This window comes from Bubalus bubalis, chromosome 6, assembly GCF_019923935.1.
Source record: "Bubalus bubalis isolate 160015118507 breed Murrah chromosome 6, NDDB_SH_1, whole genome shotgun sequence".
NCBI classification, from domain to species: Eukaryota; Metazoa; Chordata; class Mammalia; order Artiodactyla; family Bovidae; genus Bubalus; species Bubalus bubalis.
Window position 1 is genome coordinate 27,074,570 of NC_059162.1, and position 71,812 is coordinate 27,146,381.

Here is a 71,812-nt window from a genome sequence, read left to right on the forward strand (position 1 = left end):
GCAGACGCTCTACCGTCTGAGCCACCAGGGAAGCTCTTAAACTCATTTTATTGTGCTCAGTATTTTCAAAGACTGGGATGCCTGGAGTGCTTCTTTGCTGCACGACGGTTTGAAGCCTGGTGCAGAAGTAGACCGAACTCTGCCGCCGGTCGGTTTCCAGCCCGTCTCCCCGAGCGCGGATGGGAGATTCTCTAGGGGTGCGACCAAGGTCAAGATGGTGGCCGTGGGCGCAGGAGCCCTGGCGAGGGACGCGAGAGCGCGGTGCAGGGAGAGCGCCCTTGGCCGGAAAAACCTTTTGCACTGCCGGCTGGCCAAGGCGGTGTGGGTTTAGAGACCTCAGGTCAGCTTCCCGCTCGCTGCCACGGCCAGGGCCCGGAGGAGCCGCCGCGAAGCTGTGTGCTTAGCGGCAGGACCCTCGGCGGCCGCCGTAGTACGGAGCTGAATCCTTGCGTTCTGAGCGCTATTCTAACCCTGCAGTTGGACCAACCTGGGCTATACCGGTGCATCCTCAGAGCCTCAGGACCTTGCTTTCTTCACCTGTAAAATGGCTTCCTACCTCATGGGCCGTATGAAGACTGAATGAGGTAATGTATGTAGAGTATTTATCGCAGCCCAAGCCCGATGTTGAAGCTGAAACTCCAATCCTGTGGCCTCCTGATGTCAAGAGCTGACTCATTTGAAAAGACCCTGATGCAGGGAAAGATTGAAGGCGGGAGGAGAAGGGGACAACAGAGGATGAGATAGTTGGATGGCATCACCGACTCAATGGACATGAGTTTGGGTAAACTCCGGGAGTTGGTGATGGACAGAGAGGCCTGGCGTGCCGCAGTCCTTGGGGTCGCAAAGAGTTGGACACGACTGAGCGACTGAAGTGAACTGAACTGAAGCCCGATGTGGGCAGCCAGCCTAAAGGGGAGTTTCCAAACGTACCCCTGTTAGGGACAGTGCATGGTCAACACTCCTGGCACTAGCTAAGGACTATACCTCTTCAAAGAGCTCCCAAATCCCTTTGCCCTTAAATAAGGATGATGCTTCTGGAGTGTTAAAAAGATTAAATGAGGTTGTATCATCTCGTTTATATTATGTCATCAGCCACAGGGGCTGATGCTAAAATAAATTATTCCCTCTACTGCTACTGCCCCCTTACAAATGGACGTCTGCAATAGCCTCTCGGTGGATAGCTTGCTTGTAAGCTGGAGTTAATAGGTGTGTTGTGAGAATTAAGTGAGAAAATACACATACAGAACCTGCATTTAATTAGGACTTGGAGAATGGTAGTTGTTGTTTAGTCGCTCAGTCATGTCAGACTCTTTTGTAACCGCACAATCCCGCCAGGCTCCTCTGTCCACGGGATTTTCCAAGATAGAATACTGGAGTGGGTTGCCATTTCCTTCTCCAGGGGATCTTCCCAACCCAGGGATCGAACCCACATCTGCATTGGCTGACGGGTTCTTTACCACTGAGCCATCTGGGAAACACTTGGGGAATAGTAGCAGTTTTTTTTTTTTTTCACGACACAAATGGCACCATTGGAAACACCCACCCTTAGCACCTGCTTCTCATGAGTTGGGGGTGGGAGTGGGGCAGAGAGAGGGCAGAGTTGAGAGAGCCAGAAGGGAGCCAGCCATGCCCAGGCAGCCGGCAGTCTTGACACTTATCAGTGTCTGCTCTCTGCCCCACCCTGCCTGCTGTTTGTATTTGCTGCACCCATCAGTTCCCACACCTGTTCTCTGAGGCAGTGAGCACAAGGACAGCTTGTCCTGGTTGAGCACAGAGAGTGCAGCATACATCAATAGCAGTAGCCCTCAAAGTCAGCAGGTGAAGGTCCCATAACCTCCAGGTCGGTGAGACCCTCCGGGTTAGCTTCCCGGAGGGAAGGGAAGGCCTGCCGTGGTCAGTTGCTCCTCCTGTCTGCAGTAAATCAGAATTTATAGAGTACTAAAGAAGAGAATCCCATGGATGGAGGAGCCTGGTAGGCTGCAGTCCATGGGGTCGCGAAGAGTCAGACACGACTGAGCGACTTCACTTTTACTTTTCACTTTCATGCATTGGAGAAGGAAATGGCAACCCACTCCAGTGTTCTTGCCTGGAGAATCCCAGGGACGGCAGAGCCTGGTGGGCTGCCATATATGGGGTCACACAGAGTTGGACACGACTGAATGACTTAGCAGCAGCAGCAGAGAAGAGAATCCCATGGGCGGAGGAGCCTGGTAGGCTGCAGTCCATGGGGTCGCTAAGAGTCGGACATGACTGAGCTACTTCCCTTTGACTTTTCACTTTCATGCATTGGAGAAGGAAATGGCAACCCACTCCAGTGTTCTTGCCTGGAGAATCCCAGGGACGGGGGAGCCTGGTGGGCTGCCATCTATGGGGTCGCACAGAGTTGGACACGACTGAAGAGACTTAGCAGCAGCAGCAGCAAGAGCAGAGAAGAGAAAGGGCTACCCAGGAGGCTCAGTGGTAAAGAATTCGTCTGCCAATGTAGGAGACACAAGAGACCCGGGTACCATTCCTGGGCTAGGAAGATCCCGTGGAAAAGGAAATGGTAACCCACTCCAGTATTCTTGCTAGGATAATCCCATGGACAGAGAAGCCTGGTGGGCTACACTCCAGGAGGTCACAAAGAGTCGGACATGACTGAGCCACTGAGCACGCGCACAGAGAAGAGAAAATTGACCTCTTCATTCCATTGTCCAAAGGAAAGGCATTTCAAGTGCTCTGTAATCTCACTTAATTTTATAATCACTCTCACAATGTTCTGTCCCTTTTGCATATTGGAAAACTGAGACTCAGATTAAGATACTTGTCAAGAGTCACAGCTAGAAAGCAGCAGAGCCAGAATATGAAATAGGCTGATCTATAAACAGTGTGCTCTTCACAACTACTCTAAATATACGCCCATATCCTCTGCTTTAAATACAATGCTTTGTGTCTTCATTTTCTGGGGCTCTAATAAAGCCTTTTGCAGAACATGTTTTCTAGGTTCTCCTCCACCCCATGAAACCAATCTTCCTTCACTAACCTTTTATTCACTGTAAGCACATAATGCATTCATGCTGAATTGGTAAGCTCAGCACCACGCTTAACAGGCTTTGGTTAGGGAATTCAGTTGCAAACTTCCTGCTGCCCACCCAGGTCCTCAGAGCAAAATTCAGGGGCACGAGACCCCCTGGCTCTGGAGTTGCAATGACACCATGATACAGCCTTCCTGGATCCTGCCTCAGAGGCCTCGCCACCCTCTTGTTCTAGTGAATTCACATCTCCCTTCTCACTCCAGTTATTGGGACAAAATGTCCTATGCATTCACCTTTACATGGCTCCAGATGTTAGATTTAATTTTTTAAAAATTCTGCAGCAGAAATGTGGTTGTGAGTCAGGGATGCGTACGTGTATGCTCGTTTGTGTGTGAAGCCAGTCTCTCGGCAGCAGCTAAAAATGTGAAGCAGCCAGTCTGTGCCGGGAATTGAGGACACCGTACGCTTGCATTTCTAGGTCTTCTCAAGAGTTACATAACTGCCCCCGAAGCCAGGGGGCAGGAGCAGGGCCAGCCGTGGGAGATGTTTCCCAAGCGGAATGCAGAGGAAGGACTGGCCTTGAGAAGATGGGGAGCTGGCCAGGCCATGGAATGCTCCCAGCCTCGGGGCTTAAACAAAAACTGTATTCAGAGGGTGAGGGCTCTGTTGAGAACAAACCCTGTCTGTCTCCCTGCTTTGTCTTGGGGGCTTATCAAGGTGAACCTTTACCCTGTAGGGCGCTGGTTATTGAATTTAGAGCTGGGCACGGCTGCCAGAACCAGGCCCTGGTAATCCTCCCAGCCATCTCTAATTAGCAGACTTTGGGGCATCCTGAGGGCCAGGCAGAGGTGAGATAAGAGCTCCAGCCTCATCTGCTCACAGTATCTTTGGGGGAGGAGAGTTGTGGAAGGGGCCACAGCTAATCAGTGAAAGCTTGCTAAGGGCTCACTCTGTGGTCATCCTTGGAGGACGGAGGTATCTGATTGGTTCCTTCCCCTTGGGCACCTTGTAGCAGCTCTGTTTGCCACTCTCCCTGCCCACTATCTTACTTGTGTGCATGCTAAGTCGCTCAGTAGTGTCTGACTCTGATCCCATGGACTATAGCCTGCCCGGCTCCTCTGTCCAAGGGATTCTTCAGGCAAGAATACTGGAGTGGGTTGCCAAGCCCCTCTTCAGGGGATCTTCCCAACCCAGGGATGGAACCTGTTTCTCTCAAGTATCTTGCATTCGCAAGCAGGCTCTTTACCACTAGCACCACTTGGGAAGCCCCCTGTCTTACTTGACTAATACTTTCTTTGCCTTCACACCTTAACTTAGAGTACTGAGCCCTAGAGCAGCACTTTTCAAGCTGTAGGTCATGACCCATTAGTCGCTTGTCATGACACCATTAAATTTAGTAGGTCACACCCAGCATTAAAAAAAAGAAACCATCCAAATATATCTGATGTAATAAAGATACCTGTTGTTTCAGTTACTTGTATGAAACGAATTTATATTGGTGATTGTAGTGAAAAAGAAAGAAAGAAAATGGAAAGACTCTGGCTTAGAGGCTATATCTGGCTCAATCTAGTGTAGGCAAGAAGAATGTTTCTTATTTCACTTAAGAAATCCAGAAGTGGGGCAAGGCCTCAGGATACAGACTTCACTTGGATTCAGGCTCCTCTTTGCCACCAAGGACACCAAGCCTTCATGAGGGCTTTATCCTCAGGCTGGTAGCAAGATGAGTACAGAAGCTCCATGTCATAGCCAGAGAACATTACAGAAAGGAGAGACTGGCTTTCGTGACAGAATGGGCAAAGGTGCTTGTAATGTCGAAAACTGACATTGACTAATTTCTAGACTGTACAAGAAATTCCTACAAACCAGGAAAAAAGAGAGCAACCCTAAGAGAAAAATGGGCAGAAGATATGAACATGCGATTTATAGAAGAGGTAACACTAAAAGCTAAGAAACATATGACAAAATATTCAAAATCATTAAAGAATATAATGATTAATTATATTCTAAGTATATCATTAAAGAAATGAATTCAAGTGAGATTTGTGTGCTCGCATGCCCGGTTGCTTCTGTCGTGTCCGACTCTTTGCGACCCTATGGACTGAAACCTGCTAGGCTCCTCTGTCCTTGGAATTTTCCAGGTAAGAATGCTGGAGTGGGTTGCCATGCCCTCCTCCAGGGGATCTTCCCAACCCAGGGGTTGAACCAGTGTCTCCTGCATCTCCTGCATTGCAGGTGGATTCCTTATCCACTGAGCCACCTGGGAAGCCTGAGATTTTTTATATCCATTAGGTTAACAGAAAACTGGGGAATTCCAGTTGCTGACAGGATGTGGGGACATGGGCGCCCACACATGCTGCCTGTAGGCGTGAGGACTACTGTAGCTTTCCTGGAGGGCAGTTCTTGGCCAAATTATGTAAATACAGCATTACACCATGAGACCAGCAATTCTGCTCCCAAGCAAGTTCTCACAAAGGCCACAAGAGACGGGTGAAGATGTCCACTGCAGCTTCACCTGTGCTGGAGGGGAGTTGTCCACAGCCCCATGTCCATCACCGAGAGAAGGAAGAGGCCAAATGTGGGTGCACCAGAGGCCCTGACGGCAGCTAGAAGTGAAGAATCAGAGGTACCCATGGCGACATGTGTGTATCTTAAAAACACTGTTTTTTGGAAGAAAAAAATCTACTTGGTGGTTGTGAGTTTTTTAAAAGATCACTTTCTGCTGGAGATACATAGTGAAGTATTAATATTTCTGGGTGAAATGATATGATGTCCAGAATTTGTCTTAAAATACTCCTGAAGGAAAAAGCATGGAAGGTGGAAGGTAGAGGAAACAAAATTGGCAAAATATTGGTAGTTGTTGAAATGGGCCATGGCTATGTGGAGCTTTGTTGTATTATCTCTACTTTTGTGTACCTTAGAGATTTTTCATAATTGAAGTTTAAAGGAACACTCATAAAAACAATACCAGCATTATGGGAACATGCTGAAATAAAATTACACAGAAGTTGGAGAATAAAAGGAAAAAGAAAATAGAGGAAATATTTTCTGTTCCATCATGAAGGCCCTGAAAACTCGGGATGTCCCAGTGGAGCCTGGGATGCGTAAGAATAAGGCAGGGAGGGGACACGGAATGAATGTTTGCAGGCAAACAGTAGGATCTGTATGGCGCCCGCATTGATTTCCTTCAGGAGCCTCCTTCCAACCCATCCCCGCCAAGGCTTGGTTAGGCTCCTTCTGTGAGTTTCTGCAGCATAGGAGTTGGATGACAGGGGCATAGGAGCAGGCACAGGAGTGGGGAGAGTCCTATTCTGGCACCTACTTCAGAACATGTTAAGATCTGACTGCACAGTCTTTCTCCCAGACTGGGAGTTACAGGGTGTGGGACTGTGTGTTGTGGTTTGCACAACAGTGCATCCCCAGCATGTGGTATAGAGTCTACCACACCAGGTGCAGTCTGTAAGCTCTGTTTATTAAACAGTAGCCAAGGCTTGTTGAATAGTGTCTCATTTTATTCTCACAAAGAACCCTATGAAGTACGAAATAGTACTTTCCCCATTTGCTGCTGTCTATGGGGTCGCACAGAGTCGGACATGACTGAAGCAACTTAGCAGCAGCAGCAGCATTTGGTCAAGGAAATGGAGGCTCAGAGAGGTTAAGAAATGTGTCAAAAGTCACACAACTAAAGCTCAGCAGGGCAGGGTCCAGTTGGACCGTCTGCCGTTGGAACCAATATCCTCAATTACTGTATCATACTGTCTTGAGGGAGAGGGCAAGGCCACTGGTGTTATGAGGAGAACTGAACACACCCGCAGCACTTTGAGAGCACCAGCTTGTTATTGTTCAGCTGCTCACCATGTCCGAGTCTTGCTCGATCCCATGGACTGTAACCTGCCAGGCTCCTCTATCCATGTGATTTCCCAGGCAAGAATACTGGAGTGGGTTGCCATTTCCTTCTCCAGGGCATCTTCCCGACCAAGGGATGGAACCCGCAGAGACACTCCTAAACGGAGAGCTAAAGGTGGTGGTAAGACTCGGAGTACAGGTATCATTGAGAAAGAAAGGGCCTGATCAAGGAGATGGGAAACCAAGGGAGAGAGCTTGTTGAGGACAGTGGCAGGAGGCCAGCATGTGATTGCAACTGACTCCAACAGCATCTTCTCAAAATTGCTCTGGGGCTGAGATGGTACGCTGAGCACAGCACTCCTTGGCGTGTCTCTTCCCTTCTAGGTCTCTTCTCTTCTAGGTAGTTCTTAATCAGTGCTTCTGAACTAGGGGTGGCTTTGCCCTCCAGGAGACACTTGGCAGTACCTGACTAATGGCATCTAGTGGGCAGAGGCCAGGGATATTGCTAAAGAAGCTCGAGTGCACAGGATAGCCCCCCAAACAAGAATGTGCTGACCCCAAATGTCGACAGTGCCAAGGTCGGGAAACTCTGCTCTGAACCTATCAATCACTCAATCTGTAAGAAAGTTTTGACCATTCATCCCCTCTGCTTCCTACAGCCCCCTATCTCTCAAGCCTCCAGAAGCTCTAAATACAAGGACTTGGCCAAGACAGAGTTTGTCCAGAGAAGTCTGAGGGCTGGATGGGTCTAGGGAGCCTCACACATTGGTGGCGTTTCTTTTGATGCTTCATTACTGCTCAGGAGGGGTGCACCATGCTGCTGTCTTACCCTGATACTTGGTCCTAACAATGTGCTGGTTAATGTTTAACAGCTGGCTCTCTGGGAAAACAAGCCATGGTTTGCAGCATTTGACATTTTCCAAGGTGTAAATATTCTAGTCTCCTCCAGTGTCAAGCTACTGATGTGAAGTCGCCTGGCTTGAAAAATTTCCAAAAATGGATCAATGAAGTGAGCTGATAGGAGCCAGCTCTCACACACCACTGCTTAGTCCCACCTTCAACTCTTCCCTGTTGTCTTTTAAGCTCTGCAAACATTGACCTACCGGACCAGTGGCTTAACAAAATAAAAGTTTATTTCTCACTCATACTCCAACATGGATATTCCTGATACAGCAGCTTGGGACCCAGGTTCCTGCTGTCTCGTGGCTTCCTTCCTCGAGGACAGTGGCTCTCAAACTTTAGTGTTCAGCAGAACCAGATGCAGAGCTGAAAACATGATTCCCCAGAGTTCTGACTCAGCAGGTCTAGGGTGAGGCTGGAGGATGTGCATTTTCTTACACATTCCCAGGTGATGCTGATGCTGTTGGACATGCACACACTGAGAACCACCACTCTAGGGCAACAGTTCTTCATCTTGGCTGCAAGGAGGAATCAGCAGGAGAACATTGACAACTCCCACTGGCTGGGTTCCACTTCCTGTGCTCCTGATTTAACTGGCCTAGGAAGCAGCCTGGCCGTGGAGATCATTAAAGCTCTCCAGCTGATTTTGTTTTGCAACGAAGGATGAGAACCACTGTTTTAGGGCCTTACTATCTCTTCCTATGGCTTCCCAGGTGGCTCAGTGGTAAAGAAATCTGCCTGCCAATACAAGAGACACAGATTAGATCCCTGGGTTGGGAAGATCCCCTGGAGGAGGAAATGGCAATCCACTCCAGTATTCTGGCCTGCAGAAACTCATGAAGCCTGGTGGGCTCCAGTCTGGGGGTTCACAAAGAGTTGAACATGACTGCAAATGAGCATGCACACATCTTTTCCTGTGGCTTCCCAGGTGGCCTAGCGGTAAAGAATCTGCCTGCCAGTGTAGGAGATGCGAATTTGATCCTTGGTCAGCAAGATCCATGACCAACTCACTCCAGTATTCTTGCCTGGGAAATCCCATGGACAGAGGAGCCTGGAAGGCTACAACATCAGTCTCTTCCTGCATTCCACAGGTGGATGTGGAAAGAGAGTGAGGACTCTCTCCATTGAAGGGTGTATGGGCCAGGCCTGGAGGTGACCTGTAGGAGTGTAGCTGCAGCTTACAGGGCAGACTGGGAAGTGTGGTCTCACTGGGAGCTCAGGAGGAAAGGGAGCATCGTTTGCTGAAAAACCAGTGAGTTGCTGCCATAACTCCATGCTGCTTTGGAACAAGCATACCTGGAGAGATAGATGCCCACAAGTGTGGATTCAGGAATCTCTGTGAGCCAGTGTGAGGGTGCAGGAGTTCGAGGCTTTAGGGTGAGTAAGTCCGGGTAAAAGCTACCAGTGGTAACCTGGGGTGCTTTTATGTCCCTGGAGGAAGGCATCTTGATATAGTTGAAAGATTCAAGGCTTATAGACCTGTGCTCCTTCCTCAACCACCTTTTATGAGCTACTAATCTCTCCAGCCCTCAGTTTTCCTTTTCTGTAAAGTGGGAACAATATCTACCTATTTGCTTCATAGGTAGCCCACCAGGCTCCTCTTTCCATGGGATTTCCCAGGCAAGAATACTGGAGTGGGTTGCCCTTTCCTTCTCCAGGGAAACTTCTCAACCCAGGGATCGAACCTGTGATTCCTGTAACTGGCAAGCACTGCCAGGCAGATTCTTTACCACTGAGCCACCTGGGAAGCCCCTAATCTCTCCAAACCTCAGTTTCCCTCCTCTGTAAAATGGGAACAATATCTACCTATCTGTATCTGCTTTGGAGGATTAAGTGAAATAAACCTAAAGCCCAAAGAGTGCTGAAGGCACGTAGTACATGTTCAGGGAATGTTAGTTCCCTTTCCTTTAGAAAACACTGCCCAACTGGTACCAGAGACCCTTCCTTAGTCGCTCAGTCGTGTCCAACTCTTTGCGACCCCATGGACTGTAGCCCACCCAGGTCCTGTGTCCTGGGATTCTCCAGGCACCAGAGATAAAGGAACTGAAACAGGTGACCTGCCAAGACTCTGGGCTTCTCCCCCCAGGTCATGCATATGCGATGAAGCTCTGGCTGGGAGTGATTTGCTGTCTGTTCTTTGGGAGAAAATACCCCACAGAACTCAAGGCTGAAACTTGATTTCTGGGATAATTTATTTGGCAAGATGTCCTTGTGTGTCTGTCATTTTGGGAAGAAATTAAAAACTTGCAACTAGTTTTGTGTGTGTTAGGCACCCAGCCATGTCCAGCTCTTTTCAACCCCATGGACTGTAGCCTACCAGGCTCCTCTGTCCATGGAATTCTCCAGGCAGGAATACTAGAGTGGATTGCCATTCCCTTCTCCAGGGGATCTTCCCGACCCAAGGATCGAACCTCCCAAGTTGCAGGCAGATTCTTTACCATCTGAGCCATCAGGGAAGCCTGTTGCAACTAGTTTTAAAGGGAGCAGTTATTTATACTACAAAATATTCTTTGAGTTAATGAACAACCTTTTTAAGCAACTTTGCTTTCCTGTGCACAAATTAACTACACTGGGGCAGCCTGGCATGCTAGAAGGGAAGGGATCACTGCTTTCTACAGAAGGCAGAGCTGGGAAGGGCGATGTGAGCTCCTGACCACTGAGAAGCAATCATTAACACAGAACCTGAGAATGTAAGGGAACTTCCATCCTTCCACAGTTCTGCAACATTCTGGGAAGCAGATCCACCACCAGCTTAATAGGAGAGGCAGCACAGAGCTGGCCTGAGGTTACAACCACCCGCCTTCATGCTCACTGCCCAGTCCCCAACTGCAGGTTTAGTCACCCAGCAGCTCCTGAGGGCAAATCCATTTGAGGAACTGTGGAACACCATGTGCTTAACTTCCAAGAAACTTTCCATGATCTTATGTTTTAACACCAACTCTAACCTTTGTTTTTCATAAAAACTGCCCTTCTGCAGTTCTTGGCCCCAGCCCTAGCTTTCTGCCACAGTGTCGACATGTTCTTGCTGCTGCTGCTGCTAAGTCGCTTCAGTCGTGTCCGACTCTGTGTGACCCCCTAGACGGCAGCCCACCAGGCTCCCCCGTCCCTGGGATTCTCCAGGCAAGAACACCAGAGTGGGTTGCCATTTCCTTCTCCAACGTGTGAAAAGTGAAAGTGAAGTCGCTCAGTCGTGTCCGACTCTTCGAGACCCCGTGGACGGCAGACATGTTCTTAGTGCTTGCTAAATATGGGCCAGGTACAAAGTCTTAGGAGTCTGGGCTTCAAGACAGACTCGCCCATCTCTGTCACTCCTTAGCTGTGTGACTTCAGGCAAGTTACTCCACTTCTCTGAGCCTGTTTCCTCATTTGTAAAATAGTTGTAGTATAGGCCATTGCGTGGCCCGAGTAGCTATTTCTCTTCTGGGAACACCACATTTGCTCTCCTAGGTTTGTCTTCAGTGGGTATTTGAAGCCCAGTTACTGTGCAGATGTGCTGGTGGGCGAGTGTGGGAAGTGAGTTTCCCTTTAATGAACCCTGATGAAGAGTCAGGTACTCCTCATGTAATCTTCAGTTGCCTCCGTTTTGCAGACAGAAAGAGGGTTATTTATTTGTTTTTAATTATTTATTTATTGTTTGGGGCTATGCTGAGCCGTCGTTGCTACGGGGGTTTTTCTCTAGTTACGGTGAGGTGGGACTACCCTCTCGTTGTGGTGCCCAGGCTTCTCATTGCAGTCGCCTCTCCTGTTGCAGAGCACAGGCCCTAGGGCACTCAAGCTTTAGTAGTTGTGGCCCATGGGCTCGGAAGTTGCACTTCCTGGGTTCTAGAGTACAAGCTCAGTAGTTGTGGCATGTGGGCTTAGTTGCTCTGTGGCACGTGGGATCTTCCGGTCCTGGGGATTGAATGCATGTCTCCTGCATTGGCAGGCGGATTCTTTACTGCTAAGCCACCAGGGAAGCCCAGAAGGAGGTTTAGAGAAAGTCCAGGTCTTCGTCCAGATCTCCCACTTCACAAACTGAGGAAACAGACCTCCCACACCACTGCTGAGACCGCTTCTCTCTAGGCACACAGGCTGAGAGGGACAAGGAATAAAAAGGAAACCCAGCACCTGAAACCATCTGAGCCCAGCCAGGAGGCTCTCTGGAGCTCTGCACGCCTGGGTCTGCCTCCAGGAGGACAGAGAGCAGGAGACCCACCAGCTAGGCCTTGCCTTTGCTTTCAGCTACAAGATGCTATGGACAAGTCTCTGCCTCTTTTAATTATAATGTGTCTTGGTATGAGTCACTTTGGTTCCATCTTATTTGAAACTCTCCGGGCTTCTAGCATCAAGAAGATGTGTTTTTTGTTTCTGGTCTGATTGGGTAGGGTCCACTGTCCTGTTTGCGTTCATAGATCCTTTTTTCCCTCCCTCTAGTCTGCTGTTGAGCTCTGCTAGTGCTTTGCTGTTGCTGTTAGTTCAGTTACCATATTCTTCAGCTCTGTGACTTCTATTTGGTGCTTTCATATATCTCTTATATCTTCTTATTGACATTCTCAGTGTGCTCATCCATTTTTCTCCCAATTAGGGTGTTACGATCGTTATTTTTAGTTCTTCAGATAAATCATTTATCTTTATTTCCTTAAGGGCCTTTTCTGGGATTTTGTCTTGTTCTTTCATTTGGAACATATTCCCCTATTTCATTTCCCTCGACTCTCTTTTGATTTGTATGCATTAGATGAAACAGCCACCTCCCAAGTCATGAAACAGGGACATTATGTAAGAGATGAACTTAATTGTTCACCTTGCCCTAGCTCTTGGTTGCCTCTCAGACCTTTGTGATTGTCTTAGCAGCCTATTTTTAGTGGTTAGGGCGATGCCAAAGAATGTTCAAATTACTGTACGGTTGTGCTCATTTCACATGCTAGCAAAGTCATGCTCAAAATCCTTCAAGCTAGGTTTCAGCAGTACATGAACCAAGAACTTCCAGATGTACAAGCTGGAGTTAGAAAAGGCAGGGGAACCAGAGATCAAATACCAACATCTGTTGGATCATAGAGAAAGCAAGGGAATTCCAGAAAAACATCTCCTTCTGCTTCATTGACTACACCAAACCCTTTTAGTGTGTGGATCACAACAAACCGTGGAAAGTTCTTAAAGAGATGGGAATACCAGACCACCTTACCTGTCTCCTGAGAAAACCTGTATGCAGGTCAAGAAGTAACCATTAGAACTGGACATGGAACAACAGACTGGTTCCAAATTGGGAAAGGAGTACACTGAAGCTGTATATTGTCACCCTGCTTATTTAACTTATATGCAGAGTACATCATCCAAAATGCTGGCCTGGATGAATCACATGCTGGAATAAAGGTTGCCAGGAGCAATATCAATAACCTCAGATATGCAGACGATACCATTCTAATGGCAGAAAGTTAAGACGAACTAAAGACTACTTGATAAGGGTGAAAGAAGAGAGTGAAAAATCTGGTTAAAACTCAGCATTCAACAAAGATCATGGCATCTGGTCCCATCACTTCATGGCAAATAGATGGGTAAAAAGTGGAAAGAGTGACAGGCTTTATTTTCTTGGGCTCCAAGATCACTAAAGATGGTGACTGTAGCCATGAAATTAAAAGACACTTGCTCCTTGGAAGAAAAGCTATGACAAACCTAGACAGTGTATTAAAGAGCAGAGACATCACTTTGTTGACATAAGTCCATATAGTTAAAGCAATGGTTTTTCCAGTAGTCATGTACAGATTTAAGAGCTGGACCATAAAGATGGCTGAGCACTGAAGAATTGATGTTTTTGAACTGTGGTGCCAGAGAAGACCCTTGAGTCCCTTGAACACAAGGAGATCAAACCAGTCAATCTTAAAGGAAATTAACCCTGAATATTCATTGAAAGGACTGATGCTGAAGCTGAAGCTCCAATCCTTTGGCCACTTGATGCAAAGAGCTGACTCATTTGAAAAAATCCTGATGCTGGGTAAGACCAAAGGTAGAAGAAAAGGGATGACATAGGATGGCATCACCGACTCAATGGATGTGAATTTGAGTAAACTGGGAGATGGTGAAGGACAGGGAAGCCTGGCATGCTGCAGTCCACGGGATGGCAAAGAATCAGACACAACTGAGCAGCTGAACCACCACCACCACCACCCCATAGTTAAGGATGTGCCAAGACCGTTCAGTGTCTCAGAGGAAAAGACCTCAGCACCTAGATTCAGACTGACTAGGACCCAGACCCTCAGGCAATAGATTTTAAAGTATGCAAATAGTATACAGTCCAGTGGGACTGCAAACGTAAGTCCTACAGGCCATTAGAGCTAGATCATGGCATCCGGTCCCCTCACTTCATGGGAAATAGATGGGGAAACAGTGGAAACAGTGGCAGACTATTTTTTTGGGCTCCCAAATCACTGCAGATGGTGATTGCAGCCATGAAATTAAAAGGCACTTACTCCTTGGAAGGAAAGTTATGACCAACCTAGATAGCATATTCAAAAGCAGAGCCATTACTTTGCCAACAAGGGTCCGTCTAGTCAAGGCTATGGTTTTTCCAGTGGTCATGTATGGGTGTGAGAGCTGGACTGTGAAGAAAGCTGAGCACCAAAGAATTGATGCTTTTGAACTGTGGTGTTGGAGAAGACTTTTGAGAGTCCCTTGGACTGCAAGGAGGTCCAACCAGTCCATCCTAAAGGAGATCAGTCCTGAGTGTTCATTGGAAGGACTGATGTTGAAGCTGAAACTCCAATACTTTGGCCACCTGATGCGAAGAACTGACTCTTTGTTAAAGACCCCGATGCTGGGAAAGATTGAAGGCGGGAGGAGAAGGGGACGACAGAGGATAAGATGGCTGGATGGCATCACCGACTCCATGGACATGAGTTTGAGTAGACTCCGGGAGTTGGTATTGGACAGGGAGGTCTGGTGTGCTGCGATTCATGGGGTCGCAAAGAGTCGGACTTGACTGAGCGACTGAACTGAACTGAACTGAATGTCAATATGTCCTCTGGGTAGCTGTTGTAAAAAAAATGGGGTTGCTAGATGATGAAAGTTCCTTTTTGGAAACTTCAAGTTCTGGTTGCAGTTACCTGGAATGAGGCAGAAGGAGCGCACAGAGATGGCTTCTGTAATCCCTCAAGTCCACCTCAGTAGGGGCCTAGATGTGTACCAGACCAGAAGGCTACCCCTCAGCCTACAGCTTCAGGACAAAAAAGTAGGCCTCTTGCTCAGGAAGACTAGGGGTGTATTTCAATCTGCTGTTTGTGCTTTGCCCTGGGGTGGGATGGTCTATCTGTCACAGGCCTGTGGGACTCAGGGATGCAAGCCCCCCTGCCCACGAGAGCCAGGCAATCAGTGTCTCCTGGGTGCCAGACCGAAAACCTGGGGCACCAGGCATGTGCAAAAACTCCTCTCCAGGAAATGCTGATGCTCTCGAGTGCAGAGGGAGAGTACAAAGATAGAGCCCGCATTCCGAGGTCTCTGGAAAGGTTTCTGTAGAACTTTAGGTGCGTGTCCGATTGGAACCCTCAGGTCTCACCTATGAAGATAGCCTATAGGCCCCTTTCATAGAAAGACCGGTCTCCTTGGAAACCATTGCCTCATGATGTATGCCTTGCGGGGTTGGGGGTTGGCTGTTTAAAAACTCTTTCTCCTTTGGTTACAGTTTTGTGGGACGCTTGAGCATAAAAGCCTCACTGGGCACCAGAGCCGGGTGATCTCAAGGTGTCCCTTGAGTGGCAGCCACAAAAATCAGGGTGTCAGAAGGGGGTTCAAGCTCCTTCCTGGGAGGTCCTGACAAGCTGGGGGCAAGGCGGAGTGGGGGTGCTTGATGGTGTCTGACAGTAGGCTTCATCCCTGGAAAGAATCCTGCAGGCCCTAGATGTGTGTTGAATTAGGTGTCTGCCCCCGGACTGATGCTATAAGATATGCAAGTAAGCCTACTTCATGTAAGGTCTGGGCACCTTTCAATTGGCTCCCTTTGTGTTGGTCTCTGGGATGAACCTAAACACGGGAGCCCTTTAAGAGCTGTTCCTCCATTCACTACAGCCTATGAGCCTTGTGGCTGTGAGGCCGATTGGTTTTCAAAGCTAGAAGTCTGCGGGGGGGGGGGGGGGGGGGGGGGGAGTAGGGAGGGAGAGGTGGGGTGGGGGTGGCGGCGGCATGTCTCTCAAGTGCAGGTCTTAAAGTAGGGGCGCCTTTGTCCCCAGGAAGAAACTCTGGTTTTAGACTCCCCCCTGACTGTGGGTCATCGCACAGTGGGTAAAGTCTTCCAAGGGCTTTGCCTGATGTGGAGGAGTTGCTCAGCTAGTTTTTCAGAGGTTTTCGTTTTCAGAGGAAAATGTTCCATGTGTTCGGCACGTCCGTGGGAGGAGGTGAACTTAGGATCTTCCTACATTGTCATCTTGTGCCGGAACCTGCTCTTCTCTTTAAATAGTGTTGGCCACTCTGCTAAGTGCCAACTTCTCTTTTTAAGGCGCTGAACTGAGCACCAAGGATAAAACAGAAAAGAACAGACCAGCTCCCAGACCTCATGGGGCTTATAGGTTTCCAGGCAAAAATAGATGTTAGATTCATTATTACATAATTGAGTAATACATAGTGAGAACAGTGAGTTCTATGAAGAAGCCGAGTACTGATCAACTACCTAAAAGGAGATTCTAACCTAATCGGGGAGTGGGAAGGGTTTTTCGTGAGATTATTTGAGGCCCAGGGATTTGAAAGCTCTGGAACTGAGGCAGGCCTGTCTTGGTGTCTCTGTGTACATCTCCTCTTCTCTATCTTCTTGTGTCACTTGCCATGGTCTGCCAGTCCATTTCTTGCCATCCTAATTCCATCCATGACTCATTTTTAATAATCCCTAATTTCCAGTTTCAGAGTCTTGAGAAATGGGGAGAGGCCCTAACTCATAGATTTCTGGCAAGCCTGGGCATGGATTTCCTTTGGGGACTGTCAGTTCTGATCCAAAAACAGACCCAAGATGAAGGTGAAATGTTAAAAATACGGCTGTTTTGGGTAGCAGGAAAAACGTAACAAGCACGTATTCATTCATTCAACAAGCACTGATCGTGTCTGATGTTAAGGAGGGTGTGGCCTGGTTCACTGCTCTAGGGAACTCTAGTTCCCTGGTGAGGGAATAAACCAATAAACAAAGGTCTGGGGGGTACAGCAAGGTGTGCACGAGGGAGGGGCCACTGAACCTTTCCAAGGGAGCAAAGGCCTGAAAGGCACCTAGAAAGGTCAGTTGATTAGCCAGGAGGACTGGCTAGGTTAGCAGGTTGATCCAAGGTGGATGATTGGAAGGAGGATGCCAAGGGGAACTGCAGACTGCAGAAGCAGCATAGAGCCCATTAGGACCGCCCAGGAATTTGGATGGCTGACCAGAGATGGGTTTATGTGCTGAGGTCAGGGTGAAGACAGGCCTGGTGGGAGGCAGCCAAGTAGAGCTTGGAGGATGGTGTAGAGCAATAGTTCTCAGATTTTGACACGCATCAGAATCACCTGTAAGGCTTATAAAAGAGACTGCGGTTCTCGTCCCTCTCTCTCCCAACCAGTTTCTGATTCAATAGTTTGAATTAGAATGCACTTTTCTAACAAGCTCCTAGGTGATACTGGTCTAGAGATGACCCTTTCTGAGAGCCACTGAATTAGAGGAAGGCAGAAAGTGGAGACCAGCCAGGACATCCAGATGTGAAGGGCAGTGACAACAAAGGCTTTACCAGCCACTGTGCTAATCTCTTTATGTGTAATCTCACATAATCCTTTTAACAACTCTGAAATGCCACCCTTATTCTAGAGTAAATGAAGCGCAAAGAGACTAAATTCCATGCCCGTGGTCAGTTAGTGACAGGACCACTGTGTCCAGGCTGTAGAGACACAAAGCCCTTGCTCTCAGCCACCACACGGGAACCAGCAGTGGGTGGTGACTGGTGGGGTGGCGGGGCCACAGCAAGATCAGGGAGAGAAGCCTCAGGTGACTTCTAGGGTTCTGAAGTGGCCACAGGGTGACAGATGTCTTTGCCCAGAGCACGTTCATTGTTGAGGGACCTCAGTCAGATTCAGTTTTGTCACTGGGGTTGAGGCTCCACAGTGTGCTGTGCTCTTTCTGAATAGACGTTGAGAAAAATGGATTTATGGGTCTGGGGCTCAGGCTTCCCTGGTGGCTCAGACGGTAAAGAATCTGCCTGTGATGCGGGATACCTGAGTACGATCCCTGGGTCGGGAAGATCTCCTGGAGAAGGAAATGGCAACCCACTCCAGTATTCTTGCCTGGAGGATTCCAGGGACAGAGGAGCCTGGCAGGCTACAGTCCATGGGATCCAACACAACTGAGCGACTCACACAGAGGAAGAATATAGGTGGGAAAGGGAGTGGGAACCTCCCCGAGGGAACTAGCAACAGAGGGGCAGGTGGAGATGAGGGCAGAAAGGTAAGGAGTGGGCAGAGGTGATGTCAGAAAGACAAGGCAGTTGATTTCAGGAGACGTGTGATGGCGTCATAGATGCTGCAGAGGCCGAGGAAGTACCCAGTGGATTTGACACTCAGGAGGTCAGTGGCAGCCTCAGGTGGAACAATTCTGGTGGGCCAGAGTTAATGGGAGGCAGTGGAAGGAGGCAGGCAGGATGATGGCTGATAAGCCAATAGAGGGAAGACGTGATGGGTACTCTCCTTAGAAGCCTGTCCATGAAAGGAAGGAGGGTGAGACCTAGAGAGATAAGGAACCAGTAATGACACCAAAAAATGACTGGCAAGAGCTCAGATATTGATGTGGCCAAAGGGGCATGTGGTCAGAAGTGTCAAGAGGGCATTACCCCAGGGATGTTTAGGAGGCATTGCAGGGAAACGTGGCTGGGGGTCAGGAGGGCTCAGTTGCAGATTTGTAGGGGTAGACAGTAGCTGATGTCAGTGTTCAGGAGCCGTTTCTGTTGTTCTGGAGCAAATCGTAGCTCTAACTGACAGGGCTCAAGTTAATGGGTGAGTGTTGGGTAGGACGAGGCCTGGGCTGCCTATAGGAGACTTGGGAAGATCTGGCCCTTTAGGAGGCCTGGCTTTGATGCCAGCTTTGCCTACCCCCGTATCTGAGGTCTCTAGATCAAATGTTTGGCTATAAAACTTTTTATGCAAGGGACTCTCAAACAGAACAGGGACAGAGAGATTCTGGTGGAAAGAGGGCAGGAGGTTCCGGCCAGCCCTTGTGTTGCTCTGCCCCTGCCTCCCCATGCTCCTGAAGTCCAGGCCTGCATAGAGCGCGAGGAGCCCCGGCAGAAAGCTATCTGTGGTCACCTACAAGTCTACAGTCTCAGGCTGCTTCAAATGCCTCTAAGTCAGGGAATACCCATGACCTTCATCAGGGTTATGTTCACTGGTCAGCTGTCCAGGGGTGCCACAAAACAGATATATGGGGATTAGAGACAGCAAGCCTCTGAAGTCCCTGCTGGTGTAAGCATGTGGGCAGCCTCATTCCTGCCCTCAGAGCTGTATATTCTCAGGGGGGACACAGAGATCACTTGTCTGCCAGCCCTGAGCCTGAGATCTTTTAGTTCTTAGCTTTATCCTAAGTTTCCTTATGTTGGGCTGAACAAGTGGCTCTTTAACAATGACTTGCCCACAGGCATAGACATAATCCTGGAGAAAGAAGGGAAGAACTGATGTGTTGGATGAGGGAGGCACAGGTCACCCTGCCCTCCCAGTTCCCCAGTGGGAGAGGCTGGGGACGATGCCCGGTTGGTACGTGCGAGTCACTTATTCCCCTCCCATCTGTGTAGCTTGGAAGTGAGTAGCACAAGAGGCAGGAGCAATGAATCAAGCTTTTCAGAGAAAAACCACAAACTTGAACCCAAACTATCATCATCTGGCAGATAATGATCACTAGTGCCAGAGATAAGGGCTCCCCGCTTATTGCGTCTACTTGAAGCAAGGACAGCCTTGAAGTACAGCTAGTAAACAGCACTCAGGATGGATTACTGAATGATGGGACTTGAAGGGGTCTTTTACACTAACTTTACGAAAGCAGAAGGAATACTTGATCTTGACCCTGCAGTAAACAAATCTTTCCACCTTTTTTCTTAAGTACCTTCTGGCACATAACCACTCTCTGAAATGGAGCTGTTCGATGCTAAATTAGGAACGAGTTATATGGAAGGGAAGCAGCTGGTGATGTGCACATGTATTCCAACCAGCTGTGTATAGGTAGCTTCCTACTTCTCAGATCTTGGTACAGAGACACTTTTTGAGGCCGGAGTGGTCCTGGTGATTGGAGACCACGGCTGCGGCTGCACCCAGGATGGGAAGGGGGTGGGGGTGGGCCTTCTCTGAGGGTCTGAAAATCTTTCTACTGACAGGTGTGTTCATCAAGAAACAGATGTGGAGGCAGCAGTGGGGGGGTTTCAGCCATAGCCCCTGCAGTAGAGCCCATGGGGAACCCCGTCCAGGTGAGCTTGTCTCCTCAGACACAAAAGCATGGGCAGGAAGTTTCCCTCAGCCTGTGGTTCTGAAACTTGAATGTGAATCAGCATCACCTGGAGACTTATTGAACAGATTGCTGGCTAGTGTCTTGTTCCATGGCCGTGGCTTCGCTGTGCTAACCAGTCCCCAGGTGATGCTGATGAGGCTGCCAGCCAGGGACGCGTGCACTGGGAAGCACCGTTCCAGATGAATCTTGCGTGGACATCCGGACCACAGAACTGATGAAGGCTGTGAGGCGGACTCCATTATAATAGCCATCTTTATTTGTAAAAATCCGAATATAAAATGTATTCTTTCAGTCTTTCCAAGTTTTCCATTTTACAAAAACAAAAAGGCACATAAAAACCTTCCCCACGGTCGTTTCCACAGACGGATGTTTCTCGGGCAGCCCTCCCCCCACCCCCACCCCCCCCATAGAGCTACATGCTTCATTCCGGGACGTCTCCCTTCCCCACATGCTTCGGTGCTTTCCTACCAGGGTGGAATTCTGAATTCCAAGACTGAAGTACACAAAGAGGGGGTGGGTGGTGGGTGCAGAGTTTGTGGCATGATGCTCCACGGCGTGCAGGAGGGGGTCTAGTAGTAGGTCTCCTTCTCCACCCAACCTGCGGGTAGCAGACAGAGAGACAGAGGTCAGCAACTGTGAGCTTTGGGGAACTAAGTCTACGGGGCCCTCAACTGTATGTCGGAGAAGTTTGCAATGGCACCCCACTCCAGTACTCTTGCCTGGAAAATCCCATGGACGGAGGAGCCTGGTAGGCTGCAGTCCATGGGGTCGCTAAGAGTCGGACACGACTGAAGTGACTTAGCAGCAACTGTATGTGTTTTTAAGAGTAATGTTTTAATTGGAAAGACAGTTTAGACTTCTGACCAAGTTTCTACCACATCCTATTCAGGTTGTATTTGATCAGTTCTAAAACCTCAGTTGAGATCTCCATGGGCTGTGGATGGGCTGTGACTGGAGTGAGTTAGCGTCCCGTGGACTTAGCTAATCAGGCTGACTGTGGAGGAGCCCAGACACTTTGAAAGAAACAGAGCAAGAGCCAGAACTAGGCAGCCCTCCCCAGCCCCAGTCCTAACTGAAAATGCCTGTACTCACCGCCAGGACGTCGCCTGATGATGAGCTTCCGGACTTCATCATACACGAAGATGAGAAGAGAGTAGGGGAAGGCACAGAACCACCAGGTAGGTCTGGAAGCAGAACCAGGCGGCAATTTACATGTGGACACCACTCAAAGGCAGGCAGAGACTGCACGTCAGCAAAGGGACAGCAGAACACATCAGCCCCAAAGGAGAAGCCAGGCATAGTCCTGGCTAACTGCTGAGCACTCACACAGAACTCATGATAAACACACCCCACTTCTGCACGCTCAGAGCCTAGAGGCGCAGAAGACAGCAGACTGCCACCTTCAGCTGGGTTTCCATGAGAACCGGCTGGTACTGTAGGTCAGCTTCGATTTTTTTTGTTGTCAATTCCAGAGCCAACAGGATATTTCCTTTTTTCCTTTTCTAAAATATTTAAGAAACTCAAGTACATTTGGCTCATATCCTGGCATTTGAAGAGAAAAGAACTGCCAGTGTGGGTCATGACTGGTTTAATCATCCCCTGAATCTGGTCTCTGACAGTAGAGTTTAGAAGAGTCAGGAGTGTGTTGAGTCCCAGACCTGGGGAGTAAGCAGCTGAGTCCTAGCAGAGATCCGAGGCCTTTGGGGACCCAGGGGCTGCTGCCACAGTCCCCAGCCTGGAGACAGGCACCCTGGGCAGCCTCTAGAGGAGGCTGACACTTTGACTCCCAACTTCCCAGGGCAACCACAGGAGGAAGGCCGTCCCAGGGCAGGGCTCTGGCATCTCCCCCTCTTCCTGTCTGGTGTGTCCTCCACAGCTGCTAAAAGACGACTTCGCTTGACTTGGGAACCTTTGTAACTAAGCCACCTTCCACACTGGGTAGAACCCACTGGGAACAAGTTCTCTCTCAAGTCACAGCAAAAGATGCTCCGAGGCATCAGTTTGTTGTGCGACTTTTCTTTTTGGCCTTTTTCAAGAGCTCTGATCCTCCTGGCCTTCTCTTAAAACAATGGCCCAAGATGATAGAATTCAGCTTGGGCAAGGCTTGCCCCTGTTGTGTGCAAATTCTGTGGGGGGCTGGGAATACAAAGCCAAAAAATGATCCTGTGGTCCTTGCTTTGAAGATTGTCATCTATGGAGCGCACGAGCGACAGCAATGGCAGAGGGGTGCAGCTGCGCGGGCCCGGGAAGCCAAGAGCAAGGGAAGCCCCAGGGGAAGCAACCTGGAAAGCCATCAGGGCTGGTGGAGTGGGGCGGAACGGCCTCCCAAACATGAAGGCAGAGGAGGAGTGCTCAATCCACCTAAAGCAAGCCTGGATGGGTACAAGGCTAGGAAGACCGTCTGGCACAGTAACGAGACCCTGGATGCCAGTCTACCCTTACACCGCTGACAGGGAACCCACGAGGTCTGGTTACTTCTGGGATGAGAACAGGGAGAAGTGCTGAGGGCAACAGGCTACTTGAGAGTCCAGATGGGTTTGAACAAGGACGGGGAGAATGACGTTCAGATCACAAGTCGCACTTTCTGTGGCTTAGCATATTCTAATGAGGATGCAGCTGCCTAACCTGAACCAGTTGGCAGATACCACAAACACACGCAATCCTTCAAAACACTCTTGGGAGTCTGTGGCAAATTCTGCATGTGAAAATTCAATCTATCAAAGGTGTTGTCTTTCACCATGTTCAAGGCCAGTTGGGTTCTGACCGAAGACAAGTGGCTGGCTTCCTACCTATGCATGATCTCCTGACACTACCAGTGCTCGACTATAAAGACCTCAGATTTGCGGCTCCACCATCCTCCTCTGAGAGCAGAGGAGTCAGAGGCCCCAGAGATGAGGGGCTTGCGATGTGATGCACTTCACTCACTGGGTGAGCAAATCAAGATTTGGACTTGTGACCCCAACTTCACAGCTGAGGATGCCCCCAGCTGGCCTCAAGACAACTGGGCTTTGGCGCTCAGCTCAGCTGGCTGGTAAGCAAGCCCAAGGGTCAGAGCCTGGGTGGCCCTAGCAACGCTGATTCCTGGTCTGCATCACTGAGTCAGCCTTTGTTTCCCAGTTCAGAGGAATTCTTGTACCTATCACCCAACAGCTCTGAAATAAACAGCTACTAACATGTGCCATGGGAGGAACAAGCCATGCTGGTTATTTCCAACTTTTTGGACCTAAAAGAAGAGGGACTTACTTGAGGGGATACATCCTCAGGGCAACACCCATTCCAGGGCAGTAGGAAAGAAAAGCAGCAAGGGCTGTCTCTTCAAAGAGGCCAAATATTAAGATCTTGTTCCTAAAAACAAGGAGGGGAGAGAGGTTAAAAAACTGCAAATAAAAGTATATCTTCTAACATTGTTTTTTATTATTTTTTTAATGTGGACCATTTCTAAAGCCTTTATTGAATTTGTTACAACATTGCTTCTGCTTCATGTTTTGGTCTTTTTTGCCCATGAGGCATGTAGCTCCCTGACCAGGGTTCGAACCCATGTCCCCTGAATTGGAAGGTGAAATCTTAACCACTGGAGTGCCAGGGGAATCCCTACTATGTTTACATGGCAGGTTGATGTCTTCATAGGTCTTTATGTATTTGTACTTAGGAACCTGAGTTCAGATGAAAAAACCTAGAAAATGACATTTTGCTTCATGAATTAGCTCCCCAGACAAGATTCTAGAACTTCTGTCCAATGTGTCAGGTGCTGGGCTTTTTATTTAGCGCAGGGTTCAGACATCCATCACCAGACCCGTCTTTGAACTGAGACCCCCGACTGTGGCCTACTCACTTCATCCCCTGCTGGAAGACGGAATTCCTCCTGGTCTTGCAGATGACCAGGTCAGCCCACTGCACCACCACGATACTGACAAAGAAGGCAGTGTGGCAGGTGAACTCCACGATCTTCCTCTGTTCGTAGGTCTGAAACGCACAAGGCAGACGGATGAGCCTGGCTCTTGGCCCTTGTGTCCAGAGGCAGTGAGGCCCTGTCCTTTGGTGCTAGAGGAGCTCTGTCTGGCACTGGCGGGCGGGCAGCCCTCACTCACCCACTGCTGCCCATAGCTGTCCTCCACATCGTTGATCCAACGGTCATCCCAGGTCACTCGGATGCCCAGCAGGTGATTTGGGAGGAAGCCGTTCTCAGCCATGATAACAAAGTAAGTGAAGAAACCCCCCAGGGCCTGGATCATACCTGAGAAGTTGAAAAGAACTTGAATGCCAGGGCCTGGTACAAATCATCTGCGGGCACACTCTTCACCCACACCTGTTCCACTTCGAGTCACTTTTTAGAGCTTAAAAGAGGGACCTGGCCCTTGTTCTTAAAAACACCCACCTCTATTCCTTGGTCATCTGCTTCTATCAGGACATGACCCTTAGGGGTAAAAATCCACATCCCCATTTTTTAATTCCTGAAAAAAAATTACGACTCCTGTTCCATCTCTCAAAATTTTTACACATGGCCTTTTTGCCAGCCACTGTGGAAATCATGAATGTGGCACTTTCTGACCTGATCCTCCACTTCCCCCACTTCCAGGATCCTTCTCTCTGGGATCCAATCCAACTATACTGCCTTCAACTCTTTGGGGTGGGATTTCATCCTATACTCTGGACCATTTTCCTACTTCAAAATTAGGCCTTTCTAGCCATAAGCCAATTGCTTTGTTGTCAGAAATGGTTAAATCAATCTTTGCCATATTTCCATAACGTACTTGATTTGTTGCATTTTTACCCAAGGGTTCACAGTGATGCAATTAGTCTAGAAGAACAAGTTGCTGCTGGTGGCTTTATGAAGTTCTGCTAAAGGCAGTGTTTAGGATCAAAGGGCATTTTCACTGTCCACCAGCTAGACTACCTGTTAGCTGGTTCTGCTCCATGAGTGGAACAGAAATCAAGCACTGGGGGTGGGGAGAGAGAGGCTGCAGAGTTGCCATGTGATGGTGACCAGTCAGCCAAACCTCCAAACTCCACTGGGTGCAGAGTTAAGAGTTTGCCAAGTCCAATCAGTGGTAGTACCTTATTTCCCCAGAAAAGCTGCCTTTGAGTTAATACTGCAGCTCTTAGGAGCAGTGCCTGGCATTCAAAAGGCTCCATGAGCAGGGGCCTTTCTTTGTTCTAAAGCAGACGAGCTCAGCTGCAACTGCCCAATCTAAAGAACTAAGGTTTCTGGGAAGATGGCAAAAGATGTCTTCTCACTTGGAAGGGAATCTAAAAAAAAATCCCCAGCACTAGCCTAGATCCTGGCTCATCTTAGATTTGGAAGTTACCCAACTTCTGAAGCCTCAGAAACCCTGTCTGAGGGTTCTGAATCACCCCTACAGATACTTGAAATCTGCTGGCTCACCAATCTGTCCATAGGCCATGCTGATCAGCCGCTCGTTCACGAGTTTGTCCGTCTGGGGGTTTCTGGGCTGCCTCTTCATGATGTCGCTCTCAGCCTGCTCATAAGCCAGGGAGATAGCAGGGACCTGAAGGAGGGGCGAGAAGTCATCAGAGACCGGCAAGCTCATGTTGTGACCCTTTTGTTTGTTCTCAAATTCTTGCTCTCCCTTAAAAAAAAAGTTTTCCATAACAAGATATTACAAGTCCCCCTTCTTTTTTAAAAAAAGGGCAAAATGATACAAAAGGGAAGATTTCTATCTGCTAAATAGGTATTGACAGCTGTCTTAAAGAATGATTAACACTGAATCTTTGATGCTGAGGCTGCCACACACAGGCCAAAAAATTCTCAGTACTGACATTTCCAAATGCTGGCCACGGGGACCCAGAGAGCACAGCGGTGAGTGCTAATGCCACACCTTAGCACTGTGATGTGTGGAAGGTGTGCCAGTCACTCACCATGTCCGTTCCCAAGTCGATGCAGAGGATGGTGACGGTCCCCAGAGGGAGTGGAATGTTTGCAATAATAAATATCAGGAAGGGGGTAATCTCAGGAATGTTACTGGTGAGGGTATAAGCAATGGATTTCTTCAAGTTATCAAAGATCAGACGACCTGTGAAAGCAAGACTGTTTTTAACGCAGAGCTTAATGAAAAGGACCGGAAATCACACGCAGAAATGGATATTGCTCAGCAGCATCTAGACCAGGTTTCACGCAGCACTCTCACCTTCCTCTACTCCAGTCACAATTGAGGCAAAGTTGTCATCTAGGAGAATCATGTCAGCAGCTTGCTTAGACACGTCTGAGCCTGCAATCCCCATGGCAACCCCAATGTCTGCCTTCTTCAAAGCCGGGGAGTCATTGACACCGTCTCCAGTTACAGCCACGATGGCACCCTGCCAGGAAAAGGAGTGGAATTGCGTGGTTGGGCATAAGTGAGGTGCAGCCTCTATTTGCTTCTCATTACAGACACTGCTCCTTTCCCATTGAGACTCTATCTAGACTTAGATCTATCTCAGCCAGGAATGCACACCACTAATACCAAACAACAGGATCCAGGAGACACCCCCACCTTGTTCACAAGGTCTACCTGAAGTCGTGACTCGGGTGAGTATCACTCAGGAAAGCCCCGCTCCTTTATGCACCATCACCCCCAGGTCCCTCCCAACTATGGGATGAACCTCCTGCACACTCACATCTCTGGTGCGGACATCAGGACCTGCACTGCTCTCCTGGTGCTGAGTGCTGAAGCTCTGACTCTGGGCCACAGCGAAGACCAGTACAGTAGAGCATGTGTCTTGGCTAAACCATGATCCAGTCACCACCCTCTCTACGCCTGGAGCTTCTTACTGGCCCATGTATACTGAGACAGAGACGAGCTAGCTGGCTCAGGTTTCCAGCACTGTTGCCTTGTTTTTTGTTTTTACTGGAACTGCAATCACTGAGGTCAGCAGCGCCTGAAAGAGCCCACCCCGCCTGTGTGCCGACCTGTCTCTGGCAGCCTTCCACAATGATGAGCTTCTGCTGCGGAGAGGTCCTGGCGAACACAATCTCCGTGTGGTACTTCAAGATGTCATCCAGCTGCTCAGGAGTCATGTCCTTCAGATCACTTCCATGAACCACGCAGGCCCGGGCATCCCTACGATCAGGACCAAAAAAAAAAAAAAAAAAAAAACCACACACACAAATAAAGGTCACCTGTCTGTCCCTTCTTCACTGAGAACAGAAGTTCTCTCACTATGCAGTGTTGCGTTGGTTGCTCAGTCATATCCGACTCTCTGCTACCCCACAGGCTGTAGCCCACCAGGCTCCTCTGTCCATGGGATTCTCCAGGCAAGAATACTGGAGTGGGTTGCCATTTCCTCCTCCAGGGGATCTTCCCGACCTGGGGATTGAACCCAGGTCTCTGGCATTGCAGGTGGATTCTTTACCACCTGAGCCACCAGGGAAGCGTAACACCATAAAGCCAGGAGGAACTGTCCCATTAAGTAAAAGGTATTACCTGTGCAGTGTTTTACAGGTTACAAAGCATACTCATGTATATTATCTCATTCAAGATTCACGACCACCATGAGGCAGGCCTGCCTCTCACCTTCCTTACCCCATGTTTACAGGATGCATCGAAACAATGTAACTAAGTTTTAGACAGTGGCAGAGCTGATGAAAGACCAAACCCAAAGTAGGGTTCGCTGGGGGTGGCCCTAAGCCTTAACAAAACGTTAAAAAAGCAAAACTAATTTGTCTCAAGTTATCTATTTCACTGTATTGCCAAAATTCTCCTTGCTGGCCTGAGTCATAGTGCCTTGCCCACTTCGTTAGTGTGGACCTGAAAATGACAAGGTGCTAGGTGCTGGGCAGTAAGGAGAAGGGGAACAGCATGAACTCAGAAGCCAGACTCCTGAGTGTACCGTGCGACTCGGCCTCAGCTTCCCTGCTCTGCAAGCTGGGAGCACTACCGACCTCTGTGGGTTTCCATGGCAAATGCTTAGAACAGTAAGCACCATCTAAGTGTTGCTTACAATGATTGCTCTTATTGAAAACCCTCCCTGGGGTGTTCAGGGCTGGTGCACTGGGATGACCCTGAGGGATGGGATGGGGAGGGAGGCCTGAAGGAGGGTCAGGATGGGGAACACATGTACACCCATGGCTGATTCATGTGAATGTATGGCAAAAGCCACCACAATATTGTCGTCATTAGCCTCCAATTAAAATAAATTTTAAAAAAAGAAAAAAAAAAAGAAAACCCTCCCTGGGAAGCAGGCTGCTTTCTGCCACTGAAGGGGCCTCCCGACCCAGAGTAACCCTAGAAGGAAACCACGTAGAACCAAGCTGAAGATGCCCGACTACCAGCATCTGCACATTCCAGGCAGCAGTGCTCTGACCTTCCCGCCTTACCTGGGGTTCACCTGGCTCACTGGGATGTTGAGGCGCGCAGCAATGTCTTCTACAGTCTCATTACCTTCTGAGATGATCCCCACACCTTTGGCAATGGCTTTGGCAGTGATGGGATGGTCTCCGGTGACCATGATGACCTGTGGCAGAAAAGAGGACAATCTGCTGAATGCAGCTGCCAAGCAAATGACCTTGAGAAGTCTTACAAGTGGGTAAGAATAAATATCAGGATGACTCAGCTTGCAATATCAAAGGGAAAGAAACGCAAACAGAAAACTGATAAACACGAACTAGCCCAAAACACAAACACGAGTTCACAGAAGACACCAAGCAAAACCCAGATTTTATCTTGGCACACAATCACACAGGATAAACAGTTATCTTTTTACACCATCAAACAAAGATACTCAGATTTACTAAACCCAACAACAACAACAAAAGAATGAAAATCTCATGCCGGTGCGTAATAGGGCCCACACATTGCTGGTCAGCATCCTGAAACTGGCCCAATTTGGAGGGAAAGCAGTAAGTAACAAGACTTCAAATCAATTACTGTTCTTTTTGACCCTATGATTACAGTAAGAATACAATCAAAATGGTAGGAGAGGAGTTTTACAAAGCTTTTCAGAGCAGTATTACTCGTGAGAATGAGAAGCTGGAAATAAGCCAAACAACCGGTAACACGGCAGACTGTATAAACCACACTGAATCGGCACACCTGAACACTCTGCAACTTAAGACAGACACAGAGTGGTACACCAAACATTCCCTTCAAAACCAACTGTCTGAAAACACAAGACAGGCCATTCATTGCATGAGGAGTATTAATTTAGAATAAGGCAATATTTCAAAATTTAAAACCTTACCAAGTCTTCAGCGCTTTTTAATTTGCTCAGTTACATTTCTCTTAAAGGTTTTTTTTTTTTTTTTTTTTTTACTTTTCGATCCCTCATCTGCAGCTTACACCAACATTTTAATACCATTTGGCTTTCTCTGGGGGTAACTAAAAAGCTTTGGAGATGAGAAATCGATACTCCAGGTGAGAAACACCAGCGATCACGTGAACCCTGAGGGGCACTAAGTAGGGCATCCAGAACTGCTAAGAGGTGATGCCACGGTGGGGTGGGGGCAGTACCTTGATTCCAGCACTTCGGCATTTGCCCACAGCATCTGGGACAGCAGCCCGTGGTGGGTCAATCATGGAGATGAGTCCCACGAAGCAGAGATTATCAAGAGGGAAGTTGACATCGTCGGTGTCAAACTGGAAACCTTCGGGAAACTGCTCATCTGGCAGCAGCAAGTGGCAAAAACCTGCAGGAGGGCAGGGAGTCTGTGAGGACTTCCAGTGACAGAGGAAGCTGCAGGACCCCAGCTTGTTGTGCAGCAGTTTGTTAGTTTGGAAAGCTTTTTTTTAAAAATTCTACTTTTATAACCAAATGAGTTTCACTGAACATTTATGAATGATAGAGTCCTTGGAAACCACGCAACAGACAGAATCCATCACCAAGCCTCTGAGGATGAGGTTCTGTTTAATGTGAAGAAATGGGAGTCTGAGCACCATGGTTTCAGTCCCAAATTGGGAAAGGAGTATGTCAAGCTTGTATATTGTCACCCTGCTTATTTAACTTATATGCAGAGTACATCATGAGAAATGCCGGGCTGGATGAAGCACAAACTGGAATTAAAATTGCCAGGAGAAATATCAATAACCTCAGATACACAGATGGCACCACCCTTATGGCAGAAAGTGAAGAGGAACTAAAGAGCCTCTTGATGAGTGTGAAAGAGGAAAGTGAAAAAGCTGGCTTAAAACTCAACATTCAAAAACTAAGATCATGGCATCCAGTCCCATCACTTCATGACAAATAGATGGGGAAACAATGGAAACAGTGTTAGACTTTATTCTGGGGGGCTCCAAAATCACTGCAGATGGTGACTGCAGCCATGAAATTAAAAGACCCTTGCTCCTTGGAAGAAAAGCTATGACAAACCTAGACAGCATATTAAAAAGCAGAAACATTACTTTACTGACAAAGGTCCATATAGTCAAAGCTATGATTTTTCCATCGTGCACAGATGTGAGAGTTGGACTATAAAGAAGGCGGAGTGCCATAGAATTGATGCTTTTGAACTGTGGTGCTGGAGAAGACGCTTGAGAGTCCCCTGGACAGCAAGGAGATCCAACCAGTCAATCCTAAAGGAAATCAGTCATAAATATTCATTGGAAGAACTGATGCTGAAGCTGAAGCTCCAATCCTCTGGCTACCTGATGTGAAGAATTGACTCACTGGAAAAGAGCCTGATCCTGGGAAAGACTGAAGGCGGGAGGAGAAGGGGATGACAGAGAATGAGATGGTTGGATGGCATGACCGACTCGACGGACAGGAGTAAGAGCAAGCTCCAGGAGTTGGTGATGGGCAGGGAAGCCTGGAGTGCTGCAGTCCATGGGGTCAGAGAGTCAGAAATGACTGAGCGATTGAATGGAAGTGAACTGAGACCCCGCCTCCTCAGTTACTTGGACTTTGGCACATCATGTGATTACTTGTCTCTACTCTCCTCTCTGGAGAAAAAAACCAAGGCCATGGCTCTGCTCACTGTTCATCTAACCAAAACATACACTGCTGAGCAGCTGTGTAGAAGAAGGAAGCCAAGCTTCTTTGAGGATAAATGCAGATCAGACACACTCTGCCCAAGGGGTTCATCATCTAGTATTATTGTTGTTAATACAAGAATCGTGATACTTAAGACATTTCTTTCGATGTATGGAGATTACAATGTCCTTTAAAGTGGTATCAGGTGTTTTGTAGATTCATAGGAGAGACTGCTTCTACTGTGGGGTGGTGGAGGTGCAGAAACAGGAAAAAAAAAAAAAAAAAAAAAAACACTTAAGAATGACCTTTCAGTTGAATAGAGACCTAAGACACCTCAAGTTAGACTGAAGAGCAGGAGAGAACAAGAGTATGGGGACCAGGTAATCAGTTCTAAGTTACCCAACTAAGGAGAACAGAGGAATTACATTAATGATGTAATTCAGTTTTTATCTGTACAAAAGATGACAGATGCCACTTTCCCTATGACACTGGGTGAACGTGCTTCTTGTCCACAGTGGCTGACACAGAACAGGTGGCATCCAAGGCTCCAAATTCACCATTCACCTAATCTGTGAGCTGGTGACACAAGCGCCCAGGTAAATTCACAGCCATTCTGTGGCAGCTGGGAAGCGGCTTTATTCTAGATGCCCTAGGAATGAATGAATTTTCATTTCATGAAGCTTACAGATCATGGACATAGCAACAAAAGCCAGACAACTACTCTTTCCCCCTCCTTTTCTGAGCAAACAGAACTGACCAGCATGAGATTAAAGGTCTAAGTCAGAATCAGAGGCAAACCGGCAGGATTTTGTTGCCCCATGTCTTCAGCGCTTATTGTTTTGAAAACAAAGGGGGCAAATAAAGGCAAGTTAACGAGAAGCAGAGGTTAACGCGGTAACTTGCAGTTGTTTCCCGGACTATCAGCGTACCCAGCACACGCTCTCCGAGGCCACCCAGCTCCAGGTAGGCATTCTGAAAAGCGTCCTTCAGCTCCTCGTCCAGGGGCTGCTCCTTGCCATGGATGAGGATGGAGCTGCAGCGGTCCAGGATCCTTTCTGGGGCACCTTTCATCACCAGTAGGTGCCGGGGCTCACCTGCATTGGCGTTCTTGTGGATGGATAACTGTGAAGAATGGAAAAGGATGCAAACTTTAGATAGCTGGGCCTGACAGCCCATGGAAGGAGATTTTTTTTTTTGGCTGCGACATGTGGCTTGTGGGATCTTAGTTCCCTGACTAGGGATTGAACCCAGGCCCGTGGCAGTGAAAAAGACATCCTAACTAGTGGAGCACTAAAGTCCCTAGTAACTGTTCTGAAAGATACAAGAGCCCTTATTTCTGAATTTAGTGTCTTACACCCTGTAGCACACTTTGAATGCTACAGAGGAAGAGCGTGGCAAGGTGCTCACGCATCCCTGACACATGTTCACGTACACAATTTTCCCAAAGAAAATTCAGAACAGGGACTGGCAGACTCACGTGCACCCGCAGCCCTGCCCAGCCCTCTCCCCCATCCCCACACCCACTCCAACCCACAAAGGAGAACTCAAAAGGGCCTGGACAACACGTTAGAAAGAAGAGGCTCCATTTATCCTACTAATGTTCAAATAAATGAGAATTTTCTACACGGACACAGAGTCAGATGTCAAATTCAAGCACTCATAAAGAGTGTGACTAATTCGTTTTCAGAAAGCATTTAAACCTGGAAAATTCCAAAAGGGTGGATGGATCTTTTTCCAGCCTATGTCCTTCCTTTCTGTGCCCCCTGGCAATGAGACCCCAGATGCTCAGACCTGGTACTTGTTGGTGGAGTTGAACGGGATCTCGACGATCTTGGTGTATCTCTCTCTCATCTCCTTCACAGAACCGCAGCACACCTCAATGCATTTCAGGAGCGCAGACTCTGAGGCATCGCCCGCTACAGCCCGCTGTGAACAGATGTCTCCATTAGTCACCCTGAAAGCGCTTCGCCCTGTAGCACTTGAGCACCACACCACTGAAACCCAGGAGAAAGCTTGGACTGTCTTCCCATCTGTCAGGAGGAGAGGGGAGGTGGGCGAGGAAGAGCACCGTTCTGGGGTGTGACCACCCATCACAGTCCTTTATCTCAAATTCCAAACTCCTCCTGGCCGCCTGCCCTCCTCACCCTACCCAAAATGGTGCGAGGTGTCACTGACCCTTGGGAGAGGCATGACACACTCTTCCAACCCTCTCCAGGCTTTTATTTTTTTTAACCTTCCCTGGGCCTGCTGAGAAGTCTCAAAGACAGTATTGTTCCCAACCACCTATTTCTAGTTATGAATCAGAAAATACAGAGTGAGAATGTAAATAGTTACAGTCCCCTTCACTGCCCTGCAATTTAAGAAGAAAATGCCCTGGGTTCTCAGGAGGGAGGGCAAATGGTCTGTGTCAAGGACTAAGCAGGACTTTACACTCTAAACATAATTTAATTGTGCAGGATTATCTGGGCCTGAATGATGCGAACTTGAAGTGATTTTTAGTTCCAACACTAATGTCCTCAGCTACCATTTTAAAGCCCACACTTCAGGTAACGCACATTTGTGTGCTATATACTGTGACACATTTTGACACACTAAAACCATTTTCGGCTGTACTCAACTTTCACACAGAAGAATATTTTACACCTTTGGCACACCAGACCACATGTGCAGATGGGCAAATGAATGCTCCCTTATAAATATAGGAGTTCTTTTTAATAAGAAATGTGGCCAGGTTTCGTAAAAAGCAGGAAGTAAGTGGGAAGTAAGTAGGATCACTTTAATAAAAGACAATTATCAAAGCAGAATAGGGCTGTAGGCCCCTCTTTTTTTTTGATAATGTCATTAACATAACATGGCCCCAGACCCCTGAAATAACAGCTCATGCTACCTTTCTGGAGCTTTCAAATGAGAAAAGGTTGGATACTTTTGAGTCCCTGTGCTCAAAGCCTAGAAAATTTCCACTTTGAGGTAAGGAAAACGATGAAGCAGACATCTCAAGCTTTATCCCAAGATGAACAACATCCCCAAATCAACAACAATTCAATGCCAAGAAACTCCTTTAAAGAATAAAGGAGCCCCATCCTCACAACAGAGGCCATCTCAGTTCCATCTGAGCCATATTCTCTTGGACAACACAGTTTCTACCCAGATCCACCACAGGCAGCTTCGGGGAGAGTGAGCAGCCCCAAGGGCTCCACGCAGCTCCTCTCGGCCTCAAGGACCTTGTATAGCTCATGACCTTTCTGGGACCAAGTCTTTACTGGGTCACACAGTAATATCTTAGTCATTGCAAATTTCATGCGAATTCCAGGAGGCTGAGCTTGATTAGCTTATTTTTGCATCATTAGTAAGCAAGCTAAGAACAAATAAGATAAGAGAAATAGCTGAGCTATTTTAAGAAAATAAATGGCTTAAGGGATTGACTGGAATCTGCTGTATCATAATATGCAAATACGATTATTGAGTCACAAAAGTAGCCCTCACTGTCCACTAGGTGAGGTGATTAGGATATAAACTCAAGAGGAGTCAAGCCGGATTTTACGAGTTAGGTGGATTGCCTGGCCCCCTCCCACTTAAGTCAGTTCTTCCCATACATTCCCCCTTTACTGATCTTTATTGACCACAGGGTATTGTAAGTACTTGGGGATCTACAGGCAATACAACTCAGGTTACACACAGCAAAGAATTACACACCACTCCAAGTGTCTTACAACAGACAACGACTTTACAACACCCAAAGGTCACGTGCGGTTTAAAGCGAACCCTCAGGTGGTGGCTCCTGTGTGGCATGAGCACAGCCTGAAGGCAATCGTAACAGAACCGCTGAGCGTACCTTCAGGATAGGCAGGTTATCCTGGTTAGCCTGAAACACGGCCCTGTTACAAAGACCTGCGATTCTGGACAGAGCGAGCCACGTGGCCGAAGTCTTGTCAAATGAAACACCTGGTGGAGGCAAAAAGAGACAAGAACAAAGTGCTTAGCTGTGTACTGAAGTCCCAGAAAGATGTGAAATGACACATCTCCTTTCCTCATAAACTAGTCAGGGTTCAGGCATTTTCCCAACCATGCTTGAATTGACCAGAAACATCGAAAACCCATGACGCTCTACCCAGCTTCAAGCAGGGGAGGCTGAGCTGTGGGGGCGGGCCGGCCTTACCGCTCTGATTCTCTGTCGTGTCCGCCTCGTGGATTTGGTTGTCGAACCACATGTGGGCCACTGTCATTCGGTTCTGGGTCAGAGTTCCAGTTTTGTCTGAGCAGATGGTGGACGTGGATCCCAAGGTCTCCACAGCCTCCAGGTTCTTCACTAAGCAGTTTTTCCTGGCCATGCGCTTCGCAGTCAGCGTCAGGCACACCTAAAGCATTGGGAACAGATTATTAATACTTCAAATGGCCAGGCAGCTGTTCTATAGGAACTCTGGCTACCCCTGCCCCCGTAGATGTCTTTCTTAAAACTAAATCTCTCTAACCTTCCTCTGAAGTCGGAAGAAATAATAACGGCCACGTGTATATGGGGCTCCTTCCACCCCCCTCCAAAAAGGCTATTAAGCAAAGTGAAAATAGTCAGGATTTACCATATTCTGTTTTTCCCACTCAGCCCTAAGTTCTTCTCCTTTCTGGGCTACACTGTTCTGGATCATGTGATAATTCAAGGGGGGAAAAAAAAAAAGTATGCTTCTGGTTTACTATCTTCCACATAAAAATGTGCTGAGGTCTTCTCACTGTCTAACCCTACCCAGCTGGCTCCGAAGAAAACCCATATATAAACACATGCAAGAAAAAAAACACAAAAAACCAAGTCGGCAGCCCCCAAGGAGAGGGCAGTGGATGAACCTCACTCTGAGGCAGGCCTTCAGAGTGGGCAAGCATCACCTTCCCCCAGCCTCTTACCGTGACGGTGGCCAGCAAACCCTCTGGCACGTTGGCTACAATGATGCCGATGAGGAAGATGACAGCCTCCAGCCAGGTGTACTCAAGGATCAGAGAAAGGATGAAGAAAGACACGCCCAGGAACACAGCCACACCCGTGATGATGTGGATAAAATGTTCAATTTCCGCAGCAATGGGAGTCTGGCCCCCCTCCAGCCCAGAAGCCAGCGTGGCAATTCTGCCCATCACGGTTCGATCCCCAGTATACACGACAATGCCACGTGCAGTGCCTTAAAAAAGAGTACGGGAAATTGTACCCCATTTTATCAGTGAAGCTGCAGAATTTGCACAACTACACAGCACGGTTGAAAAAAGAGAAGGAACACCCATCATTTTAAGGGCCACATCTTTGGTAGTATATGCTGTTTGTTTTAAACTATATGGACTGTGGGATTTCACTCCATTAGCAGGACCGCAGCTCCAAACCTTACTTGAGCTTAGTGTTGCCAACACAAGAGGGCCATGTGAGGCAGAGGGAACAGGGAAAAACAGCCACGAGGTTTACTGTGTCTTCCTGCCAGCATGTCAACTGCTTCTGCCGTGTTTGACTAAGGTGGTCAGAAATGGGACCCACAAAACAAAGAGAAATTGTGGCCGTGGGGTTATTTTTTTTGGTGATTGTCATTAAAGCCCAAGATAAATGCCACGCTGTGCTGAAGAGTACTTCAAAACGGTCCTACCTTCAACACAGTTGGTTGAAAAAAAGGCAATGTTCCGTGTCTCCAGGGGATTTTCATTGGTGAAATCTGGAGACCTGGTCTGTGGCTCTGATTCTCCCGTGAGCGAGGAGTTATCCACCTGCCCATGAATAAAGTCAAACATGTCATGTGAGTGACACGAGCCTCATCTGGGGCTGCGGGATCACTCCACTCCCTCTGCCCCAAGCGCGGAGGCTCTGTTTAAACCTACCTTGCAGCCATTCGCAGAAATGATCCTGAGATCGGCAGGAATTCGATCCCCTCCTTTCACTTCCACCAGATCTCCGACGACAACCTCTTCCGCGTTTATGCTCATTTTCTCACCATTTCGAATCACGAGGGCTTGCTTTTGGAAGGGGACACGTTTACACCATTCCGTCAGGTAAGAATGGATACCACCGGGAAGGCAGTGTCCAAATCACAAAACCATCTGTGATCTTAACTATCTGCATTACAACCAAGACTTAGCTTTTTATGTACACGAGTTAACGAAAGCTTGCTCAGGCTACCTAAGAGGCAGTCTTCACGTTGCCGTTGTGTGGTACGCTCAGAGGGAAGACGCTCCCTTTCCAGGGTGTAAGAAAAACAGATGTGGTCTTGGGTGGGGGAGAAGGTGTCCCTCTCTCTCTGGTGGAGCCACTGAATACTCGGAAGGCCTTAACCCCACACTGGTTCACACTATTGGCGCTGCAAGTTGCCAGATGGGGAAAGACAAAAAGCAGCAGGTACCTGAGGAACCATGTTTTTGAAGGACTCCATGATCTTTGAGCTTTTAGCTTCTTGATAGTAGGAGAAACACCCGGTTATGATGACGACCGCGGACAGCACCACACCAAGGTACAGCTGCAACAGAACAGACAAGTTAGGGCGGCACAGCTCTCAGTGAAGGACTGGGGACATTCAGCTAATTGACTGAATAAAAAACACTTTAAAAAAAAAAAGAGAGAGAGAGAGATCAAGGCTTCAGAAATACAAAACTCATGCCTTCATGCTTCTTCCTAGAGACAGTGTCCAAGAAAGTCAGAAACGGAGTCACACTGATACTTGGTCACTAGCCTGGGGAAGCGTTCCAGATGAATCAGTTTCTCCTGCTTTGTTAAACGTATTTCAAGACAGCTTGTGACCTGAAGAATGGCTACCAAACATTTCTGGATGTGTGCAATGTTCCAATGTTAAAAACTATGCCCTCCACTCAGTGGCAACAGGACCTGCATAGGGCCTGAGCAGAGCTGCCGGTTCATGGTAGCAGCGTGCAGGGCAGATGCCCAGCTTGGAAGAACATCTAAACACAGGGAGGGGACAGAGAGAGAACCCGAAGTGAAGAAGGAAGACGTACGGGCCCTGAAGGCAATTGATGCTGATGTTACTTTTCCCAGAGTTTAAAACCATCAAGTAACCCGTAGTGACTGAAAATAAACAGCTGGCAGAGGGTGGCCTGTTAGGTGTTTACGCATACCTAACAATCCACACTAGAACTATGGTACTCACATTATCATTTTGAGGTTCCTCTTCTGTAGCAGCTTGGATACCATAGGCCAGGAAGCAAAGAACTGCTCCAATCCACAGTAACATTGAGAACCCTCCAAACAGCTGTCGACAGAACTTGACCCATTCAGGGGTCGTGGGAGGGGGCGTGAGGGCGTTGGGTCCATCTCTGGCTAGGATCTCGGCAGCTCGAGCAGTTGTTAAGCCCTGAAAAGCAGAGGGATATAAGTAAGACCAACTGCTCCAGGGCTCACAAGCTAACACAGCTACCTGACAGCTGAGAAGGAAGCAGAGAGAAACTACATGTCCCAGGCCAACGCAGAAGCTAGAAAATCCTGGTGACCACCCTATGGTTCAGGCCAACAAGAGCCCAAGTGTCCTGAAGAACCTACAACATTCAGACTTTTCTTTTAAAATTGATCCATGGACAGACTGGAATCTGGTACGGTCTCTTCTGAGTTTTACAGAAGGAATTCACGCCAAATTGCATTTACCAAAAAGACATCCCACCTTAACTAACTGATTCAGTTTTGCAAATTAAGAGCTTAAGAGTTTCCTGTGTATTGAATCTGTCAAGGAAGTGGAAAAAGAAAAAAACACTATTCATATCAAAGGAGGAAAAAAAAAATCTGTCAGAATCCACCCTGTTACTGGGTTAACTGCCAAGTTTCAGTATAGAACTTCATTCCTTGGATGGCAATTAAAACACCTGTCTGGTGGGGAAGGGGTCACACTTGTGTAATATCTGAGCTGATAACCCCAGGACACCCATCAGTTAAGAAGTAGTCAATGGGGGCGTTCTCTGGTGGTCCAGTGATTAAGACGTGGGCTTTTACTGCCAAGGGCCCAGGTCTGATCCCTGGTTAGGGAACAAGAGCCTATGAGCCACTTGGGGTGGCCAAAAAATTAACAAATAAAATCTTAAAAAAAAGTATTCACTGGAAGAAAAGCCCACTGGACTGAGGCCCTGCTGTTTCCTAATGGGCCTTAAATCTGAGATGCACTGACAGCAGATAAGAGACACACAGCTCCCACCATGAGGGGAAAATGTGGCTACTTTCACAAAAGACATAAAAGACATGTTTGCCTGAAGCATGTATATGTATTTTGTTCTCAAGTTATCTTTAATATTGGAATTAACGAGGGAATATGGGGAAAGGGACAAGAATACCTACGGGGTCCACATGGAGTTATTTCAGGACCTTCCTCTGCCTCAAGTTCATGACACAATCCCTGGACAGAATGACCACCACCGACACCAGCCATCTGAGCTGTCTCTGCAGCTCAGAGACATTGAGCTGCATTGAATCCAGTACTTCCAGTATTGGGCACTGAATCCAGTACTTCCAGTTAACTTTAATTCTCACTACAACCTTTACCCAACCCTTTCATTAATCCCATTTTACAAGACAACAGCCCCACAGCATTTGAGTAAGTGACCTAGGTTGCCGAGAAACACACGTCATAGGAACCTAGAGTAAACTTCAGTGAGATAACCCACATGAGGTGCTCAGAGAACAACTGCCTGCTGGGTCTTAGTGCCAGGCCTCCTCTCAGAGCCTAAGGCCCCAAACTTCTCAGAGCTTGTTGGTAATTTACTGAAAAAACAGCTCCATCGTAGCTGGCACTCAAGTCATTCCTTGGACTTATTAGTGACTGTCCAGAAAACAACAAACCCCCCCCACCCGCCCCGATTTTACTTTTATATTGTTTGCGGCAAACAATTAACACATAAAAATCCACTAGATAACAAGGATATACAGTATATATTTTACTGAAGTTTCTTTGAACTGTGTAAAAAAAAGTTCCTAATAAATGACAGAATAAACCAAGGTTCTGACCTATTACCATGAGCTAGCTGATAAAAATACAGACATCTGAATTGTTCAAGATTCAACTAGTTGAAATTTTCAACTCAATTCAACAATGTCAAAGAATAAACGGAACATCTGTGTTCACAAGGTCAGGTGGTGAGCATGACCTTGCATCTGTTCGGTTTCAAATCCTGGAGCTCCTACTGGTTGGCTGTCACTTGCTACAAGATGGGGAAAATAATGCCTATTTTCAAAAAGTTTCAGGGGAAACAAAATAGTAAAACAGCATACAAGAGCCCAAGTTCTGTGCATGTCACATAGCAGACATGATATGGATGGTGGCTATCAATATTCTGGAGTCGCCAAGGTTAGGCCTGTGATACCAGAGGAAAATGTGAGGGGAAAGATCAGAATTCTATGCAAAAATAAAAATTAGAACATACTCGGTTCAAGTCTGTTCCATATTTGCGATGAAGTTCATCAAGGCTAAGTTTATGATCATCCTAAGGAAAAACAAAAGGAAAAGAATTAAACATTTTATCACTAAAAAAAGAATTAAAAACCCATCAGTGTCATCCCTCACTATCATCAGGCTCAGAATACAAGTTAGTATATGTACTCTCACCATTGCCAATGGCTTGGTGACCACACAGCTCCTACTGAGTGGTCTTCACTAGCGAATGGCTCAAGCTGTATGATGGGGGCCTTCACAGCCTGACCAGGCAGATTCTAGATAGGTTGCATCCATGGAGGCCTCCACCACCTGAAGAGGTTGGAAGTTCCCTACACGCAGTATGATTCAGAAACACAGAAGCAAAGGCCCATGATATCAACCGCTCCTCTGTGGACCTTTGGTTGAATACTGAGTATTGAATATTAAATACAGAGTATTGAATACAGAGTATTAAATAACTTGTCCAACCCGCTGACATCTTTTACAATGAAAATTTTCCATACCAACCTCTACGATTCAGTAACATTTGTAGGACTGCTATAATCTCTTTACTTTGAAAATGAAGCAAATCTGATTGAAGAATGGCTGGGGGAGGGGCACCACACACTCAAGGATGTAAGATACAATTCCTATTTAAGAACAGAAAGCACCCTTCCTGCTGGTACTTACCATAGAAACTTCTTTCTTCAGCTCGTCCATATCCCTCTCTTTCTTAGCTTTTTTCTTGTCGCTATGCTCTGAAACAGCTGCCGGTTCATATTTATCACGTCCAACCTATAGAGGAACAAGGGAAAGGTGTGACTGTGAATTAGGAACAGCACCTCAAAATTCAAGGTGGTAGAGAAAGGGATTTTCAGGAGTTTTAGGTGAGCATCTTGAAGAGTTATTGGGCTAATATCCATGGAAATATATGTGCTGATGATGCATATTCAACAACAGTCCAGTATTATCCAGAATAGTGCCATCTCTAGCTCAAGACAGGCCATCTGCACCCTAGGGCACTAAGACCACTGGGAAGGCCTTGTCAGGACTCAGAATGGCCTTACCAGCTGCTTCCATTTGGGGTGAGGAGCCGGGGAGAAGGTTGTACTGTCAACATTTTCATACCATGGCCCTTCATCTTCCCCATTGAAAGATGAAACTATCTTCACATCACTAACTTAGAGTATAATACACTATACTTATGCACTTGTACTCTGAATCAGACATCAAATCCTGGGCTCTACCACTTAACAGCTGTGTGTCCTTGGGCAAATCACTGATTCTGAAATTGCACTATTCTCTTCCCCAGCATGGAGATAATGGTGCCCATTCCCTTAGATGTTTGAGAGGACTAAATGATATACACCTAAATGCTAATGACTTTATTATCATGTTTAATTCTTATCTTTGCAAAGAAGTCATTACATACCAACTTTAAATATAATACCTTTAGGGCTTGCCTAAGAGTACGAACTTTTTTACCTTATTTAAAAAAAGAAGTCAGCCCAAGAGTCCTTCAAATTCTTTAAGTGAAAAACAAAAAAGGGAGTCCCCACCCCAATCTGCAGCCTGAGAATAAAACTCCCAAATGAAAAGTCCCTGGAAATGTTTTGACAGAGGCAGGATATAGGAGAAGCATGTGCATTATCACACAATTCACAGGATCCACCTACGCCTCTTGAAAACTGGAACAATTTTTACAGAAAACGTTGATTCCATAGTTTAAATTTAGATTGTTCCACTCCCCCACCTCCTGTCGAAAATGCTTGTGCTCAGCTACACAAAGCCGGAACTTAGTGCTCCTAAGGGCGGTCTCCAGAGCAGAAGAGACCCCTCACTCCAGAGGCCCCCAGCCCACAATCTGCTTGCAACCACCACCATCTCCTAAGAAGGGCAAAGAAAAGGCAATTTTCTTACAATGGGTGCTCTGTGGTGCAATTTCTGTTCATTCATGGCTCTCCCTTATTCATTTCTAATTTTCAGAAGTACACCAGCTACTAAAGCAGTAAGTAGAAAAACACTGTCTAGATTAAAATTATACTGTGTTGAAAATAAAAAAATCAAAACATATCGATATAGCAGATATGGTTGTAAATAAATACAATAATCACTTGAATTTGAAAAAATACCCTAAGACTCTAAAGAGATTGTAACTTCAAGTTCGTGCTGCCAAGACATAAGGACATGTACAGTATTCACACTGCTCAACTTGTGTGGTTACATGTACAGTGTTCCCTGCAGATTAATTTTTTCAAAGTGTCCTTTAGCTTCTGTATCTTATCTGTTAAGAATGAAGCAGAGCTAAAGATAGTCAACATTCTCAACATTCCCTCCACTATGGAGCAACCACACTGGTGAGAGCCTCTCTGGTAGAGCCCTGGTGCCAGAGTTAAAATGGAAAATCATCACACACACTGGAAGCAAATAGACAACACAAACCAAAAAAAAAATGGCCGCCCCCTCAGCCCTCCTCACCACAGACCACTGCATTTCCTTCATATATTTAATGAGGAAGCACAAGCCTGAAACTTTATATTAAACACATTGACTAGGGAGCTCTCAAAGACTCACGTGGCCAGTTTGTATTGATTTTTAAAATCCAGTCCACAAATTCTCTAAGCAAAGTTGAGTATCATTAAAGTTATTTAATTTAAATATATGAAAATCAAGAGTTAAAATCCCTCTGCCTCATCATCTGTAGGCTTTATTTTCTGGCTTTCAACATTTTACATTCTGAAAGAGGGGGAGAGAGTTATTAGAGCAGCTAAAACTTGGATATGTTCCAAAGTTCTATCCCCATTTACAAAACAGACCCCTTGCCTGAAGCTTCACAGTTCTCAATGCTTAAGGTAGCTGGAAATAGAGGCTCCCTAATAACCCTCCCCTTTCTCCATCAATTCATGGCACACTAAGAGGCGGTAAGTTTAAAACAGGAGATTTGTGAAAGAGACAGGGGAAGTACTAACAAGAGATAGTTCTTTTCCTTCAAGATTTTAATTGCTTCACCAGGCACTGTTTGTCCAGAAGACCAGGCTGCTTATGCAATTCAGTTCTTTCCTAGGAAGCTTCCCCTATGGCCCAGAGGTTAAAGCGTCTGCCTCCAATGCTGGAGACCCGGGTTTGATCCCTGGATCGGGAAGATCCCCTGGAGAAGACAATGGTAACCCACTCCTGTATTCTTGCCTGGAGAATCCCATGGACGGAGAAGCCTGGTAGGCTACAGTCCGTGGGGTCGCAAAGAGTCAGACCCGACTGAGTTACTTCGCTTTTTCGCTTTCTTTTCTACAAGTAAAACAATAATACTACTTCATCTTGATGGGAACCAAACATTACTCCAGTCCCTACCAATCTCAATTACTAGTTTCAAAGCAGGGAAAAAAAAAAATCTGTGTGTGTGTAATGGTAGAATGCAGGGTGGAACAGGGAACAACTTAAAATTGGGTAGATAACATTTTATTATTTCTTTGAAAAGCATTTGGGAAAAACAAAGGTCATGGAAAGGGGAATGATAACATGGCCTCCCCAATCTACTCCTATGACCTTCCCACTCCTCCAGGTATACAAGTCAATTTTTCAATTAGGAAGTGCCCGGAGGCCAGGCAGGTACCACGCTCTGTGCGCAGCACCCTTGGGGCACCACTGTACTGTCTCCCTAGGATAAGTACAATGGAGGCTCAAGGTTACCGTTATACCCTCTCCAAAAGGGCCATTTGTGAACCTTCCCCCAGCCCCGCCCCCCCGTCATTCTAATTTAGGAAGTGGGAGGTCACAACAAGGGCAGGGGCTTGCCCAGTGTGACACAGGCTCAAATCAAAAGTGTTATTACTTCACCCCGTGCTTCCAGGGGATTTCATTTTCTCAAAGGTTCACTGTGAGTTCTGCCACCACTTGATCTGGGTAGAGGGAAAGGGTGCTCAGGATGTGGGGAGAGAAAATTCCTAATCAAAGGAGCCAAGGCTGAAAACCTGGAGCAAGGTTCATTTATTTAGTATTTATTTTAAATTGTTTCAAATTAGTTTATTTAGGGGTTTCATTTTCACTTCTCAATAGATTATGTATTTTCCAGTTGCTTCTTCATCTGAATTAGCTCATCTAGTTCTGAATGGTTACTGAGTGTCATCTTGATTAGCCAACCATCTTCACAACAAAATGCTATGACAAGCCCTGGATTTTTGGCAAGAGCTTCAGTGACTTCTCCTGATAGAAGAGAACAGAGTTCACTTGCAGCTTTCCCCACAGCCCCAAGCACCAAACTCCTTTTGTTTGTTCAATTCTGTCCCAACTGCAGGCAGACAACAGTAAACAACATCTTCCAAAGCTTCCTGTGCAAAGCTGCTGATTCCCACTGGCTCGATCCCTGGGTTGGGAAGATCCCCCGGAGAAGGAAATGGCAACCCACTCCAGTATTCTTGCCTGGAAAAATCCCATGGACAAAGGAGCCTGGTAGGCTAGAGTCCATGGAGTCGCACAGAGTCAGACACGACTGAGCGACTTCACTTCACTGCTCTAACAGCATTTTCTGTTGTCATCTATTCATGTTTGTGAATCTACACACAGAGCAGAACGGGGCTGGTATGCAGCACAGGGGAGGTGCCCACCCTCAGCACTCCAGCCCCCAGGCTGAAGCCCCAACCTTCACTTCTTTAAAAGCACAGACTGAATCCTTACAATGAGCATGACCTGTTGGGGCTGGCGAGGCACCTTCCTCCTCTTCAGTAATTGACAACTTAAAGGGGGAGGAGTGGGAAGCAGATATGACAGGTACAGAGAATTATCCATATGAAAGTGAAAGTCATTCAGTCATGTCCGACTCGGTGACCCCATGTACTAAACAGTCCATAGAATTCTCCAGGCCAGAATACTGGAGTGGGTTGCCATTTCCTTCTCCAGGGGATCTTCCTGACCCAGGGATTGAACCGGAGTCTCCTGCATTGCAGACGGATTCCTTATCAGCTGAGCCACAAGGGAAGCCAAGAATTATCCCTGAATTTTTTAAAAAGGCACACAAAGAAGGTACAATGAGTTTAGGAGAGAAGCTTCTATCCCAGAGGTTGAGTCACTGGAGGTCTGAATAAGCTAAAGTTGCCCCGAGGCCCACAGATCCATCTCTACAAGCCCTCAGGAGGGCAGGCCTTGGAAACGTCCTCAATTGAGCAGAGTGGACATCTGACCACAGTTCCCACCCTATCAGCACAATCCCCTGTGGCCAATAGGGAGGTCAGAGGCCTTTCAAACTTCAGAAGTTGCTGTTGACGAAGTCTGGAGGGTACTTGGGAGCAGAGACATCTATACCCTTGGGATAAGACTACGGATGGTGCTTTTAAGTCAGCCCCAGGTCATTCTAGCTCTGCCATATGCCAGCAAGACAATCCTGAACAGTCAGCCTGTTTCTTCCTGGCCTAAAATGGAAATAACACTTGGGGGTAACGACTGAAGCCTCTAGATGGCATTCCAATAGTCGGATGAATCAAGGGGCCACCGTCAAATCCCAAAACAAAACACCTAAAACTAGCACTGTTTCTAAAACTGACAAAGCAAGCTTTGGACTATCAAGAGGGGCCAGAAGAAGGGTAACAGTAACTGCCCCAAATGCAGCCCATTTAAAAGCTTGCCAAGAGGGCTGTAGAAAGGGTACCTCTGATTCCAGTCAGGCAGGGAAGTCGAAGGGATGATCTCTCTCTGATCCTGCTGGTTGCCTAGGAGTACTGCCTAGAGTGGACTACATCTTTCTTTTATATATAAAGGGGCGGGGGCGGGGGGGGGGGGAGCGCGGATCTTCCTGATGTATTATTACATCATTATCAAACCTAATAGTGTATGTGAAGGTACTCTGCAAAGCACTACACGAAAGTTATTATAACTTGGTTTTAATTAACTTATATCACTGCCGTTCCTCATTGACTATGAAAAGTCATAACCTTAAAAAAAGAAACCTCATTTTGGGCATTTGTTAATTTTATCATCAACTAAAACAAAGAAAACATAAAATATTACCACACCAAGTTCATTACAGCTCTGATCACTCCCAAATGACTAAGTAGTTTATGTACAAAGAATTTTCTCTTGCCAGGGATCTGAGGCTGGAGATGGGAGAGGGCAGGCACTGCTGTGATTCTGCAGGCACTGCTGTGATTCTACAGCCACGCTGCAGCCCAGAGCAGCATTTAAGGCGGTGAGGAAGAGGAGGTGACCCAAAGGACCACCCTACCTTCACATTCCTTGTCTCCCTCACCTAAACCGCGGTGGAGCTGGGGAATACCAAGCAGCCAGGCCATAGCAGGGGGTCTCTTTGTGAACTCAGCTCAGTCCCTCCAAACTTGGGCTGCAGTCCATCAGCCAGCAGAGTGCAAAGAAAACAGCTCCAGCACTAGCCGGTGGGTTCCCTCAGCCCAAAATGAACTCGGCTTAAAACCTTCCTCCCCAATCTACCTGCATGTGAAATTTAAGGAGCCTGACAGCCCACCCTACCTGCAATAGTTAGTATACATTCATGATCATTTAAAAAAAAATCTAAAGCATCTAAATAATCAATATACTTTAGATTTACTACCTCTTTAAAAATGTGCTTTTTCAGTTGTTTTAAAAATGGGGTGATACTTTTTACCTCTATACTAGGTACCTGGGTTGTGAAGAGTTAAAATATTCTGCCTATTCCCCCCATTTGCTGCCCTCCTCATCTCTTTTCTCATTTTGTCAGACCACTCTGGCTAGTGCTACTCAAACGAAGTTGTTGGTTTGAGAGACCATGGACTAACAACTGGCACAAGCATTAAAAGCACACTGAATTAATTTCCAAAGTCCTGATCACTCCCCTCAATTGGTACCCCAAAGCCTAGGGTGGGAAGTAATATAGCTGTAGGGCTGAAAAGAACAAAAGCAGTGATAACCTGGAGAAATGCCCCCTGAGTTGAAACAAAACCAATATGGCACCATAGAAGCATCATATGGAGGATAAAAGAAAAATGCAAGAGGATAACACCCCAAAGTGCATGAGGCTCTGCCCTCACCATGCGGACAAACGGGAAAGATAAACTAAGAACCAAGTCCCCCCGATCCATGAAACCTGAACACTGAAAACAAGGCAGGTCCCAAAGACCAAAGCACAAGCATCCAGGATCCACTTTTCAGATCACCAACAGAAAAAAATCTACTAGCTGTTACTAAACAGGGTTTGAATAAAACCAGATACAGAACTCATTAACGTTCAGATATAATTCACTGTCAAGTCACAACGGAACTAAGGAATGGGGTCTACTGGCCAAAATTCCCTTGGCTCAGGATGCATATGAAACCAGACAGAAAAACTGCAGGGTGGGTTGGGGGGTAGAGTGGGGTGCTTCTATTCTCTCTGACAGAATCTGCTATCTCAAACATCAGTCAAATAAATGAAGAACTTCTTGTGGATTCCTGATGACAGATTTAAGCACAACTAAGGAGGTGACTCATATGCAGAGGAATAGTCTCCCTCCGACTCCAGCCAAAGAATACACTTCCTCTCACACACACACTCGATTCATAGCAACGTGAGAAAGTTCAAGCCTGATTTGGTTACGTCTCCTTTTCCAAAAATACATCAACGAAGATGAGTTTAAGAAAATAGTTAGTGGATTTTGAAAGTCTCTGTCCTTCACATTATCACTTACTGGACCTATAATTTCAGCGGAATCCAGAACTGGACAGCTCTGGCAGGGCCGGGGAAACATTCTGCCCAGCGCCGTGCTGGCCAAAAGCAGCCCCTCTGATTACTGCGAGGCCATCTGATCTGACGCTCGTGTTTCTTCTTCTGGCTTGCTGGCTGGCAGAGGGCCCTGGGCAGCTAGGAGGAGGCACCATGGCACAAATGTTCGTCCTCCCACCCCTCACAGAGGGCTGAAAAGCCCATTTCATTTCATACGACCTTGACCAAGACTCTGAAAATGTAAAGCCTTTTACCTGAAAAGTGAACGTAGACAAGAACTTAAAAAGCCATCACCCCAGCAGAGTCCACTGACACTTTCACTTGGCCTCCCCGGAGAGGGTAATTCATAATACTTTCCATTCTTTTCAACCCTCAGTATTTTCCTTTTTTTCAGGTGAAAGAAAAACTGTTTTCTAGTTTTGAAAAGGCTTAAGACTAACTGGTGAACAGCACAAACCCATACTTGATACATGTTTGATCTCTCAATGCCCAAAGCCCAGCAATAACAGGTGCCACTCGCACTTGCCCTGCACTCTAAACCAAACAGAGCTGAGGTCACTTGGGTGAGTACTCTAGTTAAGGGTCCGATGAGAAACTGACGCTTCGGGGCTTTAAAAACCTTTTTTGTTTTAAATAAACTAGTTTTACTTTTCCACACAAACTCCTTTCAAGAAAATTATCTTTAAATCCACCGTCATTCTTAAATTTGGATATACTCTGTTCAAGAACACAGCCTGACTGAACAGAGAGTCACTAATCTATCCATTTGTTGCTAAAATAACCAGGAAACAACGCTCTAAAAGGGTTCTGGGGTGGAGAATGGATGGGCTATGTAACGTTGAATCCACTTTTTTCTTTTTAAAATGCAATTTAAGAATAACACTTGGGCAGGGGGTGGGGGCTGGATATTTTAAGTTTTACTCTTCACCTGCCTAAACATTTTACTAGGTTTTTAAAAATTCCTCCCCCTCCTTTTGGGGGAGGGGGGTTGTCAGGCCGAGCCTACTCTCCATCTTCTCAGATTTATGATGCAGACCTCCCCTTTCCTACCCTCCCACCCAAAGGTGAGTCACCAGTGTTACAAACTTACTGGCAGAGAAAACTACAAATTAACTAACAGTAAGTTTCCCAAAGAGAATACACCCTCAGAGCAGCAGCAGGGTACAGAAAGCGGGGGCGGGGGGGAGGTAGCAGGGGGAAAAAAAAAATCACACTCATATACACTGAACACTTGACAGGCAAAGGGTCTGATGCAACCCCAACCTTCTTCTCTGGCTGGGCCCAGGCAACTTTCCATCCTGAGAACTCTGCCTTATGATGTTTTCAGTCCAAAGTACTGGCTTTACAGCAGCCATAGGAGATTCAGTCACTTTCAAGTTGAGCTCCAAAAGGGCAGCTGACAGTGTGACCCTGCAACCAGGGTTTCTGCTGACACGTGTATACCTTGTGTAACCTCCACCTGCACCTTCTTCCCAGCTCTTCTTTACATCTCTACCCATAAGCTATAAGCTATGGTTTCTTTTCTAGGTAACTAAGTTAATGTTCTAACAATGGAGAACTGCGGTGAAAGGCCTGGTGACATCCCTCCTCCCCACCCTGGTCTTCTGTAAACTTGAGAAAAAGAAAAGTTTCTTGTGTATCTTTGGTTGGCTAAAGAATTGGGGGTGGTAGGCCGAGCTGCGGATTTAAGCCAAGTCACTGGCAAAAGCAGCCAGTATGAAAAAAAAAAAAAGGACAAAATCCTATTTCATCCAAGAATGATTCAGCAGGAGCTGGTTCTTTCATTTCATTACCCAAAGCTTAGGAGATCGATTTTTTAAGGAGAACTAAAATCACCTGAAATACAGTCAAAACCTGGGCCCCCAACAGTAGTGGGAAGAGGAGGGGAAGAAATGAACGATGACCTTAAAAATTAGCTGCCAGCACAGGCTTCTTGGTTAACCAATTATCAGCAGGGCTTTAGTCACCACTCCACCCACATTTTAATCCCCATGTGGAAAAATCCCAACATTTCAGCATAAAATATCCTTCTGAACATTTGGACTATCAGAGTAAGTCACTAGGGACAAAAGCAGTTATTTTATCCCAGGAGAATTACCACCACCACCACCAGAACACACACACACACACACCACCACCACAACACACACACACCACCACCAGCACACACACACACACACACACACACACACACACACACACACACACACACACACACACACACCTGCTCCCTAATGTTCAATTCATCAGAGTACTCAAAATACTAATGACAACCCAGCAGATAAGCAGCATATCAGCCTGTGTTAACCAGTTACAATTCTAACTTTGGGTTTGCTAGCCCCTAGACATGTTATTAGAATCCGTAAGACATCGAGGTTGAACCTCCACAGCCCAGGTACGCTGTTATCTTTACCACTACTGTGCAAGTGTGGGGTTACCCAAGGGACATACAGGTCTATGGACATAATTTACTGAAACATTTTTCACTAATCCAACATAACAAACACCCCAGTTTCATCTGAAAAACAACTTTAGAGTTCTGCATATAAGTCATTGTTAAGGAGTAAGTGAGTGAGTATTTAGGCTTGGACACTACAGGCTGTTCACGTATCAGGAACATCTGGTGTGTCACGAACCAACCATTTGACCTTGAGCAAATCCCTTCACCTTCCTAGGCCAAGCTCGGGTACATATCTAGGAGGCTCTCCAGTCCTGCAATCAGTAATGTGTGGCTCCAGAAATCAACTATTTTTCTGAAGAAGAGACATAGAAATGAGCTTTTAAGAGCCTGTTTACTGGAATGACCTAGGGTTTGATAGTGTGTACCAGCACAGGCCACTAACCCAGTTTGCACCCCCCGAGTACAGAGGCTGGCGCTCAGTTCTCTTCAGCTACTTGACCTGAGCCAGCAGCCCTCCACATTTTATGCTTTTTAAAGATTCAAGCTGTGCATTCCCACTTCTCCTTCCCTTCTCCACCAGGTCCAAACCTTTCAATGACCTCCTTCAAAATCCATTTAGAGTCCCCAAAGAATGAACCCTCCCTCTTCCCCCATCACTCACTCCACACGGAGGAGCCCTCAGACCCTTCAAAGTCCTACTAAGCGCCGGACAGCGTGCAAGCCCTGGACACAATGGAGGGGATGCTCTCCTACCGGTATTCTCACGACCTGGTCATTTTATCCCATCAATTGATACTTCTGATCGTCATTTTGTATAAACTTTTCTCGACTGGACTTTGGCCTCGGGCCTATAAGTTAACTGTCTGAGTTACAAAAATGCAGGAACCAGCCGTCGTTCTGGTAATCCCACAGTGCTACTCTCTCCTGCCTGGGGAGGAGGAGATTCGTTCCTTCTAGAATCTCTCTTTCGTGCGTAGACACTCCTAACCTGTACTGTCCTCGCTTCCCTTCCTTTTTTCGTATTTATAGTATCCGGAGACACTGGTGGATCAGTCTGTGCTCCTTCCAGGCTATTCCAAAAAAATCTACATTCACCCTCCCCACCATCAAGATGACCACTCCTGTTGCTCAGGCTGCCCCGAGTGCATCCCGTGTTTATGGAAAGTGGCCCATCAAAGCTCTCAAAAGTATACCTTCAAGGCCATCCTAGAGCGAAGGCACACCCTTTCTGGCACCAGCCCGCCCGACCGGCTCCACACTAAGGGGAAGCCAGTTTTTTTCTTTTTTTTACCCTTTGGGGGAGGGCGGCCGCCTCTGCGGACAACTGGGTAAACCCTGGCGCCTCCAGGAGGAGCCTAGGACCCCAAGGCCGGCCCCGCATAGCAAGCCCCCTAGGGCCCGGGCCGGAGCCGCGGCGAGAACCGCAGCCCGGGAACCGGCCGGGCAGAGCGCCCACAGGGGAAGGGGAGGAGCACGCCTTTCCTCCCGGCGAGAAGGGCGGAGGGAGAAAGGAAGGCGAGAGACGGGAGGTGAGGGCGGGCGGAAGGAGGGAGGGAAGGAGCGGGCTGGGGATGCCGCCGGCGGCCCGCTCCCGGCCAGGGCCGCCCGGCTGCCGTGCTCCCTCCTTCTCCTCCAGAGCCGGCGGCTCCCAAGCGCCGCCTCCAGGAGCCCCGGACCCCGGGCGCGCTCGGCCTCGGGGGCCCGCAGACCCTCAGGGTCTGCGCTCCGGCCCCTCGGCGCTCTCTTTCCCCGTCCGCCGCTCATTACCGCACTCCCTCCATTTCCAAAGTGCGTCGCCTTTTAAGCCTCGCCGCTCTGCCAACCCGTTCCGCGCTGCGCCGCTTCCTCCTCCTCCGCCTCCCGCCGGCTGCGGTCGCCCTCCAGACTTCCTCCCCTTCCTCCGCCTCCCGACCAGGGCTCCCCGCGCGCCTCCCCTGGCTCGCCCGACACTCACCCCCTTCCCCATAGCTGCGGTGGTGTGCGCCCCGAGCCGGGTCCTTCTGTTCAGAGAATGAGAGAGAAAAGAAGAGAGCGGCTCCCGGCCAAGCAAGCGCGGCCGGGGGAGCGAAGAGGAAGGAGCTAGGGCTGCCGCAAGGCGGGAAGGAGGGAAGACGGCAGGCGGCACGGGCCGATGCCTTCTGCCGCCGCCGCCGCCGCCGGGGCTGCTACTGCTGCTGCTGCCACGTGTCCACCTCCTCCCGCCGCTGCTCTGAGCCCCAGACCCCGCCGCAGCTCAAGCCCGCGCCTCCTCCTCACTTCCTAAAATATGCAACCTGCGTGCTAGCCCCGCCCACGCCAGGCACGTCACCGTTACCGGAGCAACCTGACACCGACCACGGGCCTGGCTCCGCCCCCCCGCCCCAACCCCACCCCCAGGCCGGGGCCGTGCCGGCTGCGACCGGCCAGGGCTCCAGGCAGGAGGGCGCCGGGGCCTGGGGCGCGCGTGCCCACGTCCCGGGCGGCCGAGACCGTGCCTCTGCGGGGCGCCCCGGCTGGCTGGGCAGCAGGGATTCGGCGGCCATGCAGCTCCCGCGTCCCTCGTGACCGGCCCGCTTTGGAGCGCAAGCAAGGTCCGCAGTGGGTGCGGGGATGTCCCTGGAACTGGGCCCCCGAATCTCCGAGGACCCGGGACAGAATCGTCGCGCGGAGGGGCTTTTCTGGGAATCAGGGAGCTCATCTGGAGCTAAAGAAACACCAGGTTGAGGTGGGGAGTCCGGAGAGGCTGTAGCCAGCGTTTGAAGGAGGGACTGCGCGTCCCTGCAGACCCCAGGCCCTGCGCCTACCTGCGGATGGCTTCCCCGACCAGGCTCTAGGGCCAGACTCTCGGTGCTCTCACGAATGCCTCGTATGGTCTTGGGATCCCCGTTGTTTATATCCCACAGGGCCTGGGCTGGCGTTGCCAGAGGTCCCAAGCGCCCTCCCCCTACTTTGCTTCAACACCCCCAAATAATAATCCAGAGGGCCTGCGATTAATTCATTCATGTTGCTGTGTGAATATAAACTGTTTGTCCTGTTTGGGGATTCACTTTAACGGGGGAGGGACACCTGAAACCCAAGGGAATGCATATCTTTAGCAAAAGGGACTCCGCGGAGGGGAAGATGTTTGAGGGTCTGTCTCCTGGCCTTCCACCTGGCGCAGCAGGGCCTCTCTCACCTCAGCCTTTGCTTCTCTGAGGGATCTGGGCCCAGAGTGTGGTGAGGAGCCCAGAAACCCCCCAGAGGGCCCTGGCCTGGCTGCGCTGTGTGGCATTCCTCCCATTACAGCTTCTGCAGAGGCTGCAATGGATGAAGGTTTCCTGGAGTTAAAAAGCAAGGTGTTATTAACAATGTTTTCAGGAAGTCAAGCATGCTCTGGGAAAGCACAAGGTTTGCAGGAGAGAGTCACTCCATGTCTCTGGGAATTCTGACAACAGACAGGGAAAACATTAACTTCCTAAGCAAGCTAAAACTGGCCCTGTTAATTTCAACTATTAATTTAACATGGAAAAATAAAGAGGTGAAGCCTTGAAAGAAACTGGGAAGAAGGAAGGGAAGGAAGAAAATCGAAGAGGGAAAAAACTAGCAACTGTGTTAGTTGTTAGGCCATTAGAGTAAGTCTTGTTCCTTCTTAGAAGAAACTGTTTCTTTCCTCTTGCCCAAGAATGCATTGTTCAGGACTGGTGCCTTCTCCAGTGACCTTCAGGCTTGGTTAAATCAGCGCAGGCCATGAAGAACAGAGGAACTGTAAATTCAAATTCATGCCTGCTGGGGAAAGAACCCCCAAATCCAGAACAGAGTTCCCAATGCTGCTAATTTAACAGAAGGAATTTATCAAGTGTTATCAGGGCTCTGCCTCTAAAGGTCTAGAAAATGCTTTATTTTCATGCACTATATCCCCCATTACTGCTAACCTGTAGGAGGATTTTGCTTACTAAAGATCTCTCAGCTTGTTTGAGATTAATTATCCCTTGGGCCCTGCTCGGAGCGGAAAAAACACAGCAAGAACAACAAAATGTAGAAAGCAAAATTCTAAACAATGTAGGTTTCTCCTGCTGGTGGATCACCTTTTCCACCCTAACTAACTAAAATTATCACTTTTTAAATTTTCATTCAACAACATAACCCTGAAAGATCAGACATTTATTTAAAAATCCCTTGGCCTTTTCAGCAGTTTATTTGGCAGCTGAAGATTGCTGAAGGTCCTTTCAAGAGGACCTCAAAGTTCTAGCTATATTCTAGACTGGGGAAAAGGCATAAAAGGAAGAAGTATTAAAATCTGAAATTTACTTTTGCTCCACTTTATAGCACTTTTACATATGAAATCCTCCCTGGGATTCTCACAAGTCTGGAAGGCAAAGGGCTTTAGCTGCATTTTACAGAGTGGGAAACAGGAGGTTTGAGGATTTTCTCAAAACAAGGCCACTCAGCAAGTGATGGAGGAGCCTGGTCTCAAAATTGCAAGATGGGAACCGTCTTCCTACTTGTAAAATTTGGTCTCTGAGCATGGCACCAGGAAATTTTTGGTGGAAGGATACTAATTGCTTTCAACGGGGCTGTCCTCACAAGTACAGAGGGTTTCCATGTACTTCTCCTCTTTTATAACCAAGAAGATCCCAGCGAAAGCCTCTTTTGCCTATTTCTACTCTTCATCAGTCTACCGTGTGAATCATTGAGTCTGAGAACATTTTATAAAAATGTTTGCTATAGATCAACAAACACTCCCTCACCCCTGTTTTCACCCACTTAATCCCACTTCTCAAGGTGTATCCCATTCCATTTTCAAGTCATTTGATAATCCATTTTTTAATTCCAGTCCTGTTGAAAGACACATAATTTGACAAAAACATTTCAGAATATCAGACAAGTTATGTTGGTGCTACTGTTCCTCTAATGTTGATGTTTCTATAAGTGCTCAGCCAAGTGTTACGGTCCAGGCACTTTTGGGCAATTCTCAGGAGTGTTTTTAGGGATAAAGTTTATCGTAAGGTGTTGAGGACAAATCTTAAGAGGTGAAGGGAAAAAAATATGGTAAGGAAGCTGGAGCTGAAAACTTTTTAATGGGAAAGAGTGATGAAAAGAATCCCTGCTGGATTGTACAATGGAGCCCTGAGCATGCCTATAAAATTAAGACAAAGAGACATTGTGGACAAAACTGAGGTGCAGAAGTCACAGATGCCTTGGGACGTGGGTGACCAAAGGGAGAAATACCATTTTGGGGGACAGGCCTCTTTCCCCTCTTGGGAGAGCTTTCTGAATGGAACCTTGGAAAGCAAACATTCCCCTCATTTTATGTGAAGAAACTGAGGCTCAGGGAGTGATTGGAACTGGACAGTCCCTGAACATTGGCAGAACTATTGGGCATCTTTTCAAACTCCCAGAGCAGTGCTGAGGATAAAGAAACTTCCAGAAGAGAATGTGGGGACAAATTCCGTCTCTTTAGTCTATCTACCTCTTATACTATCAGTTCTAATTAAGCTCCTAGCTTGGGAAACAATTAAACTGATGGAACCAGAGACTCAGCATTTACAGCCCCCAAGGCTGCCAAATGTGGATGGCTTCGAGGAGGATTTGACACAACCACAGAGTGTTGGCCCAGTCATTGTGAGTAGTCAGGAGACGTCTGAAAAACATGATGCAAGTCAGTGTTTTGAGCCAAGAGTGCTAGCACTTTGAGTAAGTACTTGCTGAAATGAATAAACATGCCATTGCAATTAAGGGCTTTAGAAAAAGAGTTGGAACCTACAACAAAGTTAGCATTTTCCATTGGAAGCAAACACTTGGGAGATCAATGAGCTCGGAAACTGGAAAGATAGAAGTCTTTGGTCCAGCTTGCACTAGAGGTATCATGGAAACAATCTTAGGCATGCATCTTTATTTTTAACCATTTCCTTGGTACTCCAGGAAGCCACTTAGCTGCCACTGTTACTGCAATAAAAGTTACAATGTTTACTGCATTAAAGCCAGTTCTTCTCACAAATTCAAAGTTTCTCCTAGCCAATATCTATCCCACCACTGCAAATCTGCTTGTCCCCATCTAGCAGCAGATGTAATACCCATTGCTTTAAAAGCACAGTTCTAGGGACTTCCCTGGTGGTCCAGTGGCTAAGTCTCCATGCTCCTAATGTAGAGGGCCTGGGTTTGATCCCTGGTTAGGGAACTAGGAACCAGGCTCCCCCGTCCCTGGGATTCTCCAGGCAAGAGTACTGGAGTGGGTTGCCAGTCCCTCCCCCAGGGGATCTTCCCGACCTAGGTATCAAACCCCGGTCTCCTGCGTTGCAGGTAGATTCTTTACCATCTGAGCCACCTGGGAAGCCCTCCTTTATTACAACTGCCACTTAAACAATTTGCTCTTATTAATAGCTGTCTTTGTAAAGAAAACAATTATAAAGGACTCTTTAGTTGTCCCCCCCAAGTGTTTTACACTGTGTCCTCAAATTCAGAGTCAGGCTCGGTCTTCTTTTCTAGCACTTTCCAACACACTGCTACTCCCTTCACCCCAGGGATTATTATTGTGATAATAGTATCAAAACATTATTAAATGTTACAATATCCTGGCATGTAAAAATGCATATTTTGTTCTCTACAAATCAACCACCATGGGGCATTGCAAACAAAAATTAAATGGCAACAAACAAAGGGTCTGGAACTAAAAGTATTCTACTGCCAGAGTCCTATCTGCGTCCAGGCAGCATAGACATTGCTTCAGGCAGGCTTACAAGCCAGCACGGGCAAGCTGGAGGCACGAGGAGAGGCAGCAGGAGCAGACTGTCGTGGAAGCCTCCTTGTTCTCAGGGGAAAACAGCCATGAGCACTGAGGAAATGAGGGCTGCCATTGGGGTGGATAGATCTGCTATTCTTGGCCTTTAAATCTTCCATGGAAAAACAATTGAGAAAGTTCTGTGAAGGCTGGTTCCACTGAGAACAGCACTCTTCCTTAGATCCCTTTGCACTAAAATGGGGTTTCAGGGACTTTGCAGATTTTCCCTTCACTGAAGTGAGAAATCACCATAATATGAGAGAATACAGAATCATCAAAAAGTGGTTTGGTCCATTTACAAAAGTCTGGGAGTTTTTGAAGAAAGTAACCCCAAAGTAGGTCAGGTACAAAAATAGTAACCAGCTCAATTCATTTTTAACAGCTTAGGTTTTACTCTGGAGGCTGCCATTTGGTTGATGGGTAACCTCTACATGTGGACTCTTACTGATAAGCCCGCTAGAGAAGTTCCCTCTCTTTCATCCCTTCTCCCACCCCTACCTCTGGCACTCTCCATTGTTTAACAGAAGTAAGAGCTAACTCATGCCAAAACAAACAAACAAAAATTAAATTTAAAACCCCCAAACAAACAAACCCCAAAACCCAAAATAGCCATTACTGGGGATCTACTCTGAGCCTAACATCATGCTTGATGCTGGCATATAACGACAACTAAGACGTATTTTCTACCCTCAAATAGTTCACCATCTGGCATAAAGTAAGACATGTAAAGAGATATTAGTAACACAGTGAGAGGTGCTGTATCTATGTAGCATATCATGGGGACATGAAGGAAGAAGTGGTCAGTTCTGCCTGTGGAGCTGAAAGGGCTTCCCTGGCTGGATCTTGAAAGACAGATGAGAGTTCATGAAGTGGAGCCTCTTGTGAGTGCACGCGCGTGCATGTGTGTGTGTGTGTGCACGCGCATGTGTACTCGTGTGTGTGCTTGTGTACTGTGGGGTGGTTGTAAGCAAAAGCAGCCGCATGGGAAGACCCTTGGCACCTAAATAAACTTAATCTATTGGAGAGGACTGGCCAGGAGTTTAAAATCACTAGAGCACAGGTTGTGTGTGTGTGTGAAAGAGAAAGAACACAGTAGGAGATAAGCCTGGAGAGGTGAGCAGGGTCGATTGTGGAAGACTTCGGTACCATTCTAAGGGCTTGGACTTTATCCTGTAGGCCATAGGGAGACACTGCAGGGTTTTAAGCAGGGAGGTGTCATGATCAGATTTGTGCTTTGGAAAGATTTCCGTGGTAGTATTTGCTTGCTCCTTGGAAAAGCTACGAGAAAGCTAGACAGTATATTAAAAAACATAGACATCATTTTGCTGACAAATGTCCATAAAAAAACAGTAGTCAAAGCTATGGTTTTTCCAGGAGTCATGTACGGATGCGAGAGTTGGACCACAAAGAAGGCTGAGTGCTGAAGAACAGATGCTTTTAAAAATTGTAGTCCTAGAGAAGACTCTTGAGAGTCCCTTGGACAGCAAGGAGATCAAACCAGTCAATCCTAAAGGAAATCATACCTGAATATTCATTGGAAGGACTGATGTTGAAGCTGAAGCTCCAATACCTTGGCTGACTCACTGGAAAAGACCCTGATCCTGGGAAAGATTGAAGGCAGGAGGAGAAGGGGACGACAGAGGATGAGATGGTTGGATGGCATCACCAACTCATTGGACATGAGTTTGAGCAAGCTCCAGGAGATAGTGAAGGACAGGGAAGCCTTGCATGCTGCAGTCCATGAGGTCATAAAGAGTCAGACACGACTTAGCAACTGAACAACAACAACCAGAGCTCTGGGATAAGCTTTCAGAATCAGTGCATTTACCAAAGCTCTTCTGATCGTATTATTGGATTCAGAATCTCAGGACATCCATGTTTAGCTCTGAGATGGCATGTTACTTTTTTTCTTCCTTTTTTGTGCATTTACATGCATGTCTTGATCCTCATCATGATCCCGATTATCTACTCCTTCCCCCAAACAGAGGCTTTCAAGTTGCTAGATATGGTGGAAAATTGGGATTTGGACATAATTTTAGCAATCTGTTAGGATACAAATCCCTGACCTTAAAAGGTGGCTCAATTTGAGTCTTCCTTCCTCAAATGTAACTTTGGAGCCTATTTTATCTGTAACCATATTACCAGGGCTGCTGCTGTGAGAATCAGTTGACATGATACTCTTAAGGAAACATTGCCTGTCACATTGTAACTGTTCAAACAGTGTAAGGAATGATCTTGTTGATTTCAAATTCCTACTCAGCCTGCGAGAAACAAGGTTCAAAGAAGGATGAAGACATCCACAAAAATTTGTCTAGAGGACAAGGGAGTGAGAACAGAACCGGCTTTGTGCTGGTTTTCCTCTTGCCCCAGCAACCTCCCGTATGCAACAGCGGGCCTGTCTAGGGATATACAGCCAGCTTGTAGCAGAAACCACAGTGCAGAATGCAGGAGCTTGGCGAGAAAGGGTTGGGTAACGCTCCACCAGTCTGAACTGGTCTAGTTATCACCAAACCGCAGGTGAGGACTAGGGAAATAAACCCTGCGCTGAAACACAACAACACTGGCCTCACTGAGAAATCGTCACCTTCAGAATAAGAAGCTTGACTATCCATGTTCTGGACTGCAGGGGCTGATACAGGGTAGCCTCTCTGGTTGGGGATGTGGGGTGTGGGCAGGGGACCGGGAAGGGGAGGGAGAGAAAGCATTGTGTCCAAGTGTAACTTAAAACCATTACAGGTTGTTTTTTTTTCCCCCCTTTTTACATCCTCCCTCCCCCTTCACACACAGAAAGAGAGAGAGAGAGGAAGAGAAAGAGAGGAAGGAAGGTAACACCTGCTAAGGTAGTCTCTAATTGGCAAGCCAGAGTTCTTTCTCTTCCTAAGAATGACCCAAGAGAATGCTGGGTTTCAGGACCATCACTCCCATTCCTGGTAAAAGTCTGCCAGACACGGTGCTGCAGGCTAGAGCTGCAGGGAGCTTGGGGCTGCGGAGTGAGCGGATAGGGAGAGGGAGTGTGGGGGGAGGCGGGGGCAAGAATCCACTTCCCTGTCATGCCTTTAAACTCATCAACCAGAAGTGCTCAAACTCAATGTATTCTCTTCCCCCTTTGGTTTTTTTCATAATGGGGGGAAAAAAGGTGATGTTAAAGTTTTGAATAAAGAAACAGCTGCCATCTGGGTAATTGAATTCTGCTTAAAGCAGGCCACCTGGTTTCCATCAGCAGCTCTTGGCAGGTATGGAAGTGTCAGTCGAGGTCTTGCATTGACTTCTAAATGCAGGCTGGCGTTCCACGCACAGTACAGAAAGCTTAATTTCTGAGTAGCGAAAGCGGTGTTCTATCAGGTTACCTCAAGGCATGGTAGATTTCTCAGACTGCAGACATTTAGAATTAAAGCAGTTGTGTTGGTCTCATCCATTCCTGGTCACATGCTGCCTTTAAAAAAAAAACAAAAACTGAAAAGCTGGTTTTCTTTGGCTTCCTGTTTGGACATTCATGTCATAGAAATATGTGTGAGTGAAATCACCTTGCTTTCTTAGAGGTTTCGGGAGGCTGAGTGTTTCCAGTTCCTTGGATGGTGGAAAGAGGGGTGGGCAGCCTGGGAGGAATATCAGGTGTCTATGGGCTGGATGCCATGCTCTGCCTTTCTTAGCAGCCTTCTCAGTTGCCGCCCCTGTGCCTCAAAGGGAGGCACCATCAAGCAGCTTGAATGGGGTTGCAGTCCTGTTTCCTGACTTGAGACGCCCACACATCAGGAAAAATCAGTACCTTTTATGCAACTCGTAACCCCGCCTCCTATTTACATGCACAGCAGAGCTGGTGTCAAGCAGGAGGGTTGGTGAGGACAGAGATATACCCGTGGCGGATTCATGTTGATGTATGGCAAAACCAATACAATATTGTAAAGTAATTAGCCTCCAATTAAAATAAATAAATTTATGTTAAAAAAAAAAGAAATATAGGCTAATCGAAAAAAAAAAAGAAAAGAAACAGAATGCTGGGAACTTGGGTGGTCTTGAACAAGTCCTTACACTTTTCTTCAAGTCTGTTTCCCTGTATCTGAAATGTCTATAACAGAACTGAGTACAATCAGGAGCCGTGTTCAGGCAACATGGGATACTAGAGTTGGGAGTAGAGCTCTGCACTGGACAGAAATCTTACTCACAGGCAGTTATGTTTTACAAGGGACACTGAGCTTATGGAATGAGACTTCTACACCACAGATAACCTGGTCTGCTCTCCTCCTTTACAGAGGAATCAAGTCTGCATATGCTTTTCCTAGTATGACCGACCACCTGCTTAATGTCAAAATGAGACCCCAGTCACTTATCTTTCCAGCATGCTATGCTGTTTCCTTTGCTTTAGGACCACTTGAAAACATCTACTCAAGGACAGAGCTGTTTTGCTTCCAAACCAAAAACTGAGGGTTATCCAAAACATTCAATTTAAAGAGCCAGCTTTTTGAAAATAGAATTTTCCATGATGCACTGGGTACTCATACAGGTTCATCTTAAAAATCTTGACCTCTTTTCACATCAAGGGAGCTATATCTGCACACACACACAAAGATACACACACATAGACAAAACTATTATTTTGAATTTGAGAGAATTCAAGGAAGTCTTGGGCTTCCCTGGTGGCTCAGATAGTAAAGCGTCCGCCTGCAATGCGGGAGACCCGGGTTCAATCCCTGGGTTGGGAAGATCCCCTGGAGAAGGAAATGGCAACCCACTCCAGTATTCTTGCCTGAAGAATCCCATGGACAGAGGACCTTGATAGGCTACAGTCCATGGGGTCGCAAAGAGTCAGACACGACTGAATGACTTCACTTCACTTCACTTCAAGGAAGCCTTGGATGGTGTCAGTGTAAAATTCAATTAAAATCTCTTGCAGGGGTCCCAGGCTTTGGACAAGACTCCTTCACTTCTTTCCTGGGAAGCCTGCTGTCTGTTCAGTGACAGTCTCCTGGACCTGGCATCACACCTGTGTGGGGTTTCCTCAAGCTGCTAGGTGACAATGCCCAGCTCCATTCCATGGGCATCTTGTCTCCAACATCCTCAAATTTCTCTTCCTTCTGCCAGCTGATGGAGGAGCATTCGAAAAAGAACACAGAGGGCAGTAGCGTGGGGGCCGGGGACTGGAAGCAGAGCTGGAGTGAGGCTTGGGCAGATAACAGGGGAGGGGGGAGTCTGAGGCAGTTGGAGTAGCCTCCAGTTGCCTGGTCCAACTCCCAGCAGGCTCTCTTCTGCTCCCTCAGCCTGGCTCAGATCTCATTTCTTAATCCAATAAAGAGGCACTTGCCTAAATTTGAAAAGGTGCCATAAAATTATTTTATCCCCCATATCCTGTCCTGAAGCAGTTAAGTTCCAATTTCCTCTTCAAAACAAGTTTCTGTCTGATAGGGCTCTTTCAATATTGATCTACAATCAGTAATATATTATAGCCACTGAAGCATTACTGTCTCATTACTCTCCTCTTTCTTGCCAAATGGACAGTGTCTCAAATCTCCTTGTTCCTTCGCCCACTCTTGTTTCTCCCTCTGCTGCCACAACATCCATCTATCCACAGCCATGCCTTAACACAGAGCAGCCTCTCCTGGCTCCTCTGAAATAATCAGAAAAACTCCATCTGGCCAAGTCTGGATCATGTTTAATGTACAGAAAATCAGATCCCCACACTTTAGAATAGTGGTGGTGGGCGGTGTAGTACTGATTCTAGATCCTTTTGCTGGGGGGCAGGGTGGGGGGGTTACCGATTAACCCCAGTGCCCTCGAGGTAAGAGCTTCTGGGTTAGTGGCAAAATTCCTACCTTTTTCAACACAGGGATCAGAGATTTCTTTGGTAACCTCCTTTTCCTTTTTAAGGTTGCCCCTCGTACCATAAATCATACCCCACTGGTAATAAAATGTTGCCTTTTTGGGGGAGAACTACATTGTGATTTTTCCTGGGTGTTGCTTGCAGCCTCCAAAAACATGAAGAAAACAAATCTGGTGAAATATTGAACATTTTCACCCTAAAGTTGGAAATGAGTGATTGTTACCCATTACCACCACTTCTACACCATAACAGAAGTCCTGAGACCAGCTGTTCAGCCCATGCCTATAAGCAGCTTCCTCCTCCTTCCTCCAACTCAACAGTGGTCCACACCCTCCTGTTTCTCCATCACTAGTGGACTGCATGTTTCTATGGCAGCCACACCTCCAAAGAAGTCTGAATCTCCATTCCCTTTCAGTGGGTTCTTTAAAGTTTCCATGCATCTGGGCTTCCCTCTGTGGTCCAGTGGTTAAGAATCAGCCTGCCAATGCAGGGGACTCAAGCTCAATCTCTGGTCCAGGATGACACAGGGCAACTAAACCTGTGCACAACTGCTGAGCCCATGTGCCACAATTACTGAAGCCTATGCACCCTGGAGCATATGCTCTTCAACAAGAGAAGCCACTGCAGTGAGAAGCCCACACACCACAGCTAGAGAGTGAGCCACCACTCTCCGCAACTAGAGAAAGCTTGCACGTAGCAACAAAGACCCAGCCCAGCCAAAAATAAACACATAAATAAAATAAAAAATAAAAAGTTTCCAAGTACCTTCACATTTACTATTCCTCTGCCCCAGAGGTCATAGGTCCTTTCTACTGTGGCTCCTTCTGTACCCCTTAGAGGCATATCCAGGATTCTGAATAGTCACCTTTTTACTCATGGTAAAAAAAATTTTATATTAGAATTTTTCCATTCAAAGTCTGGTCTGGTTTTTATCTCTCCATTGAACCCTGACTGATACCAGAACTAAATAAATGCAAGAATAAATAATGTTCATGGACTGGGAAGACTCACTATTGCAAAGAAGTCATTCTCTCTAAACTGAGCTATAGATTTAAGAAAACAGGCCTCTCCTAAGTGGCATTAGACAACTATAAAATATCCAAAAATAGTTGATTGTTGCTGCAGTATGTTTCTGGAAACCATGTGGAAAATCCTAAATCTAATTTTACCCATGGGATCTGTGTTTTAATTGGATGTTGCCTTTTTTAAAGTATTTTTATTTAATTTTATTTTTTTATTAGCCACACAGTATGCCTGAGGGATCTTAGTTCTCCAACCAGGGATCAAACCCAGCCCCCCTGCAATGGAAACAGAGTCTCAACAACTGGACCACCAAGGAAGTCCTGGATGTTGCATTCTTGATCAAAGACTTGGCCTCAGATAAATCAGAGATGCTAAATATGTCATAGAAGCAAAGATTCAGAGGTTAAATTAGTTGCTGTCAACCCTGGCTGAGCATTAGAATTAGCAAACAAGATTTAAAAAAAATTAGCAAATCAGTGCCTGGGCCTCACTGGTAACCAGTTAAAGCCATATATATATGGCTTTAACTATATACATATATATATATGTGTGTGTGTGTGTGTATATATATATATATATACATACACATATACATTTTTTTGAAATAAATGCATTTATGGCTGTACTGGGTCTTCATTATTGGGCTTTCTCTTGTTGTGGGTGCAGGTTTCTCATTGCAGCAGCTTCGCTTGTTGCAGAGCATGGGCTCTAGGGCTTGGGCTTCAGTAGTTGCAGCACTCAGGCTCTAGAGTCTATGGGGCTTCATTCCTTATGGTGAGTGGGCTCAGTAGTTGTGGCCCAAGGACTCTAGAGCGCAGGCTCAGTAGTTGTGGCTCATAGGCTTAGTTGCCCCTTGGGATGTGGAATCTTCCCTGACCAGGGATAGAACCTGTTTCCCCTGCATTGGCAGGTGGATTCTTAACCACTGGACTACCAGGTAAGTCCAAAGCCAAGTCTTCATAGGTGAGCTCAGGTAATTATCATTATTATTTTTGAATCAAGAGCTATGACAAAAAGAAAGAAATAGCTGTCATTTGGGACTTAAAAAAAAATTAAAAGAACCACGAACCACTTGAAAAGCAAATCATAAGATTTATTGCTTCTCCAAGTGGAAATTTAGAGATCCTACAGGGATGAATGAGTCATCTCACATGGTAGTAAGACAATGCATACTGCATCTACTGTCCACAAAGTCTGAATATGAACTAGTGCCCTCAAGGTACAATGTCCTAAGGCAGATGGTTGATGAGTTAATGAGTACTATATCTCTGTATGAGGAATTTGCCTTGGAGCCTCTGGAAAAGAATTTACACAGTACCTGTTCTTAAGAGGTGTTCAAGGTAAAAAGAGCACAATGATTCTAAAATTAGACATCCAGTAATTTAAAACATGGAATATTGGCCTTTGCTGATGCTAGCATTGGTATATAAGGTGATCTCAACTGGAAATTGTGGTAATCCAGAGATACATTTAAGGATACATTTAATCCAGAGATACATTTAAGGATTTTTCCCTTCCCTTGGCAAAAGGCTGGTGAGGGCTGTGACTCAGGGAAGTGAAGCCTTGCCTTGGCCTCAGGGTCTCCTCCAGGTGCAGTGAGGAAGCTGGTCCCTGAGAGTACAGCCACCAAAAGGCTCCAAGGAGAGACCAGCCCTGGAGTTTATACAACTCCAAGAGGTTGGCTTCTCTTTTAGATTCCAATTCTCTGTCATGAGTTATGAGATTAGAAGCAGGCACTTCATGACACTTCACATGTCCATTTTATCCATTTTAAAATAGAAAAATTATATCTATTCCCTATATACCTCTAAAAATACTTTAAGACAAATTAAATTCCATTGAAAAGATATCTGAGCATTTTAATATTTTTTCTGATTATAAGAGTGACATTTATTGAACTGAATATGGAAATTACAGAGAGATAGTTATATAATAAAGAAAATAAAACTCAACCATAATATCACTTATAACCTCACAATCATTTTAAACAAAACACAAATGAAGAACATTCTCTGTATGCAGTTTTCTATCCTTTTTTTATAGATTTCATAATGCACATTACCATTTTATCTTAAAGTTTCCTTAAAAAATACTATTTAATGGCTATATAATATTCCATTTTATGGCAATTTCATGATTTGTTTATTCATGGTGAGATATACAATATGAATATTTTTAAAATATAAGAAAAAGTTAATAATCCAAGAAATTTTGGTTATTATTTATAACAGTATATTTCAAGATTTAAAAAATATACATGGGGAAGGAAATGGCAACTCACTCTTATATTCTTGCCTGGGAAATTCCATGGACAGAGGAGCCTGGCAGGCTACAGTCCATGGAGTTGCAAAGAGTAGGACACGACCAAGCAACTAATACTTTCACTTTAAAAAATAAAAAAATATACAGATAACAATTGGAAACAATCTCAGAATCATGGAAAACAAGATTTAAAAAATACAGTCGAGAACAATTTTATTTTTAAAGGTCACCTCGCTCACAAAGAACAAAGAGAACATGCAATAATTGCCTCTAACTACATTTCCATTGACTTCCACGTGGTAATTTTATCTTTAATACCCCCTACTTATTTGACTTAAGGTTTCAGTGTTACCATTTCCTTTTAGAAAAAAAAAATTGTAATTTAATTAGAAATCTGCCACCTCTCCAGTCCTATCCTCTTCATTCTTTCTCTTGAAAAATAAAGTGAGAGGGGTAGGAGCAAAGGAAAAACAGAACAACTGATTATTATTTTATATTAACCCTCCTCCCTCCCCAATGTTACCCACCATATGCAATGAATAGAAGCTGGAAAAGCCCAAAAGAATACGGAAATATCCTCAAACTTTCTTTTAGGAACTTTGTAATTTGTTGCATTATTCATTTATTCAAGACCATTGCCATGGGCTCTATGTCTCAGATTACTTAGTTTATCTGAAAGATAAACTCAGGAATGTGTGAATTCACTGGAACTAAGGGGTTAAGTCAGGTCAGGCCCAACAATTGTGTTCATCCTTCCTAACACTGGAATTCCAGGCAGATCAATTCAAAGTGCTCTTTGAGATAGCACTTAACTGAGTAGTTGCTTATTATAGCAAGTTCCATCTAGCAAGTCCACTTCCGCCACAAAGGTCAGCTGATGCCCAAGTGTGATGCGAGGAAACAAAAAGATCTGTCACTCCTTTTCTGATAGATCTGGGCTCCCTTCATTCACTCAAAAAGTGTTCATTGAGAGTCCACTCTGCGCATAGCACTGGTCTAAGCACACAAACGAGATAGATCAAGTCCCGGCTGTTGCGCAGTTTCTAGCCTAATGGAAAAGTGGGCTGCCGTCTGTGGGGTTGCACAGAGTCGGACACGACTGAAGTGAGTTAGCAGCAGCAGCAGCAGCAAAGCAAAAGAAGGATTCCTATTTATTTCAACTATGCTTTAAACACATGTAACATCTCCCTGGTAGCTCAGGCAGTAAAGAATCTGCCTACAATGCAAGAGACCCCCGTTCAATTCTTGGGCTGGGAAGATCCCCTGGAGAAGGGATAGACTACCCACCCCAGTATTCATGGGCTTCTCTGGTGGCTCAGACGGTAAAGAATCTGCCTGAAATGTGGGAGACCTGGGTTCGATCCCTGGGTTGGGAAGATTCTCTGGAGGAGGGCACGGCAATCCACTCCAATATTCTTACTTGGAGAATCCCCATGGACAGAGGAGCCTGGAGGGCTACAGTCCATGGGGTCGCAAAGAACTGGACATGACTGAGTGACTAAGCACACACACACAGCACAACTACAGGTATTTGGGATTCTGCTCAAACTATCTCTTTGCCGAAGAGTATCTCATCACCCACAGCAGCTTCCTCCTAGACTCTGAAGACCAGATGTTCCGAGTTAATGTTTCCTGGACTGCTTTTGAAAGCCCAAGGCCAGTGGTGGTCTTCATGGGGTGGGAGCTTCTCCTTCTGGCCACAGATTTAAAAACCTTTGATGAAAGCATTTGGTTTCTGGAGACATGATTATAAATCATGTCTTTGATGTCCTTGTCTGGCATAAATGTGGTAGAAATTTTTAATCATTGGTAAAGTTTTTAGGGAGAAGGCAATGGCACCCCACTCCAGTACTCTTGCCTGGAAAATCCCATGGACAGAGAAGCCTGGTAGGCTGCAGTCCATGGGGTCGCTAAGTGTCAGACACAACTGAGCGACTTCACTTTCACTTTTCCCTTTCATGCATTGGAGAAGGAAATGGCAACCCACTCCATGTTCTTGCCTGGAGAATCCCAGGGATGGCGGAGCCTGGTGGGCTGCCATCTATGGGGTCGCACAGAGTCGGACATGACTGAAACGACTTAGCAGCAGCAAGTTCACTGAAAAAGACAAAAAACATACAAACTCTAGGAACACAAAACATTAAAATAATAAAATAAAAAACAATAACAAATAAAACATAGACAAAAATCTCCCAGATTCCATCATCTAGAATAACCATGATCAACACTTGAGGAATATCATTCTAAATATCTATGCACATTGACAACTAGAGGAAGAGAGTGTTAGGCAATGGGAGAAAAATAATTTTGCACATGGCACCATAAAATTTTTTGGTTAAATTTAAGTAGGATATTTTGCACTCATCTCACACGCTAGTAAAGTAATGCTCAAAATTCTCCAAGCCAGGCTTCAGCAATATGTGAACCGTGAACTTCCAGATGTTCAAGCTGGTTTTAGAAAAGGCAGAGGAACCAGAGATCAAATTGCCAGCATCTGCTGGATCATGGAAAAGGCGAGAGAGTTCCAGAAGAACATCTATTTCTGCTTTCTTGACTATGGCAAAGCCTTTGACTGTGTGGATCACAATAAACTGTGGAAAATTCTGAAAGAGTTGGGAATACCAGACCACCTGACCTGCCTCTTGAGAAATCTGTATGCAGGTCAGGAAGCAACAGTTAGAACTGGACATGGAACAACAGACTGGTTCCAAATAGGAAAAAGAGTTTGTCAAGGCTGTATATCGTCACCCTGCTTATTTAACTTCTGTGCAGAGTACATCATGAGAAACGCTGGGCTGGAAGAAGCACAAGCTGGAATCAAGATGGCCGGGAGAAATATCAATCACCTCAGATATGCAGATGACACCACCCTTATGGAAGAAAGTGAAGAGGAACTCAAAAGCCTCTTGATGAAAGTGAAAGTGGAGAGTGAAAAAGTTGGCTTAAAGCTCAACGTTCAGAAAACGAAGATCATGGCATCCGGTCCCATCACTTCATGGGAAATAGATGGGGAAACAGTGTCAGACTTTATTTTTTGGGGCTCCAAAATCACTGCAAATGGTGACTGCAGCCATGAAATTAAAAGACGCTTACTCCGTGGAAGGAAAGTTTGACCAACCTAGATAGCATATTCAAAAGCAGAGATGTTACTTTGCCAACAAAGGTCCGTATAGTCAAGGCTATGGTTTTTCCAGTAGTCATGTATGGATGTGAGAGTTGGACTGTGAAGAAGGCTGAACACCAAAGAATTGATGCTTTTGAACTGTGGTGTTGGAGAAGACTCTTGAGAGTCCCTTGGACTGCAAGGAGATCCAACCAGTCCATCCTAAAGGAGATCAGTCCTGGGTGTTCATTGGAAGGTCTGATGCTGAAGCTGAAACTCCAGTACTTTGGCCACCTCATGCGAAGAGTTGACTCATTGCAAAAGACCCTGATGCTGGGAGAGATTAGGGGCAGGAGGAGAAGGGGACGACAGAGGATGAGATGGCTAGATGGCATCACCAACTCAGTGGACACAAGTTTGAGTGAACTCTGGGAGTTGGTGATGGACAGGGAGGCCTGGCGTGCTGTGATTCATGGGGTTGCAAAGAGTCAGACACGACTGAGCGACTGAACTGAACTGAACTGAAGTAGGATACTGTTTGAATTTTATGGAATTAGTGCAAGTTACAAATAAAAAGATAGAAAAAAAGGGCAATGGATATGCATGTGTCCTATGAGAGGAATCCTGAGGCACTAATAACAATATGAGGAGAGAAATGTTCAACCTGACCATCAATCAGAGAAGAATCAGATATTTAAAGCATCACTGAGATGTTACTTCACATCATCAGACTGGCAAAAACTCTAAAGTCTGACAGGACCAAGTGGTGATAAGCATGGCTTGAAACAAATTTAACAGATTTCTAAAAAGCACACCATCCAACAAAACACAGAATACATATTCTTCCCAAGTGCACATGGAATATTTTCCATGATAACCATATGCTAAGCCATAAGACAGCCACAATAAATTTAGAAGGACTGACATTATACAAAATATGTGCTTTATCCACAATAGAATGAAATTAGAAAGCAGTAAACAGCAATTTGGGAAATTCTTAAACACATGGAAATTAAACAACAAACTCCTAAATAAACACTAGGTCAAAGGTGGGGAGGGAGGTGGGTTGGGGGTTCAGGATGAGGGGGACATATGTATATCCATGGCCGATTCATGTTGATGTATGGCAAAAACCATCACAAAATTGTAAAGTAATTTTCCTCCACTTAAAATAAATTAACTAATTAAAAAAAAAGTTACCAAGGAATTTAAAAATACTTTGAGGTGAATGAAAATAAAAACACAACATACCAAAAGTTAAGGATGCAACTATGGTAGTATTTAGAGGGAAATTAATAAATGTAAAAATGAAGATCTCAAATCAATACCCTATGTTGCTGCTGCTGTTCAGTTGCTAAGTCGTGTCCAACTCTCTGCAGCCTCAGACTGTAGCCCTCCAGGCTCCTCTGTCCATGGGATTTCCCAGGCAAGAATACTGGAGTGGGTTGCTGTTTCCCTCTCTAGGGGATCTTCTGGATCCAGGAATCAAACCCATGTTTCCTGCATTGGCAGGCAAATTTCTTACCACTGAGCCACAAGGGAAGCTCTATCTTTTCACTTTGGAAACTAGAAAAAGAAGAGAAAACTAAACCCAAAGGAAACAAAAGGAGGGGGGAGAAAGGGAAACAGAGAAAAGAAATAAAAAGACAGAGTGGACCATAATAAAATAGAAAAGGATTACAGAAAATAAAACCCCCAAAAAAATTTTTTTAAAGAGCAAGAAAATTAGGAAACTTTTGTTAGACTGTTCAAAGCAGGGAAAAGAGAGAAGACTTAAATTACTAAAATGAAAATGAAAGCGGGAAAATCATTACCAATCTTACAGAAATATAAAGGATTAGAAAGAAATACAATGAACAATTGTATGTAAAATAGATAGTCTAAATGTGATGCACAAATTTCCAGACAGACACAAATTACCAAAACTAACTCATCAAGAATTAGAAAAGCTGAATAGACCTATAGCAAGAGATTGAATTAGTTAAAAAACAAAACAAAACAAAACAACCCTACAACACAATACAACTAAAAAACCCCAATAATTACTTACAAAAGAAAACCCTGGCCTAAATTAGCTTCAACGGCAAATTACACCAAGGGTTTAAAGAATGCTTAACATGAATCATTTATACAGTCTTTCTAAAAGTAGAGGACAACTCATTCTATGAGGGTCAGTATTTCACTGATGTGGAAACCAAAGACTACGAGAAAGAAAGAAAAAGAAAGAAAAAAGGGAGGAAATAGCAGGTCAGTATATCTTATAAAAGTCATCAATAAAATATTAGCAAACCAAATCCAACAACTTAAAAGGGATCA

At 46.4% G+C, this 71,812-nt stretch overlaps 1 protein-coding gene across 1 annotated transcript; it reads right to left on the bottom strand.

The window, feature by feature from the left end:
* Positions 1 to 20,448: 20,448 nt before the first annotated feature.
* Positions 20,449 to 52,808, bottom strand: ATP1A1 (ATPase Na+/K+ transporting subunit alpha 1). Its single transcript, XM_006058684.4, has 23 exons — positions 52,512 to 52,808; positions 41,166 to 41,270; positions 40,486 to 40,545; positions 38,232 to 38,435; positions 37,473 to 37,586; positions 36,955 to 37,089; positions 36,726 to 36,843; positions 36,007 to 36,275; positions 35,273 to 35,471; positions 34,949 to 35,058; positions 32,908 to 33,042; positions 32,046 to 32,238; positions 29,661 to 29,836; positions 28,529 to 28,665; positions 27,122 to 27,272; positions 26,361 to 26,529; positions 26,092 to 26,246; positions 25,598 to 25,721; positions 24,303 to 24,448; positions 24,047 to 24,177; positions 23,458 to 23,559; positions 21,307 to 21,398; positions 20,449 to 20,812 (listed from the first exon to the last, which is right to left on the bottom strand). The coding sequence occupies exons 1-23, from the start codon at positions 52,521 to 52,523 to the stop codon at positions 20,784 to 20,786; spliced, it is 3,066 nt and encodes a 1,021-aa protein (XP_006058746.1). The 5' UTR covers positions 52,524 to 52,808; the 3' UTR covers positions 20,449 to 20,783.
* Between the last annotated feature and the right edge of the window lie 19,004 nt (positions 52,809 to 71,812).

Bases quoted from the DNA above. Each gene is read 5' to 3' on its own strand.
- ATP1A1 (XM_006058684.4), bottom strand. The intron at 37,587-38,231 runs GTGAGTACCATA...GTTCTGTTGCAG, and splicing joins AGGAACCTCAAAATGATAAT to CTGTACCTTGGTGTGGTGCT. The intron at 27,273-28,528 runs GTAAGGCGGGAA...TCCTGATCGTAG, and splicing joins GTGAGCCAGGTGAACCCCAG to GGATGCCCGGGCCTGCGTGG.